At 40.3% G+C, this 60699-nt stretch overlaps 1 protein-coding gene across 1 annotated transcript; it reads left to right on the top strand.

Moving 5' to 3' along the window:
* The first annotated feature begins 6154 nt into the window (after positions 1 to 6154).
* IDO2 (indoleamine 2,3-dioxygenase 2) lies at positions 6155 to 58213 on the top strand. Its single transcript, XM_008525289.2, has 10 exons — positions 6155 to 6434; positions 17666 to 17761; positions 29000 to 29119; positions 31271 to 31389; positions 33259 to 33273; positions 34630 to 34729; positions 35620 to 35737; positions 49228 to 49279; positions 56088 to 56236; positions 57480 to 58213. The coding sequence occupies exons 1-10, from the start codon at positions 6336 to 6338 to the stop codon at positions 57833 to 57835; spliced, it is 1224 nt and encodes a 407-aa protein (XP_008523511.2). The 5' UTR covers positions 6155 to 6335; the 3' UTR covers positions 57836 to 58213.
* Positions 58214 to 60699: the final 2486 nt, after the last annotated feature.

Genomic DNA, 60699 nt, shown 5'->3' with positions numbered 1-60699 from the left:
TATGATTCAATCATGTTTGTGATCTACAAATTTACCCACGAAAAAATCAATTGATAGATTAGGTTAATCTAACGGAAATTTTAAACAACAAAAGTCAACATGTTCAAAAGTAGAATAGCACTTATATTTCTTCCAGATCATACAAACAATGATTTTGATGTAGTAGCTATTTTTATATATTGATATATCTTAAAAGTTTACCAAATGTTTTTACTCAATGGCAGTGTTTCCTATCTATAATCCTGTCAGTAAGTCAGAACAGGAATTATTTCTCTTATTTTTTATTAATTTTCAAAAATATTGGAGGCAGGGTGAATGAGAAAAGGTAATACAAGAATAACCTGTCTTTTGCAGAGAGTGTTTTGTGTAGAATATACATAACAGATCCTCTAATTCTCCAAGGATAGTCAACGCCTCACGGACCCTGGGAAGAGCTCCAATGATCAGGCTGATACAACCATCTGCCATCTTTCCACTTCTCTTCGAGAACCATTATTTTAGGTGGTTGCCCACATCCAACTGGAGGATTAACTTGTAGGGAATTTTCTCTCAGCTCTGTTCCCATAGATTTTTGCTTTTGCTCTTATATAGAGATTAGTCAGAGTATTGTTTCATTAATGGGGTTAGACATAACCCTACAAGCATCAGAATCTCTATCCTAGCGGCCAGCCTGTGGCAGTGTGGTTAAGTTCACACACTCTGCTTCGATGGCCCAGGGTTTGTCAGTTTGGACCCTCGGTGCTGACTTAGACACCCCTCATCAGGCCATGCTGAGGTGGCATCCCACGTAGAGGAACTAGAATGACCTACAACTAAGATATATAACTGTGTACTGGGGCTTTAGGGAGAGAAAAGAAAAAGAACTGATGTTAGCTCAGGGCCAATCTTCCTCAGCAAAAAAGAAATGTGTTTAGAATTGATCTAAATTAAGAAAAAAAAAAGAATTTCTACCCTAATTACTCATTTGTTCAATAGCCATTTAACAGGCAAACTTAGTACGCTAGTCCCTGAGCTAGAGAGTAGAGAGAGAAAGATTAAGGGCACCAATTCTACCTTCAAGGAGCTCACTAGTGGAGAAATGGACAAATGGAGTATTTCAACACAATAGAATAAGGGCTATATAAATACAAATAGAGTGTATAGGAGCATAGAACCATAGTCCCTAACCCAGAACAGAGGGCAGCAGAGGAAGAATGGGGCTTTACATGGACAAATCAGGAAATGAGAGGATGGGACTAGCAATGGTGTGTGGTAAGAATAGACCTTCTTATATTAAGTAATATATGAATTGCATTTTCAAGGGCATAGTACATACGCAAGTGAAAGAAAGTTTAGAAAATTCCAGGGAGAGAGAGAACAGTGCACAAAGAACAGTGGTGAAAACATGTTCTCTTTGAAGAAGTACACATAGTTCAATATGACTGAAGCAAAAAAGAATTCAAAGGGTGATGGGTCAGTGAAGCTAAACCATGACTGATGTCAAGAGCCATGCAGTGAAGTAGTTTCAATTTATCCTGAAAACAAAGCGAAAGATTTTTAAGCAGTGAAATGACTTTATTATATTTGTATATTTGAATAATACTTAAATTAAAGCTTGCCCATTGTAAATAAAGAAATACTTAAATGGCTCTGGCAGTAATTGGAAAGAAAAATTGTGGGGGTGCAGTAAATTGGGGAGTAATAATAAAGACAGGGCAACAAGTTTCAAGTCTGAAATGACGGGAAAGTATTATGAGATTAGACTTGAGGCAAAGAGATGAGTTAGGGACTTATTATGATATAATATTTCAATAGTAAAGGGCAAGGAATTGAAAACTATGGCAGTAGAATGGGAGATAAAGGGAAACTTGAAAAATAATATTAAGGCAGTAGGACCGGCAAGACCGGTGTTCTGTTGCATGTTAAGGAGCGACAACTTCCAGGTCTCTAACTGGTCAACTATGGCAACAGAGGTCCCTAGGGCCAGCTTCATGGACATTCAACCTGTGCAGTCACATAGGGTCTTGCATGCAGAAGGGCCTCATATTTGGATTAATGTTCTACTGTCAGTGTCTTGAAATTCTTAACAATTTTGAAGAACAATCCTTACATTTTCATTCTTCTTGGGGCCCCTCAAATTACATTGCCAGTTATGAGATACTATTCACCACCACGTGGAATAGATGAGGAAGATGAACTTTGTTCTTATAATGAGTGGTAAGTACAGCTTGGACCTGTCACTAAGCAGTCAGCTCTCTGCTCAAGACCTTGAGCGAGTTGGTGAAGGTTCTATAAGCCTTTGCTCCTGCCTTAATGGAAGGTATTCAGTGTATGTTTGATGTATTAAAATATGTCATATAAAGCCTCTTTAGAGCAGTCAAGTGAAGATATCTAGTACATGGCAAGAGAGATCCAACTAGAAACAAAACATTGGGAGTTATTAGCTTAGAGATGATGACTGAAGTCTTTGAGTGGATGTGATCACCTAGGGAGAGGGAGCAAAGCGAGAAGAGAGGGAAGCCTTGACCTGAACTATGGAGATCCCCAAAGGTAAGCTAGAACCCATGCAATGAGGCAGAATAACCAAGAAAGGGAAGCCACGCCTCTAGTGCTTATCAGTGATGACTTTAAGTCAGACTGTGCTCCAGGCCTGACTCTGCCACTTACAAAAAGTATGACCTTAGGCTTTTACTTAACTTTTCCAGGCTACAGTTTCCTCAGCTGAATTATGGGAATAACAATAGCACCTAACTCCCAGGGCTGTTATAAGGGTTAAATGAGATACTCCTTGGGAGATGCTTACCATAGGATTTGGCATTGAAAAAAAATAATGACTGTGAACTGTTAGTTTTGAAGCACAATCAAAAGGAATAGATGTCACGGGAGATGTCAGGAAAAGAGTTTTTTAAAAAAAGGAGAAGTAGGCAAAATCCAGATGCCTGAACAATTAAGGAAAGGACTAGAAAATCCCAATAGATTTATGAACAAAGAAGTAATTAATGAGTTGTACAAGAACAGTCTCGGTGTACCAGAATTATTCGGACTGATTGTTTTGACAATTCAGATTTGGACTTCATCACTTCAAAACTGAAACTAAGTATATCAGATGCTGCCACAAGTAAACATATAAATGATACCCTAAAAATTTCCATTATGAACATCTCTTTTCCTTTTCTGAATACTCCTTGATCTATTTCCAAAAGGCCCTAACACCAAGTCTAAGAGAAATGGAACCATTGTTGTGCACCAATACCACTGTAGTTCATGGGAAGGTTGATCATAGGACCTACAACTCTGAAACTCCAAGCCCTACTGTTAGGAAAGGAAGTTTCTTGGTATGATTATGTCTAATCAACTTCCTCTAGGTAAATAAGAAAGATGATAAGCAGAGCTTCATGGAGGGTGTGGCCATTGTGCTCTTCACTGCAGAATAAGTCTCTGGGGCTGCCCCTAAAGTGGTGCAACAGAGACCAGCACAAACTTCCACCTGGCATCAAGACCCCTGTTCTAAAGCTATTAGGGTCCACAGTGAGATAGGGAAGTAGTTATAATAAAGTTGAAAATATCTATATGTTCAGGGCTGAAATAGAAAAAGGTGTCAGTGATTGAAGAAAAGATATAGTCAAAGATAGGAAAGAAACCCAGAAAAACATAATATTATAAAAGGATTTCCAGAATAAGGGGAAAGGAGTTATGAGGAAAATAGCACTTACGTTATCTGATAAGCACTTCATTTTTGGTTTCTCATTCTATTTCCTGCAGATGCATAAACAAAGGCACTTGTTAAAAAGCCACAGAGGGAAGAGGCAATAGAGTAGAGATTCATGCTCCAGTAGGCCTGGCTGAGTTAACAGTGCGAAAGTTCTGGGCAGAGGCAGCAAGTCAGAATTCTAGTCCAATTCTGATGCGAACAGTCAGGATGACATGCGATAAGTCATTCCACTCCCATAAATCTCAAGTTTTTCATATGTTTAATGAGGGTGTTGAACTAAATCGTTTATTCTATAAATGTCCCTTTCAGTTCTGATATTTTACGATTCTATTACATTGTTAAAGAAAATTCTTGAGAGGGTGCAGAAGAAATAGATGAAAAATAGCATGACTAGCATAAACAAAAATAAATGAGCCATTTTTTCATCTGAGATTGAAGGAAAGAAGAAGAATATGATTAAGCACATAAAGTTTGAGAAATTGGAAATACATAAGAATGGAATGGAGGTGTAAGAACCTGAACTTCAAGACTGGTTGGATACCGGGCTGAGGGGAAGTAGACAACTGAGGATTGCTCTGAGGTGTCTGATGGACCATAAATCAATCAGCCTACTTTTGACAAAAAACCTTCAAAGCTGAACCCTCTGTGGAAACTGTTAAATGCATTATCAGAGCACTTCCTACTCTTAGATTTTGCATTTATCTTAGAGAAAAGGTGAAAGGAGAAGATGTGCATAGGTAAATTAGCTTCCAAATGAACTTGTTTATAACCTCATGACCTAAGTTCAGGGTCCACTGGGCAAAAGGCCGACTGTTCAGAATTTCTACCATCCATGGCCTGGAACATATGGGCTCCACATGACAGTGAATTCCAACTGTGAGGGCACTTTTAACAGACAGCTGACAGCCTGATCTAGTGAACAGAGCAATGGCTTGGAAATGAAGATACTTCAGCTCTAGTCTTCACTCTGCTAATAATTAGTGGAGTGACAGTGGACAGGGTTATGCACATGTGTGTGCCTCAGTTTACTAATCCATAAAGTGGATCTGGTAGTACCTACTTCATAGGTAAAATCATCCATCTGAGTGGTAGGTTCAAAGAAGATGTTTGATAAAAGAGGAGAGCTAAATCAAATGATCTGCTCAGGCTCTTAAGTTTGTTGGTATCCACTACCTCATTTGTCAAACTTAAAAAAATACGCATCTTCCTTGAATGTGATCAAAGATTTCAAAAAATGATTAAATATTATTTCTTAAAGGAAATCAAAGCAATCATAATCTTAGAATATGCTGTTCAAACTACATGCAGAACCCTTTTGAGGTTCTGATATGCATTTAGAGCCCTCCTCTCCACTGTACTCTCTGCCCGTCACTGAAATATCTGTCTAACCTAAGCAACTTCTAGTTTTAATAGTTTACTCCTTTGGGATAAATACTCAGTGGTCAAAGTCCACTCTGGACCAGATTCCTGTCAGGGTATTTGGGATCAGCCGTGGCCAAAGATCTGACTCACTTCCCCTTTTCCAAACTAGAACAAATTTGCCTCTGGGTTTAAAATGAATCTTCTTATATTACACATGTATGAAAAGTGACAAACAACTAGCAATAGGATATAGTGGAGTATATGAAGCCGTGTGGGTTAAAACTAATTCATCACGACATTGTTTTTCCAAAAGGTCCTTACCTGGCCTGGCCCATTGAGCTTGCATTGTACATCTGCTTTAAGTATTTACAATGTCCCAAAGACAAGAATGATGCCCCTAAAGATAGGGATGTAACCTCCCCCGTATCAGCATTTCTTTCATTTCTTTAAGGATAAGCATCTCTTCCTGGGAACTGACAAACAAATGATAAGTAATAGAATATGTTAGAGTACATGGGGATGCCATTTGGCATAAAACTAATTTTACCTGACCTTGTTTTTCCAAAAGGGTCTGATGTGGCCGTTGGGTATGCGTTGTATCTCTGCTTTAAGCATTTGCTCTGTCCCAAAGACAAGAACAAATGCCCTTAAGATAAAGATGCAACTTCCCCTACATCGCATTTCCTTAAGGATAAGCATCTTTCCCTAGGCTAGAGATTGATTGCTGCACTCACCTGTAACCACTCAGCTCGAGAGAGTAGACCTGCTGCCTGCTGTTTGAATAGCTGTGCTGTGCTGGCTAGGCCATCTCATGACTGCTGTAAAAGGGACATTCCTATCATATGTGATGTATGCTCTTTGTTCCAAGACAGTATATAACCACTGTGTACATCCCACTTCTTTGGTGCCCTTCCTTCCTTGGGGAAGGAATGCCCTGGGCTAGTCCTCAGATCTGGCTCATAATAACTCATCCCAATTTCGATTTATAGATTGGTTATGGATTGTTTGCATCGATAAAAGAAAGGAGGAATTTTTTTCTGGGATGGTTTTGTTTGCTTGTTTGTTTTTATCAGCAGCCTCTATTTACTCAGCTTGTATCAGAGAAAGTCCATGCAGACTGGAATTCAACCTCAGGCCAAGGTTCTCCCCTGTTGCTCAGACACTGAATAATTAACTGCAACGAAAAAATACTATCCAAAGCTCCCTTAACCTGGGTCTTTGATATATTTGAGGCAGTTGGCTCTTCAGTAGCAGCTTCAGTGCAGATACTTCAAACAAAATTATGGAGCCTCAAAGTCAGGATTTGAAGACAACACCATCATTGTCTTTAGAACGATTTCACATTTCTGAAGACTATGGTTTTCTTCTTCCAAATCCTCTGGTAAGGATGGAGCTGGGACCAGCTCAGAATACATTTCTTGAGATACTTATTTGTTTGTTTGTTTGTTTAATTTATGTTGTCGTTAAGAGAGATGCAATATAAATACCAAGTCCTTGACCTGGGAAAAATGCTACAAATACCGCACAGTGGAATAGCCAACAAAAGAGAAGTACAGCCACAGCAGAGGTCAGTTCAAATGGAATATTTTAATGCCAGTTTGTTTTTAATAGATTGTCAATCAGTCCGGTAAACTTATGAGCAAATCTGTGGTTACGAAAAATAAGACAGAACTTGGAGAGAGATCAGTTACGTGAGCAAATCAGTTTATCTTGACCTGCAAGTGAGAAAGCAGAGAGAACAGAAAGGACATTGGGTGCTTTCCGATGGTAGGAGGGATTTAATACTCATGGAAATTGCTGAGAAGAAGGAACTCTTGAGAACAAACGGGACCTATTTCTAAATTCTACTTAAGGTGCAACCTGTAATACAATTCTATTTCTTCAGTTAACCTTTATCAACATTGTTTACTCTTTGAATGTGGTCTGACACCTAGAATGTTAAAACTGTAAAATTTTTTTAAAACCATATGGTCTCCACCCCTTCCTTTCACATTTGGGCAAGCCAAAGTTTAGAGGAAGTGGCTTGCCCAAAGTCATATTGTAGCAAAAACAGAACTAGTACATGGGACTCTTGACGTCTTTTTTCTACTATATCAGAAATAATTGCCAAGACTACTCAGCTAAGAATCTAAGGATCCAATGTTGCAGTCATTGCAATAACTTGTTAGATCCAATTTGTCCCCCTATAGGCCTAAATTGTTATTTAACTGTGATTAAAGAATGGTCTGGAATTCAATGAGCTTTTATTGAATACCTATTCTGATGCTTATTTACTTCTGAGTGTTACTAGAAGAAGGCAGGATCTATTCACTGGTCCAAAATCTCTCTGCAGAGCTGTAAGCTGTGAGACCACGTTACAGATATGCAAGTAACTTAAGCACTAAAAGTAATGACTTCAGAATTTTATGCATAGTAGGCTTGTAGCCCAGAGTAGTGGACTATGTTCTCTGACACAGCCACTAGGGTGACCAAGAGTCTCCACTTTCTAGGAATTGAAGAAGTTCCCAAAATCCAGGACTTGCAGAGCTAAACCAGGAAACTCCTGGGGAAAACAGAATGAGTCAGTCACCCTGACTTGCACTTACTAACTCTCTTGTGATCTTGAATGAATCACAAGCATTGCCTGACTCTCAGTTTTCATATCTATTTGATGGAGATCTAGTGCCACTCCCACTGGATTGCTGTGGAGCATCAAAGCACTTTGATAAATCCACTGTAAGGACTAGAAGCCAGCCCCCCTGACCTTCAGTCCAGTGCTCGTTAAAAACTCCATTTTGCATGTGTAACTTGATTTGGGAATATTCCCCTTATCTCTAGTTTACAAAGAAGAAAAGGTCAATAGGCTAACATGCTCTTATTGCAATTAAACACGCACATTGAGCTTAGGAAAAATGATACTATAAAGTATGTAAACATTGGGTAGGGCTGTAATTATTGAGTTCCCATCTTTGTTATTTCCTTTTCATAAATAAGAAAACCAAATGAGAAATAATAAGGACATCAAGAGCTTGTGACACTCTGAGCCAGATCATATTTATCCTGTGATTTGGTTGACGGTGACTCTTTACAAGAAATTTCCATTTCTGAGCTCATATAAAAACTTCCCTGGAAAACTGGGTCTACTCTATCATAGCCACATGTTAGACTTCTGAAAATGTCAGTCTTTGTTTCAGTTTCAGTTTTCTCTTATTTGTGTGAATTGTAAACATACCCCTTTCTGGAAAGAGGTGGGGAAGGAAGTTTTCAGAAGAATCTGCTGCAGGTTGCTCCACCCATCAGGGGAGATTCTGTCACCAGCATCACCAGGCAGCAGCAGTGCTGCAGTTGACCACAAATTGGGAAATAACAGCCCTTGACTGGGCTAAGCGCATGGATAGGCTGTCCTTTCTTTCAGTTTAAAGGCAAGTGATGGGAGGGCTCTTCTTTCATGTCAACCTGCCCAAAGATGCTCTTTCAGCAAGCTGAGTGGCTAACTATAAATCCTTACTTCTAAGTCTCTCTGAAGAAAACACAGTCAAGCTAATGAACAAGTAGACATATTGGCTTTGGGGGAGGGGGCTGAATTGGTTTCAAATACTCTTCTCGACTGTTTCTATAAACTCTTCAGTATCTCCAGGGTCCAATGTTTCAGTGAGGAAAATGCATACTTCTCAGACTCATGTCCATAAATATCCCACAAAAACACTTTGCCAGATCATTTGTTCCGTGTGTGTGTGTTTGGGGAGGGGGGCCAGGGAAGTAATTTTTCTTTAGACATAAAGAATATGAGGAAATTAGTTTGGCAGGAAAGGAGGGGCTGAGGTAGATTATCACAGGAGATTAGATTGGAGTAGAACTGAGAGACCTGGAAAGTTTGGCTCAGGAATTTGGATTTCACACATCTGGTAAATGATGTGACGCAACTGGCATTTGAAAATTTTCCTAGCAGAGTGTTAAGTGCAGGGTGTGTTAGAGCAGTAGTTCCTGCTCCAAAAAATCGAGGAGCTCTAAAAAATACTGATGGCAGGGCCGCCTCAGAACAGTTAATGCAGAATCTCCAGCCTAAAGGGCTCAGTACTTGAAAACCACAGAATACATAGAGGACAGCGTAGGTCCAGGTGAGAGATGAGGGGCTACACTTAGGAGGCCGGCTGTGGAAGGAAAGGTGTCACGGCTTTAGGAAACACTGAGAAGGGCTTGGAAATAGTTTAAACAAAAAAACAAAGGAAAGGGGAAATTTTAAATGTGCCATGGAGCAGAAGAAAAGGACTGGTACCAATAGTCATAGGGAAGTTGGAAACTTTATTCTTTATAGAGATCAAGCAACTATTTAGGAAAAATAAATATATATATATGTACTGTATTGTAGAAATTCAAAGCACTTGATAGAATCTGGGGACTTCTTAGAAGGAAGAGTAGAAACATAACTGCCACAGGAGGCTGTAGTTTCTACATAGAAAGTGTAGGTAGGAAGAATTCAGATATTTCCCTGAGAAATTACTGCCATCTCTGCTGGTTCTAAGGCATACCTGATAGGCAATGATAGACGTCTAGTAGAAATAGAGACACAGAGATCAGACTTCATAACAGTTAATGTAGATCAATACAGAGAAACATGTCGGGGAGGGGAAGGTTGGATTGGGTATGAATTTCTGTGCCAAAATTAAGGAACCAAGAAAAGTGAGTAGAGCCAAAGGGGAAACGGACCATCATGGATAAGGACGCAGGAGCAGGGACAGCCAAGGTGGTCCTCTGGAAACCGGAATTTTAAACAATGAAGCAACTTAGAGTGTTCTCACTCCGGATATCTAAGCTGTAGAGAAACGTGAGGAAACACGGGGAGAGATGAAAAATTGGGCATAAGAAAATAAATACCTGCACTTTTCAGTCAAAATGAAGGGATTGTATTAGTTTCCTAGGGCTGCTGGAACAAGTTACCACAATTTTGGTGGCTTAAAATAACAGAAATTTAGGGCCAGCCCCAGTTGCCTAGTGGTTAAGTTCTGTGTGCTCCACTTCGGTGGCCTGGGTTTGGTTCCCAGGCATGGACCTACATTCCCTTGTCAGTGGCCATGCTGCTGTGGTGGCTCACATACGAAAAAAAAAAAGAGGGAAAGAGGAAGACTGGCAACAGATGTTAGCCCAGAGCAAATCTTCCGAAGTAAAAACATTAAATTAAATTAAAAATACCATAAATTTATTCTGTCAGAGTTCTGGAGGTCAGAAGTCTGAAATCAGGGTGTTAGCAGGTCCACTCTCATCCAAAGGAAGTAGGGGAGAATCTGCCCTTGCCTCTTCCATCTTCTCATGGCTCTAGGTGTTCCTTGCTGTGGTGGAATAAGTCCATTGTCTATCTCCATCTTCACATGGTCTTCTTCTCAGTGTCTGTGTCTTCTCCCATCCTGTCTATGTCTTCTCTCCTAAAGATCCACTTGAATCCAGGGTGATCTCATGTTTTGATCATTAACTTATTTTGCAAAGACTCTTTTTCCAAATAATGTCTCAATCACAGTTGAGGGGCATATCTTCTGGAAGAGGGGAGATCATTCAACCCACTACAGATAGTGAGGCGAAAAGAAAGGATTAGGGGGAGGGAGGGACCTGGACAATAAGTACTAAAATATTGTCTTGTCCTGAGATTCCCAAACCTGACCACACAGGCATGGAAGGGTGAAAGGCAACGAAAAGTAGGGTACAAAGTATAAAATGATCAAGGAGTCACGGGGACACAGTTAAATATTGACTGGTTTTGCCAGAATAATGTTAACTTGTGTTCACAAGTATGACTTGATCTTCTGAAGAAAAATCAGGTCCTATGCTGTAAAATTGTAGCTTTAAGGTCAGAGGAAAGCTAGAATATGAGAAAACAGTATATGGGCTAAGGGTAGGCATTACGTTAGCCCACTTGAGCTCAAGCTCTAGCCTTGTTTATCATATGTGACCACAGTAATTATGTGACCAAGTCACATGGGAAAGGAGTCCTCTCCTGCTTAAGTTTAAAAGGGTAAATTAGAATCATGTTTCTGAAGCTGTGGCCTGTGGAGTGGGGAGAGGGAAGAGAAGCGAGGACATATGCTTGAGAGTGCATAAACACTAAGAAATTAAGTTGATTATTCCTAGCCCCACCACAGAATCAAAATACCTCCGGTATTTGGGGATAACTTATCTAAGAGTGAATATGTCTGTGTGTGCGTGTGTGTGTGTGTGTGTGTGTGTGTTTACAAAATTGTAATCCTATTGCATATACAAACCTGCACTCTGCATTTTTAAACTCAATACTATAACATAAACCTTTGCCTGAAATTAATCAGTCTTAATAATATAATTTTAATGGTTGCATCAAATCCCATTTACATGGTATAACACCGAAACTTAAACGGCATTAGACATTTTGGTTAATTTCAATTTCCTCTCCTTATAAATCAAACTGATATATAAAACTTCTGTATCTATTCTACCCTTGATGTTTAATTCAAACCAAACCATTTGCACAAAAACTTCCCTATCTTTTTCCTAAAAATAACTTGTAATCACTAGTTAATTTTGAAGGTAATTGTTTAGAACCTTTCCCCATCCTTCATTCTAACCTCCAACCATTCTCTCTGTCTAGTGTCAAATTAATGATCCTCCCTGGATTTACTATTTTTTTCTTTTTTTTTTTTACTGGCATTTTATTTACTGTTTCAATTTAGTGAATTTTTTACATTACTTTCTATGTTTAAGGGCACTTAGGTAGATGCGTAGCATTCAGATAGATACTGAAGATTTGGATAGAAGGAGACCAGAACAAAAGACTCGAGCACCCTAGAAGGACTAATTAATTTGGTGCCAATTAAAAGTCGCAGTCTTTTTATTTGTCCAGTGTTTATTATGAGAAACGACTGACCTCTCATTCTAGGTGGAGAGAGAGGGCAGAGAAGGTGAACTTCTCTCTGTGGGAGCTGATCTCACAGCTACTGAGCTTCAGTCCCCAGTGTAGTTACCCATCTCTTTCAGATTATAAATGTGTTAAGAAAAATTTCCCAAAATAAAGCAGAAGGATGGCTGTGTGTTCATTCAGTGCCACCTGGAGCACTGTCTGTCTCACCTTGGGATCATTTAATCACCTAAGGGATGTCCCTCTGTTTGACATGCTACTTACTATTGATTAGGGCCCAATTTTGAAGTTACACATTAACTTGTAGATTTTTTTACGCAAGAACTTCAAATGATTTCTGTTGAGTAGAAATAAAACCTAAAACTTGTGACTGTACTGCCCCCCGGATTATGAACTGATTATATCTTTAACCTAGTGGTTTGATTTCAACATTCTTTATTCAAAGCTCTGTAAACATTCAGTTTATCAAGTTCTTTTGAACCAACTTTACTGAGGAAATCCTGCTGATTTCTTCAATAATGAACTAAACATATTTTGGACACACATTCTATATTTGTATGTCATTTTTTTTAACTTTTTGAAAATTATACTTTGACTGATATAGAAGTCCAGAAAAAGAATAACACAAAATAGAAAATAGGTTTATACAAAGAAAGGAAAGCTAAATATTTTATTATTTCTGCCCATCCCACTTCTGGGTCTCTGATTATTGGAATGAGGGGAAGGGAAACACGTAGTTTCTTTCAATTTCCTAACCCCTTGCACCAACCCTCCATCCTCCCTCCTTGAATCCCCACCATTCTCCATGCGTTTACTCTGAAGAGGCACTGGAAACTACACTACACTGTGAGTCAACAAAGGTTTGACCTGGCCACTGACCAGCTGTGAAACCTCGGGAAAATCCCCCAAACTCTCCGGGTTTAGCTTCCTCTATTTCAAAATGGAAATAATGAGATGATAAGTCCTAACTCATAACATGTACAACAGAAATGTAGATGGATTAAAGATGTAAGTATCAACAATTAAACTAGAAAATCTCTGAAAGAAATGATGTTGGGATGGGAAGAACTTTTTATACATAATTTAAAACACAATGGCATAAATGGAAATATTGGTTCATTTGACTACCCTGTTATGAACAGCTGTTTCACACACGCACACAAAATGTAAATGATCAAAGCATATGAAAAGATATTCAAACTCACTGATAATCAGAGAAATGTAAATTGAAACACTAGAACGATGGCATGTAAAATTTCTGGAAAACCACACAAGAAACTTTCAAGGGTCATCACTGCTAGTTGGGAGGGTAGGAATTAGGATACTTTTACTTTCCACCTTATAAATTTAGTGCTTTTTGACTGTCTTGCCATAAACATTGATTGCATTATTTTTAATAATCATTTCTGAGAAACGTATATTTCTTGGAGGGTTATTTTAATAAATTATTATGAAATAGTAAAATAATTATAAAATTTTAATGCAAATAATACATGTCCTATCTTGAAGACGTAACAAAACAAAAATGTTTGGTACGTTCAGTGTTGCTAGAATCAGAGATGAACAGGTATTCCCATTTTATATCACACATTATAAAAGTGATTATGAATTCATGTAATTTTTCTGCAAGAAAATCAATAAGCAGTTTTCAACACTTCCATGTGCAGAACTTTTAATCAAATAAGCCCTCTTTTAAAGATGTCTTTTCTTTTTGGTTGGCCATGAGCCAATCTGTTGCCAATCTTCCTCTTTATTTTTCTCTTCTCCCCAAAGCCCCCCAGTACATAGTTGTATATTCTAGTTGTAGGTCCTTCTGGCTCTGCTATGTGGGATGCCACCTCAGCATGGCTTGACGAGCAGTGCTAGGTCCACACCCAGGATCCGAATCAGCAAACCCTGCGCAAATTCAACCATTCAGCCATGGGGCTGGCCCCTAAAGATATGTCTTAATAATGACTGTAATCTAAAATTCCATGTATAAGGATGACTGTTTCAGATTTGTTGATAATAGTGGAAATTATAAGCAATTAGTAATATTCATTAGTAGAATATTGGAATACTTTACAGGTTTTAAAACAGATATGATAGATATGTACAAGCCGACACCAAAAGGGGTTCTATTTAGTGAAAAACTCATCAGCTAATTCTGTCTCCCACACTGTAACTTAAAAAAAAAAAAGTCTGGGAATCAAAAAATAATTAACATCATTCAATACTTTCTCCAGTGTCTAGAGGAAAAGCCAAAGGAAGAGTACATTTTTAATGGATTGTGACATATCTCTAAAGTCCTTTCTCCTCTTTTTGATCACTTTCAAGGTCCCCACATCAGTGGTTTTCAAACTTTCAGGTACACCAAATTCACCTACAGGACTTGCTAAAACATTCTGCTGGGCCCTACAACAGAGTTTCTGGTTCAGTGGGTCTGGCTTTGGGCCGGAAAGAATTTGCATTTCTTTCTTCCTTTTTTTTTTTTTTGAGCCGTCAACGACGCAAGCTTCATTCAATGGCCAACCAAGAATTTGCATTTCTAACAAGTTCCCAATGATGCTGATGCTGCTGGACTGGGGACCACACTTTGAGAGCCCAGAGGATCTCAATGCTCATGGCTTTCTTGTATTTGTGAGATGATACAGAAGTCCAAACATTAGAACTTTTTAAAGAGGGGAGAGGATGAAAAAGAGAAGGAAGGGCAAGATTCCTCTAGAAAACTAAGGAGAAAGAGAAAGTACATATTAGAGTTCAGGCTAGATTGAGACAAAATGTAGTATTTAAGTATTTCCATGCAAGCCAGGAAGCAGAAATCCAGGATGCTTTAATTTAATTCTCAGACTAGGATCCCTTTTCTAGGCATCAAGGAAGGAAAAATAGAGGTGATGATTTGGTTCAACTTCTTTGCTTACAGTCCACTTTAAAAGGAATTTCTGAATACCATGACTCTGCAACTTTGATTTTCTTTTATGAAGATTATATTCCATTTTCTCTAACTGCATTCAATTTTTGTTCATAAGACATATGCATCATATAGAGGAGAGGACAAAAACGTTGCCAGTTCAGAGTCAGTTTACCATAAATCTCTTTGCCATCATTCTCACTAGCATTCTCAACTCTGCCACCGCTCAGTAAATCCCCAAACCTGGGTCAATTTAATTATCCACTTTCTCCAATTCTGCACCCACTGCTGAGCGCTGCTGGGGATAATTATACCTCCATGCATATAAACTTTTTTGGTGTAATTGATTTGTTGTGAAAGCTACTAAAGGGGGCCCATTTGTTCTGAACTGAATCAGGGTCAGAAATAGAAAGGAGAGGATTAAATAAAGCCTATGATTTTCAGAGATTGTGGATTAAATGTCGGATTCACCCAGGTTATGAATTACTTAAGAACTTGAACTCAGTTTTATCTCAGAGTTTGAGAGACAGAGGGCCTCCAACAAGTGATTCATGGGTAACTTACAGAGAGATACCTCTTCAAACTTCCCTGGGTCTTCTATATTATTATAATATATTATACATAACATAATATATATTATAATATATCTTATTGTTTATATTTGTATTTTTCTGTTTAATTTCCTGTTCCTTTTCCCTATATAATTAATTTAATACCCAACCCTCCGTTCAAGTCTTCACTTCCATATGCTGAGAAATTGAGTTTATGAAAAGTGGATTCCCTCGAACGCCAGACTTTCTCCTTCCATTGCTTCAAAGCCAGAGGCCCCTTATTCTCCTCCTTGCTTTCCTCCATGACATCTGGCCTTTAATCACTCCGCTTTCTCCTTTATCTTCACTCCCTCCCTCTTGCAATAGCAGACTAAACCACTCAAGTTTCTCATTCCTAAACGGAGGTGCCTCTTTGCTAACGCCTTATGGCTCACCCACAAAAGTAATTTATATTTTTGATCTCTAGTTTCTTACTTCCTCAACACACTAAAATTTGACCTCTGCTTCCATCACTCTGACCTACATTTCTAGGCCATATATAGAGAAATATTAATTATGTATTAGTGATTTCACAGTTTCTGGGGTTTTTTTTCTTTTTTCAAAGGGGACAATCTTACTTTAAGTTCCTAATGATGCATTCAACCTGATGAATCCTACTTCTCTGAAATTTCCTAGAGTCGTTGGGTGCTTCCCTTCTGGCTCATTGAACCTATAAAAAGTTCTTTGTGATCTGTGTAGCTAGATTCGATTCCTATGCCTGCCTTGTAAATATCCCCCAGTGGGCTAATCTAGGTCTTCTTCTCCTTTCACTTTTCAACTTCTCCACAATGATCTTATATACTCTTGTGGTTTTAACCACAAAGGGGAGTTTTTACTGCAGTTACGTCTCTCAATTCCGTATTTATATTAGTTCTTTCCTGAACTTCAAACTGTATATCCAATTGCCCAGTATACAGCCATATTTTGATATTCTACAGATATTTTGGGTTGTCTATCTAAAAAGAAATTCAGTATCTTTATGCCTTCTCTTTAACTTGACCTGCATTTCTCTTTCAATTTGCAATCCCACCAATTTATTCAGTTACCTAATTCATAAACACAGAAATCATCCTCACCTCCTCTTCTTCTGAGCCCAGAGACATAACGTTCAGTGTGCAGTCTGTACTCTACAAAAGGAGGACCAGACCACAGGCATAGATCAGGAGTTGGCAAATTTCTTCTGTAAAGGGCCAGATAGCAAATACTTTAAGCTTTGCATAATGTATGGTTTCTGTTGCAACTGCCCTACTCTGCTGCTGTAATGTGAAAGCAGCCACAAGCTAAACATAAACAACCGAGCCTGGCTGTGTTCCAACGAAAGTTTATTTACAACAATAGATGTATTTTACCATTTTCTGGAATAGAGTTGGGGTGGCTGAAATCCAGCCTATGTTCTACTTGCTAAACCATGGGCCCAGAGCGTGCGCACAAATGGTGCTGTTGGGCTAGAAACCACCTTGCTTTTAGCCCCTCCCGCCCAATTTAATCATCACATCATTTCAATTTTACTTTCCAAATATTTCTTGAATGCATGCTTTCTTCCTTCCAAATTCACTGTCATTGCCTAAGTTTACTCTTTCAACAGTATTCCAAAGGCTTCCCAATCTGACTTTATACCTTAAAATCCTATAAGCAAAATTATCTTCCTAAAATTCAAATTGAACTACGTTGCCAACTTACATAAAAAGAAAACTCCTATGTAGTTTGTAAAAAGCACATTCAATATGATTTTCAGCCTCATTTTCCATCATCCTTTCTCTCGAGCTTTATGTTCTAGTACCACTGAATCATTTATGGTCCCGAGGCACACAGTTCTCTCTCTTTACCCACTAGTCCCTCTGCTTTATTGCCTTCCCTGCTTCAAATTCCCACATAGAAAAAGCCACTTTCAGACTCTAAAACTTGACTCAACTGTTATATTTATAGAAATACTTCCCTTTAATTCCCCACAACAATGGACAGAATTCAGCACTTCTTCCTCTTTTGCAAGTTCTTAAGCTTAACTACGCATCAGTAATTGAACATATTACACTGCATTGGGATATATCTGACTATATTTTATTTTCTCCCTTACTAGACCATGTGCTTCTTAAGCATAAGGACTGTACTTTAGACATCTGTGTATCCAAAGTGCTTAGCATATAGTGAATTCTCAATGTTTGTTGAACTAGATTGACCTGAATTCTGCTTTAGGACTGAAATCTGAAAGCAGCTACTCTCCAAAGCTGCTTCTCAGAGAGGTCTAAAATACTGAGACGTTTCTATTTTAAATGCAGAAAGAACTTCCAGATCATTATAGGCCTTGGATGGAAATAGCCAACAAACTTTCTCACTTGATTGAAAGTCACCAGCTTCGAGCTCAAGTGAACAAGGTACACCTTTTTTACTTTTCTCTTTAAGTCTTTCTCACCATTCTATTTTCACCCTCCCACTACTTTTCTTTCTCAGCATTGTTGAAGTGTGTTGATTGACCTGGGACACCAATCTTTGCCACTGAACTTACCAACAAAGCCGTCTCAGCCCTCCTAAAAAGCAAAACGACTTGGACTCATTCCTGATATGACAGATATGTTTGCCTAAAATTTCCCAGAGCTTGTGCAAAACAATCCCTGGAATGTGTTAACCACTCAACAAGTATTTGCTTAAAATAGGAAGACAATCTGTTTGGGAATTGTAGGTAAGCTCATGGGTAAGATTTAGCTGGGGAAGGACAAAGATGGAAATTCTCAGTGTCCTCACTTCACGTCACATGGTCAGGGCTCCTCTGCCTCTGAGTGAGTCTACCTTGATTTACGATGGGGGTCTCAAAGAACAGTTGAGTCAAGAGTTTCTGAGTTATAAAGTCAGGGTTGGCAGGTTCTTCAGAAATAATTGATAAGTTTTAAATACCACATATGGGATAAGATGAGCAATGTTTCCTAAGAGTATGTAAGAAACAGTGAAACTTATTGATCCTGGGAGAACTGACATTATCCCATGGGAGTAACAGGAAGGTGTAACAGGAAGAAAGATTTTGATTTAGTAAGACCTGAGTCTGAATCTTGGTTTTATCACTTAGCAGCTATGTAACCTTGAACAAGTTACTTAACAAGTTAGTTATTCTGCTTCCTTATTTATAAAATGGGAGAAATTCTGCTCTCATAGAATTGTTGTGAAAACTAAATGACTTTTGAAATAATCCTTCCATATTTCCTGCCACTAAATAGTGTTCAACTTATATTTATAATTCCCTCTAGTCTCTTCTCTATCTGTCTCAATCTTACCAATTTGAAGTGCCATGTGACTTCAGAGATACAGGAAAGGTTTTCCACGCTCCAACATTCTCCTTCACTGACTTGCACATACTTAATGTCTATAATTACAAATTCATTTCAAAATACTTATTGAATGCCTGCTAAGTGCAGGCTCAAGATTAGAAACCCTGTAAGAAATGCAAGAAATTGTCTTCAAGGTCTATGAAAATGGCAAACTAAACTTAAGAATTTATTTTCATGCTGCAGAAAGTCTCATTAACATGACCAAAGAAATACAAAAAGAAGAAAAAAATAAGAAAATATCTGCAAGTGCAGGAAAACAAAGAAAGTAACAATGATGGAATAATAACTTTAACTATTTTCATACCACATTAAGCAAATTATATCAGATCCACGAATGAGTCTATAGTATCCATGCCAAGCGTTCAACCAAAACAAAAAGAAGACCCCCCAGAGCCTCCATCTCCCATCTCGGAGTAGCAAGGCATAGAGGCAAGGGGACGTCTGGGACAGTCTGCAGGAGGGCAGGTTAAAGTTCAATTTTTAAACTATGCAGTCCTCTGTATCAGACTTTCCTCAGGCTTTATTTGATTAAACTGCCATAAGTGGAGCGAAGGACTCGTTGAATTGGTGCTCCTTATATGTTAAATGTCGATGAGAAAAGGCCAGGAGCAGCCAGCTAACCTCTGGCCACTGAAAACCTGCAAGTTGGAGAAAGAGCTTAGCACTGCAGTGAAATGAATCCCCTGACACTTTTACTGGGTTGAAGAGTATCTCTCCAGAAATCTTGTCTCCTCGGAACCCATGAATGTTTTATTTGGACATACTGTCTGTACAGATGTAATCAAGGTTAACAAGGTCATGCTGTTTTAGGGGGCACTCTAAATCCAATAAGACTGGTGTCCTCATAAGAGGAAGGAAACTCGGACACAGAGACACAGAGAAGAATGTCATGTGAAGATAAAGGCAGAGACTGGAGTGATGCATCTACAAGCCAAAGAACGCCAATAGCTGCTGGCAATCGCCAGAAACTAGGAGAGACACGTGGACAGATTCCCCCTCAGGGCGTCCAGAAGGAACCAACCTTACAAACACCTTAATTTCAGACTTCCATCCTCCAGAAGAGTGAGAGGATACGCTTCTGTTGTTTGAAGCCCCCCAGTTTGTGTTCATTTGCTGAGGCAGCCCTAGAAAACTAACACAACACTCTTGGCCAGTCTCTCTACTTCTAATCACTCATAAAACATCGAACTAGATAAAACCACGTTTAAGACTTCACCGCCACAGGCTGAGACTGAAGTGACTGAAAATCAGTCATGAGAAGCAAATCTGTCAGCTTCCAGGACCACACATGGAGCTACAGACTAAAACATTTGTCCTCTTGAGTCCTTTACTTGGCACAGACAACACAATAAGTTAATTAAGTTTTGATCTTACGGTACTTCCAGGCCAGCCACCTTGTTCTTAGAAAGTCCCAACTCACGTATCTTTTTCTTAGTAAAAAACTTATTCATTGGTTTAGATTCACCCATCTTCTTCCAGGAAGATTCCTCCTTCTCCATCCCTCTGCCAGAAAACACTGCAGACAACTGACTTTCTCACAGGAAGCTATACAAGAGGAAACAATCAGCATTCTGGAAATATGATGACGGAAGCTATATTAGCGATTAATTCTGATAAAAATGACCTCCATTCCTGAACATCAATAGATAACCCCAAATTACCAAACAATACGAGAAAAATGAGCAAGTCAAAAAGCAGGAGGAAGGGACAGGATATTCAGAGCCACTGGCCTTCAACAAAAAACAAAAAATGAGATCAATACTTTTAAAATTCTAATTAATGTCTCCAGTATGTTTACTTCATAAACATAAGCAAAGTTGCTATGTAAAAGGAACTATCAGAAAACAAATAAGCGAACAAAAAAACTCAATATAAATCCCAATAAATCAGGGAAACATTGATTATTAAAAAAAACGGTGATTTAAAGATTCCCTTAAAAAGTTTTCATAAAGCATAAAGCAAAAATTAAAGAAATGCCAGCCATCAGAAAAATTCAGTTATAGTAAAAAGAGAAATAGATGATCCAAATTCCACAAAATAGAGATTCCACAAGCAGAGTAGTGTAGGTGGAGGAAAATCTAAGTTTCAAGCATATAGGAATAAAATTTTTCAGATCTAATAAAAGATTTGAGTATTTCTATCAGAAAGACAATGGGGGGTAGAGGGACACACGTAGATATGCTGGCGAAATTTCAAATTTTCTAGAAGAAGAAGAAAATTTTGCAAGTTTTAACAGGAAACAATAAAAATGAAATTAGGTTACTTACAGAATAAGGACTATTTATTTATAATAATAAGTATTAAAAGATAATTTAACACCCACTTCAATAGCCAACATTTTGAAAAAGATCTGACAATATCAAATACTGGTGAGGATAAGTACCAAAAGAAAGTCTCATTCACATTGCTGGTGGGAATGCAAAATGGCACAGCTACTTAGGAAGATAGTCTGGCAGATTCTTATAAAGTTAAATACATACAATATGAATCAGCAATTGCATTGCTAAGAATTTACCCAAGTAAACTGAAATTTATGTTCACGGAAAAGCCAATGTGCAAATGTTTACAGTAGGCTTTATTCATAGTCACCCAAACTAGAAATGACCAAGATGTTTCTCAACAGGGGAATGGTTAAACTGAGTACAATGGACTGAATTTTTGTGTCACCCTCAAATTCACATATTGAAATCCTAACCCCCAAGATGATGTATTAGGAGGTGTGGCCTTTGAAAGGTATGTTAGTCAGGGTTTCCCTGAGAAACGGAAACAATAGGATATATAGAGATATTTGGAAAGAGATTATTATGTCAGATTGGTTCACATGATTATGGAGGCTGAGAAGTCCCAGGATCTGCAAGTTAGAGACCCAGGAAAGCTGAGAACTAGGGGAGCCAATAGCGTAAGTCCCGGTCAGAGTCCAAAGGTCCAGGAACCAAGGGTGCTAATGTCTGAGGCCGGAGAAGATGGCTGTCCCAGCTCAAGCAGAGAGCAAATCCACCCTTCCTCACTTTTTTGTTCTATTTATTCCCTAAATGAGCTGGATAATGCTGATCCTAATTGGTGAGGGCAATCACCATTCTTTACTCAGTCTATGGATCCAAATGCTGATCTTTTCCAGAAACACCCTCACAGACACATCCAGAAACAGTGTTTTACCAGCTCTCTGGGCATCCCTTAGCCTAGTCAGGTTGACACATAAAGTTGACCAACACAGAGATAATTAGGTGATGAGGATGGAACCTTCATAAATGCCATTAGTGCCTTTATGAGAGTGACCCTGCAGTGCTCTCTGGCCCTCTTTTGCTATCACGTGATGCTACAACAAGAAGCAGCAGTCTACAACCCGGAAGAGGCTCTCACCAGAGGCCAATAATGCTGGCACCCTGATCTTGGACTTCCAGCATCCAAAACTGTAAGAATTAAATTTCCATTGTTTATAAGCTGCCTAGTCTATGGTACTTTGTTATAGCAATGTGAACTGACTAAGACATTGAGTTACAGCCATACAACGGGATGCTATTCAGTGACAAAAATGAATGAGCTATTGATTTATTCAACATGATGAACCTTAAATACATTTTGCTAAATCAAACATGTCAGATCCAAAGGTTTACTTATTGTATGATTTCATTCACATGACTTTCTGGAAAAGGCAAAACTATAAGGACAGAAAACAGATCAATGGTTACCAAGGATTGAGGAGGAATGGGTAGTCAATGACTAAAGGTGGATTTTTAGGATGACATAACTGTTTTGCATGGTATTCAGGGGGTGGATACACGATTCTATGCACTTGTAAAACCCATAGAATTGTAAATCACACAGAGTGAACTATATACAAACTTTTAAAAATTAACCAGAATGTTGGTTATTCCTGGATGCTGGGATGGAATGTAGACTACGACAAACGAATCTAATTGTATTACAGATGTACGACAGAACTTCATGGAAGAGGGTGGGGGAAAAAAGGAACTGATCTAAGTTACTATGGAAAATTATGTTCTGACTGGAATCTATAAGGCTGAATTAAAAAGGAACTGTACATAATCACTGTACTGCATTGGTAAATTTGTTTTTCATGGGGTGCAGGTTAACAATTCTTAAACTGCTTTATATGTATACTAGGTTGAAGAGATAATTAAATAGATGGTGGATGATATTTCACTGTCAGAGATAAAAGTTACAAATTAGCAAGGAGGGAAGGCTAGCATCAACCTGTGGCACTGGATTAGAGTCGGAGATGTCAATATAAACTAAAACTTCATATTTAGCATTATATATATATATATATATGGATATATACATGGATAAATAGACAAATACATGTAGATAAATAAATATTATCTGTATGTATATTTCTACAATATTTGTACACATACAAACATTTCCTAGCTCTGTCCACCTCGAGGATCTAGAAGCAATGGGACCCCAGTAGCAATGAGCAAATCCAGTGCCCAGATAAATACCTTCTTCAATAAAAAGAACTAGGGATCCTTGGAGAAATAGTTGATTCCAAACCTAGGATAGGGAAAATACAAGATGACCCTAAACATCTTGTACTGCCAGAAAGTAAAAGAGTACTAAAAAAAAAAAAAGAAGAAAGAATGAGGACGTCTCCAATGGGACACAGAAGCCAACCTGAAAGAGCTCCCAGCAGACACATCGGAACAATTTGCACAAATAAATAAAGCAGCATTGGATTACAATCCAGAGTGCATACTGTACATACTGATATGTTTTTTTAAAGATAATGTATGAATATGTCTAACATTTTAAGAAAAAAGTATTTAGAACTCAGATTTTATTATTCATCTATGAAGACAAAAGAAAATAAATTATCAGTCAAATCAAGAAATAAGAAAGTATATCACCCACATACTTTGTCTCAATTGCTCAGGAATTATTCTGGCATTGGGAATATAAATCAGAATAAAGGACTCAGGAAAGAGGAATATGAGTATTTAAGAAACATTGCTAACCAATGAAATTAGTGAAATGTATGGTCAATTCCAAATAATCATTTCTAATGTGGCCGCGGAATATTTTATCTTATCTCATATAAAATAATGTGTGTGTGTGTATGTGTGTAGGAACACATTCTTGGGGCTAAAGTGCGTTAACATTATGGATCTAAAATTCCATATTTCTTTTTAACAAGACACAGTTGTATGGAAGTTGTAAAAATAAACTCACGTTTAGTTTGTTTAGCTGTGTTACAAAGTAAATGAACATCAACAAAAATATGTGTGTATATATATACTTAACAGCAAAACAGCAAACTAGCAAGATTTGCCTCATCAGTTATCATGACAACTACAGAAATTGAGACCAGGTGATACTGAGGCAGCAATAAACAAGTAGAACCAAAAACCTTACTAGAGAACCTACATACGGACCCACGTATATATGGGATCTTAATATATAGCAGAGATGAAATGAGAGATCAGAGGGGAACACAATGGTGCGGGGATGACTGGTGAGCCACACATATAGCAGGCACACAACAAGTAATACACTAGATTTGCTTCTTTTATCATGAACAAAAACAAATTCATTCCAGATAGATTAAGAAGTTGAAAGTAAAAGATAAAAATTTAAATCTTTTTGAAGAGAATTTAAGAGAATATGTACTTGAACTAAGGAAGAATTTCCTAATGACATGAAATTGGGATATTTTTATGATAAACTTGGTTTTATTAAAATAGGACCTCCGTTTACCAAAGTAGACCATAAAGAAAATGAAAAGCCAAGTTACAGACTGAGAGAAGATATTGTTACATATATAACTGAGAAAAAGATTTGTGTCCTGAATATGTGAAGTCCTGGAAATCAATAAGAAAGATAAACAACCAAGTAAAAAAGTATGTGACAGACATGAACAGATATTTTACAGAATAGGAAACACAAATGACCAAGTGACATATAAAAGATGCCAACCTTGTTAATAAACAGGAAAATGAAAATTAAAGCTATAATGGGATAGCATTTTACAATGACAAAACTGAAAAATATTTAAAAGTCTGATGTTACCAGGTATTGGGCAGGAAGATAAGGCGTCTGGATGTCATGCACTGTGGGTGGGTACAATCTCTTTCACAAACTTTGTCATTATCTGGAAGCATTGAAGATATACATCCTTCTTCTCTAAGGATTCCAACCTTGTGTATATAAGTACTTTCTTGGGCACGTGTGTGCCAAGAGGTGTAAAAATATTATTTATCATAGGAAAAACAGGTGAAGTAACTGTAGAAATGAATGAGCTGAGCTGTAGGCAGTTATGTGGGTGAATCTCGAAATCATTCAAACAAATATATTAATGGTCATATGTATGTGAATTTTGAATGATATATAAACAGCAAGAAAATAACCAACACAAAATTCAGCAAATAGATGCTCCTGAGGAGCAGGCAGGCTACACAACCAACGAGGGGCACAGGAGGGCTGCACAGGTTTTGGTAGAGCTCTGCTTCTTCAGTTGAATGATGGGTAAACAAGCATTTATTTATGTGTATTATTCAAGCTGTAAATAGATATTTCATGTATTTAATTTAGATGCACATTATATAATTAAGTATTTTTAATAACCAAAAAATGATGAAATTCACTTCAAAATGTTCAGTGGAAAAACAGAGTGCAAACCTTGCCCTGGATCATGCTGCAGATTCTAAAGAAATGTCACACTGCTTCTGAGAAGCTCCCCAACCAATGTTTTAGCCCTAGGGGAGAAAACCACACACTCATCTCTGCGAACGTATCAGAGGTCAGAAACTGTCGAAATGTTAGTTCAGTATCATCAAGGAAGGGAAATGTGCAAATCGGTAGTGCAACCGCCTGTTAGGGTTAGAAACTCAGAGATTAGTTTTTCTGCTTTTGGTCCAATTCTGTTTACACAAATTTATAAGTTGTTAATACTTCTGTCATAATGGACAAGTAATGTGTTCACGTCCCCAAAGTCATTTACAAAATGCAGAACAAATTAGCTTAGGAATAAAATGCGTTCAATATTTTTATTCATTTGTGAACAAGTATTCCTAACAATTTTCCGATAGTACATCTCTGCAATGTGTCTAATCATAATATAAATACTATTTAGATAATGTTCAAAAATTATTAAAAGATAAGTGATAAACTAGGAAAATAATTTAGGACATTTATATCAGACAAAGATCACGACTGTAATACAAAATGTGTTTCCCCAAATCAATGAGATGATCAATGGGAAAAGATAGGTAAAAGAAATGAATAGTTAAGTTAGAGAGAGAGATTTGAATTGATCATAAACATGCAAAAATGCTCAATCTCTAGAATAAACAAAAAATGCAAATTAAAATGAAATGCCTGGTTTTGGCTATCAGTGTGGTAACAAATTAAAAACCCATCAAAATAGTGTTAGTCAAGATGTGGAGGAACAATGTTGAAAGCAGGACAGCAAATTGGTACAATCTTTCTGACCAGCAATTTGGCAACATCCATTAAAATTTTTAAAATACATATACTTTGATCCAGCGATTTAATTTTTACGAATTTATCTTGCAGAAATACTCAATCAAAAGCTCAAAGATGAATAAGCGAAGGTGTTTATTGCAGCAATCATAACAGCAAAATAAACAAAAAAGAAAAAAATATAACAAAAAATATAATCCCCTAAACAGCCATTAATAAATAATCTGTTAAATAAATGGAAAACTATGCAGCCACTAAATGACAATGTATATGTACATCTCTCGTTTTTTCTCTCTGTATATACATACACCTTTGCTATATTGTTTACTGAAATAAGAAAGGTATAAACAGTATAAAATTATATATTTGATGTATATAAACACATAATTTATATAATGATATGATATAAAATGTATATAATTACATATGCAAATATATGTATAATATACATGTAATGCATGTAGATATATATTTAATATATAAATTTAATATTCAATATAGTTTAAATGAACACAATTGTTTAAAATTTATAGATATTTAGATAGACAGAAGTAGAGACACTGAACTTTTAATGGCAATTATATCTAAGGAGTGATATTGAAGCTAGTAAAAACCATTTTCTACTTTACGTATATATGTGTATTTGGCATTTTTTACAGTGACACTCTATTATTTTTGTATACCTTAAAAAAAACACATCATTCTTCTCTAGAAGAGAAGAGGGGGAGGATCAGAATAAAAATACTTTTTAAACACTGTAATCTTGGCACCAGCAAAGTAATATGTGACTCATAAGCAGCCATTCAGCTAAGCAAATGCTGGCTAAGGTGGAGTTACTGAGACCAAACTGTGGAAATACGCAATCTCGCTCTTGTCTTACTACTAATGAATTCTTAATCCAGCCCTCCTTCATAGCTGCACAAAGGGCGATTATAACCAATATTAAGAAAATCAGGAAATATGCCAGCTCACTGAGAAGTGCAAAAGAAAAGTGTTTGATGTTAAGGTGAAACCAAGCTAAACTGCTGTACAAATATGAAATCTCTCCCTAACCATTTCATCTTGTTTGTAGAAAAAACAAATCCATTATAAAGGCTTTTTGTTTTTTGAATCCATTTTTTTAAAAAAATTATTTGTATGTTTACTCGGAGGAGAGAGCCCAGGGACTCTGGAATGTGCAAGAAGTTTCCAGAAAAACCTCTTACCCAGAGAAACATTCTCAACTTGGACCTTATTCCTTTACTGGATTCTGAAGACTTACCATAGAAAGAGATCGTAAAATATCTCATTTTTAACATTGACTATGTGTTGATAATATTTTGGATATATTGATCTAGATAAAATATATTACTAAAACTAATTTCGCCTTTCTTTTTACTATTTTTAAAATGTGGCTGGCTGCTACAAAATTTAAAATTACACATGTGGCTCTCATTTCCATCGGGCAGCGCTGACTTAGAGCAGGGCTGTGGTCGGCAGAACGGAAATTGCATCCTGGCTCTCCCAGGACTACGACGCGGGGCAAACATTTTACCTTTTCTGACTTTCAGTTTTGTCTTGTGGGTTTCCGGGAAGGCGGAGTACCATCCTGCGCGGGATGTTTTTAGCATCACACCTTGCACACTCTTTAGTAAGAGCCTTATAGTAAGTACTTAATAAACAACTGCTGTTATTATTCTCAGGCTGGTTCCCGTTAACAAAGACAAAGAACCTCTCAGAACCGCTCCCCTCTACCCCACCCCCTCCACACACACACACACACCTGAGTCCAGGGCACATGGGCGTTTCTGTCTCCGAGGCAATTTCTTGGAAGAAAAAACCGGCAGTCGGGCGCAGTGCACACAGATACGGAAATGCTGCCCCCTAGCGGACAGCGGAGGAAGGATTCCGCCGAGGAGGCTCTAGCGCGAGTTGTCCCCTGAGCCTGGGTAGGAGGGGCGGTCAGCCCCTGCCCACTCGGCGGGGCCTGGAGCTTAAAGGGGTGCACGAGACATCCAACGTCGCCCTTTCTGATGCTTCAGACCCCGGAGAAGAGTACCTAGAAAGATCTAGATCAAACTGTGTCTAGAGCGGAGGAAGAGATGGGGGCAGGAGGAATGCCGAGGAGGGGGTGTGCCTGGAAGCTGGAGCTGAGAGGCTGTTGGTGTCAACCAAGCCAGGCAGGGCTGGCCCAGGGAAATCTGAGAAACTGGTAATATTTGTTTGGGCCAGACTGTCAATCATAACTGACTTCTGTACAGGGTGTTACTTTCAATGAGAAACCACCTTTAAGCCTCGTGATGACACATTTTGATAAGGAGGAAACGGGCGTGGAGAGGTGAGAGGACCTAGGTCACTGGCAGTGTTCAAACACGGGCTGAACAACCACTCGGCCCTGCTCGCCTACCTCCTGCTAGGGATTAGGTGGACTTCCTGACTCCACTGGGCCTGGATTTACTTAGAAGTTAGAGTAACGCCCACAGCACCAGGCTGTGAGCAGGGCCAGGTGATACTAAGGAAGAGGCACCTTGATAAGACAGTTTGTCCTGGGAGCCTCATACGAAATAAATGATCTCAGTCTTGGAAGTTAATTATTCTAGAGCACTCTAATCAAGCTGTCACTGTAGTGATGGTGACTAATGTCCAGCACAACCATGGGGACATTTGGGGGCCTGGGTGGGGTGGTTAGGTACTTCATGAACAATGTCATCGGAAGTCCCTCCTATACCGCAGTGTCCTAGGATCAGGGCAAAAATAGGTGTGCACTGAAATGTAACTTGTTCCTTTTGCCCAAAAAGCCATTCAAGTCACAGACCCTTATGTCCGTTCCCACCCCTGCAACTGAGAATCTCTGGAAACTCTCTTGAACAGATGCCCCTCCTGAACTGCCAGTTCCTCAAGAGTTACCGGCAACGGCGCCTGGCCCACTTGGTCCTGAGCTTCATCTCCACCGGCTATGTCTGGCAGGAAGGCGAGAGAGAGCCTGAAGAGGTAATGACAAGACGACTGCCCGTCAAGTCGTCTGGCAGGCCTGCTGCGCCTGGAATGCACCTGCTGGGCACTGTCCTGTTTGCCTGGAAAATGGGTCCTTTCTTGTGTTGTTCTTTGGGCATGAGTTGAAGGAAGGTTGAAAGGCCCATTTAAATGAAAGACGTTTTTTCCCCCTGGCTAGGAATTTAATTTTCTTCAGAACTGGTAGCCATCTCTCCCTTTCATTAGCTTTCAATGAATTTCTCCTTTTCATCAGCTGTTTTTTCCGGCACCCTCTTCCAAGAATGCTTGAAGAGTTGCATTTGAAGGCAAGTTGTGAGAGCTCATAGAAAACAATAGCTTTCCTTTAACAGCAGTTTATGCTCTTGTACACATGTTATCCCGGTGGATTTTCACAGTCTCATAAGCTAAGTAGAGCTATGTACACTGTGCCCATTTTACAGACAGCTGAGGACTCCAGAAGTTAAGTTCCTTGTCCGAGGACAGATAGCAAGCTAGTGGAAAATCCATGGCCAGATGCAGAACTGATTTCACTAATGTAACCTTCCTTCCCCGGAGAGACGCGCTGAAATTTACAACCCGAATCTACGCTGTTTAATTCTGCTTCCTTTCCACCCATTAATGATCTTTACAATTCATTTAAAGTTCTTCTGAATCTTTGCATAACTTTTCATACTTTCGACCTGAACCTCGAGACATGAAATCTCCGAGTGCTACCGCCCACAGTATAATTTATTACTCCCTTTCATTTTTTATAAATGCACCTTTCCCAGAAGTCAGGGGTCACCCTGTTCTGGGACTCCGTGGTTAGGTGAGCAGCCCACGCCCATTTTATTTGCCTGGTTGATCCTACCTCTAATCTCTGAAGTCAACACAGGAGACTCCCTGTGAGGAAAGGAAAGTGAAAAAGGAAAGAAAAGGAGAGGATAGAGCTGCTTCAGACCTTGTAAATGTCAGTACATCTAACTTCAAAAAATCGTGAGTCTGATGTAGACAGGTTTGAAATTTAGGCACACGACAGAACATCCACTGGGTTTCTCTCCCCCTTCTGCTCTCCAAACCGTAATCCTGACTGGGGGAAGGGGTGGAGAAGGGTGACAGAGGAAGTCTCCAGCTTGGAGTTGTGTCCGTGTACTTCCAGGCCCCAGGCTTGGATCATCTCTTACTGTCTTTGTATCCTCTCTGCCTTTTCAGCTAGGAAGACTCCTCCCGTCTCCACTGTCCTCCTCACACCCCACCTCCCAGGGGAAGCTAACCTTATGTTTGAACTTCAAGACTCTTTAAAGCTTGGTAGTGTTTTCTACCTAAGAAACAGTTCTGTCCCCAGCCTCTCTAAAAACCTGAGGGGAAACAAAGGCAGAAGCAGGGCTTCTTTAGTATGTCTTAAAGCGAAATAAAAATGGAAGTGAGACAGGGAACAGAAGAATGTTCTTCTGGGTCTAGACTCATTTAGCCTGGTCGCCAGATAGAGACTCCCCCCCTCCCCCACCACCAAGAATCCGAGTGGCTTTTCTGGATTTGAGGGCAGAAGAGGTTCTTTAGAGTGTTCCTCAGGTAACATAGAGGTTGAGTGCGGATGGTCTTGAGCTGACTTACTTGGCGTTGTTATTGGGTTTGACTTATGAAGTGACGGACAGTCGGCTGCCACACACTGTCCTCCCCATTCCTCTCCCTGCCTGACACTTAGACACACACATACTTATACATATGTATGTGCTCTCAGTTTTATACACACAAACACACACACATATCTACATATCTATGTATATATATCTATCTATAGATAAATAGATAGATAAAGAGAGAGAGGGATTTTTCTCACTGCTCATCAATTCAGCCCCCAATTCATGCTTAAACATTTGGTAATGCCCTTCTTTGCACAATTTTCAGGGATTATTTTATACTATATGTGTATGTGTGTGTTCCATTTTTTTAATTTTCACATATATTTCAGATTGTACTCATAAACAATATATCCACTAGGTTGTTAATGAGAGTGAGGTCTGTGTATACAGATCACTTGCATAATTCCAGTTTTCTCCCCAGGTCCTTTCTCTACCACAGGACTGCTGGAATAAAGGATAGCCATGATTACCTTCTCTGCTGCATTCTTTCTAGAACATGCTGATTGTCTGGATTTATGTCTGAAAGGTTCTGCCAAGAAATCTTGCCCTTCCCTTTGTCGAAGTCTCCAAGAACTTGGGGGTCCCTCCTATCCTGGCCCACTCAGACCTGGTGCTGACAAACTGGACTATGAGGAATCCTGAAGGGTAAGAAAGGGAGAGAATGCTTCACATTTGATCAGACTGAAACTCAGTAAGGGGCAGGCTTGTCACTTTTACTCTCCTACAGGAAAGGCCCAAGTGTTTCCAGCTATTTTGTGATTAGGGATGTTCGTGTTTATTGTCTGCTTTATGGTTCCCAAGGGCTGACCTTGAACACAAGTTCATGGATCATAGCTCCCAGGTGTTTCCTCTCAGCCCATTCTGAATACATTGGTGCAGGCTGGTTTTCCTGTTGGCTTCCACATCAAATCTGGATTTCTCGCCCTGACCTTCAAGCTCCTGCATAATCACACTTCACTCATTCTTTCTCACCAAGTTGTTTGCTGTTCCCTAACGTGCCCTCTATTTAAGTCAAGTTAGGACCGGGGACTTCAGTAAGCGATCATTAAATAGTGATCATAAATGAATGGCTATGGTTGAGTTGAGAATAGGTGCTCTAGGTGTATTGGCTTGAGAATCTTATTAATGATGCTGTGTGTTCCACCTGGCTGGCTCCATTCCTTTGACAGTTGGGCTGGGAATTTCGGCGTTTGTCTCAAGAAGAAATAGCATGAGTTTTTAAGAATCAAGACATTCCAGTAAGTGGAATGAGGTGGAAGAGGTGAAGTGTTAAATTTCCCTTTGAACTTCATTATCACAGCCAGATTTGTCTCAGGCTGTCAATGCAAGAGATAGTACTTTGGTGACTTAGTAAAATGGCTTAAAGGGACATTTAAGTTAAACGTGAGGAAGAACTTCCTCAGCATAAGGGTTGTGAGTGAGCACAGGGTTGCCAGAGGAGATGATGAGAATCTGCTTTAAGGATTAAACGCTTAATAAAAAACAAAGCTTTTAGGACTAATTTATGTGCCCCTTGGAGGAAGTGAGACAGGGCCATCTCTTCTCTCTAAGGACTTCTGAGCCCAGGGAGCTTACGTTTTCTTTAATTATTAATTATGATCTTTGACCAGTTCTGCTTTAATAACAAAATTGGTGGCCAACATTCCCATGGAAGGCTGCTGAATCTGGTTCAGAATGTGTACAGATAGAAATAATAAATATATGTGCAGAAATGATTCCAGTCATGACATTAAATATGGAATAAACTGAATTTTTGATTCAAAGACAAAGAGAGAGGCAGGGAGGCGGAAGGCTGGCCTGGGATGGTAAAGTCAAAAATACAACAACAAAAGACTGGTTTCTTATTGGGGGGGGGGGCGGGTGGAGGGCTGGTTCAATCCCAGAGATGCAGACACAGTCCTGGGGTGTGGTAGGTATTCTTCTTGACAATTATTTTTTTGGAGTCTTTTGCTATGCCAAGTACAGAGCTATGTGCTGTGAAGGAATGAAAGAAATGGAAGCAAAGTTCATTCAAAGTAGTTAAAGAACAAGACAAAGCGGTATGTGAGAGTTGTCAAAGAGGGACGCAAACAGTAAGGCCTTTAGAATTTTGAAGAAATTGCGTTAATACAGGCTTTAAAAATCAGGAAAAAGCTTGATGAGAGGGTGAAACTTTCTCCACGGTAGGTGCTAAAAGATGAGTAGAAGTAGAATAGTCATTACAGAAGTGTGAGTTTGGGGTAATTACAAAAATACAGAAAGAGTAAGATAATTTATCATGATGGTTGTAACTAAATGTTCAGAGGCTGCTATGTGAGTTGAGTTTTGGCTCACTCATTGTCACTCTGTGGCCCATAGTCTAGTCACAAGCTATGACCTCCAAAGTGTGCATGGGTGTGTATGCATGTGCATGTGCATGTGCACATGAGTGTGTGTACCTGTGTACATGCGACCCTAGAAGGCCTATCTGGTTTACAAACTGATTTGTTCTTTTCTTTTTCCTTTTGTGGTTGTCAATAACTGAAATTTGACTAGACCCATGGATATCAGGTGAGTTCTCTGAAATCTTTCACTCACTTTAGAATCCATGCTAACTTTAAAAGCTTACAATAAAATGAAAAAGAAAGCATACCCAATTGTATGCATAGTAATATAAACCATGTAAAAATGACTGAAAAAATAAGACTAGAAAGAAATGTCCCAAAAATTCATAGTCCAAAAGTTACCAATGGTTGCCTCTGCCTTGTAGGGATTATAGGATTATTTTCTTTACTATATTTTCCAAACTGTACATAATAAAACAAGTAAAGTTCAATGCAAGAAAAAAACTTCAATTCTCTAATTCTCTATGATTCTTTGAAGATCTGAGAAAGATCTCTCGTGTCATAACCTCTATGGAAAGCCCAATTGCGGGCAGTACTTGCCACAGTCACACAAGAATTCCTTTGAAATGTCTTATTGTTACATGAGCGGGAGCTCGTGGGACAGATCTGGTCCAGACATCCTTAGGCTCCTCTTTCCCTGGAGAGGAAAGTTAGGCTCTAAATTGATGTTGCCCCTCCCGTCACCAAACCTCAGCTCAATGAGGGGTTCAGTGTGAAGGCTGCAGCTCAGGAGATGGAGGCAAGCAAGCGTGAAGACACCATTTCCTGCTCTAATGTAACTCTGCAACGGTGGAGTTCCTGACTCATTTTTCTTTTGTGTTTGTTTTTCATCTTTTCTCATGTTTAATATGTTAGAGGCAGAAGTGATTTATGGAGTGCAGTTTTTAGGTTTTGTAAAATAGATCTATATCTGGATATTTGAATCCATATGATAACAGGTAATTTAAAAATGATTTCTTTGTAACAATCTTCCAGCTCTCACTCTATTATACAGCTTTTGGGGGAAAAAATACTGATTAGAAAGAGCACCAGCCTGAGTTAAGAAACTATGCCTGACCTGGTCCTGTGACTAACCAGCTGTATGATCTTGGGGAAGCTATTTTGCTCTTTCGGTCATAGTTTCCTGTCTGTAAAAAAGGAGCATGGAATTAGCTGTTGCCGGTGGTCACTGTAGCTCTAAGACCCCGTGCTCCTGATCGGAGTGGTATGATGAGCCATAGATTGGCCCCATGCAGAATTGGCAGTACCTGCGCACTCACGCTTCAGCTGTTCCAGTGGGTGGATTGTCTAGGACCCTGAGGGCCATGCTAGACTTTGAGAGTGCTCAGATAGGTGAACTTGGGCTTGACTAGATCTGTTCCCTTAACTTCTTGAGCGTTGCTGAAGGTAATGCTCATCCATGGGCTGTCCTCTGGAGAGGGGAAAGTTGTTCACTGATTCCACCTTGCACTTACAGTTGTCTAACTCTGAGGGCATCTGTGGGGCCAGACCTCTCTAACTATGTGGTCATCTCCTTTCCAAGGAACTTGGACACTGTCGTCTCCCTTCCTGGGGGAGAAAGCCTGCGTGGCTTTATACTGGTGACTGTGTTGGTGGAGAAAGCAGCAGTCCCTGGGATTAAGGTATCTTCTCACTCACAACTCTATCTTGTTTCTAGGAGAGAAATCAGTCTGCCTGGGCACCCCCCAGGCCCTTTCCCTGCTGTGAATTAATCAATAGAGATGAACACAGGCCTTTTTCTACTTGGTTTATGTCTGACCGACAGAGATCTAAGTTCTAGCCCACAGAGATAGCTCCATTTTCTCAACTCCTAGGAAACTTGGAATTGTTGAATTCGTGCCATGCCTAAGGATATTTAAGTTAGGTTTGTGTCCTCTCTCACCACCTTCCCTGGTAAGCGTATTTCGAGTGCTTACTGTGACCTCGGTAGAATGAGCAGCTGCACCATAACTGTTATAGCTTCCTCTTTCACTCTCAGAAGTGAAACTCTGGAGTTGTTTACCTCTCATCTGTGTGTTTAGTCCATCGAAAGATACAGAATAAAATATTGGTCTTCCAAATACACTCTGATAACGTAGAAAGTGCTAGACAAGGAAGAAATCGTCATGGAGGGGCCCTGGAGCTGGGGCCTCTACAGAGTCTGTCTGATTTTATGTAAGACAGAGCTCAGGAGTGAAGGTATCCTACTTCATGATGCAGAAGTAGGAATGATCGTAATGTGTGATGAATTCAGAAGAAGAAAGGAGCAAAATGATAGAATTAGGCCCCTGAGAGTTATAAGAAGTAGCAGTCAGTGGAAAGATCCAGAAAAACCTAACCAGGGGTCTACCTGGGAGGAGCCCAGAGAGATTTTCCTTTCAAGCAGAACTCACAGCAAGTCTAGTTTAGGAGCACACCCAGGGGAGCCCTGCCAAACAGTCCAGCAGTCAGAGGGGACTCTTCTCCAGGATTCCCAGAGCTCTGCAGCTCACTCCACCTCAATTCACTGTAAGTGAATGAATCTCCTCCCCAGGCACTTGTTCAGGCAGTGAATGCCATCTTGCAGCGCAGCCAGGACTTCCTGCTCCAAGCCTTGCAGCGACTGAGACTCTGCATTCAGGACATCACCAGAACCTTGGGACAAATGCACGGTATGGGGTCCTGAAGGCTGAGCACTCTGCTGTGGGAAAAGGGCCTGGAGGTTGGGCAACAGCCACGAGATGGCGCTGGTGTGTCAGCTTTGTTTTAAGGTAACCTGTTGCTGTTCATACAATTGGGCAGTGATCTCAGTCTTCAGGGGTATTCTGGTTTTGTCCTTCTTTAATTCTCTTGTGATTAGGGTAGTTTCCTCTCTTCGGTGGCCGTATATTTCTTTGCGTGTTGAGGTCTCGTGTGAAGCTTGGGAGGAGGGAATGGGGTGCACAACGACTGATTGTGTGCTCCACCCAGCAGTGTTAGTCTACTGCAGAACAGAATGTGACGAGAGAGTTTGTCCTAACACTTTCTAATGCCCCTATCATTCTTTTTCTTGGGTGGGCAGAGACGACTGACCTTCGTTTTAGGTGCTCCTTCTCCGTGGCTACTGCAGAGATGAGTTGTCATGGGTGTGGCCAGTTAAGTGGCCCACCCTTCCTGCCATTGGCTACATCTTGTTCCGGTGACTATATTCCTTTTCCAATGTCTGGGCAGCTCTTCAACTTCCTCTATCACAAGAACCTGAAAAACGTGCCTGGCATGTGTTTAAGGAGGGTGTAGCAGAGGGGTGTGATCTCTTCGTCAAGGGAGGAGCATCCAAATTTCTCTGAATCCTGCTTCACTGAAAAAAAGGGATTCCGGGAAAAGAGAGTGTTTACAGGAAACAGGAGAGGAGGAAGGGAGAAGGAGACTGATGGTGCCCAGCTTTATTACTTTTTGTTAAAAGAGCAAACTGATTTGTCATCCCAGACTCTTTGCACTAGGAGAAGTCCATCTGAAGTCACAGGGTTAGGTATTATTTCCGTTCAACTTCCATGTTTTACATTTCAGATTCACATTTCCTCCATTTCCCGAGTTTTAATTTTAAAGCCATCCTGATCACATCAGTAGGTCCTCTGCCCAGCAAACTCTCCAAACTCAGTGAGATGGGTTTTAGCTGTGCCAGGATGCCCTGAGTTTGTTACTAGGATATCAAGATCCTTAGAGGTACATTTCAAGGTGTCTTCAGATCACATGAATGAGCAGGAGTGAGACGTTTAGAAGGTGAGAGGCCCTCCTGTCACAGCACATGTGCAGTAAGATGGCACACCCGTGTCTGACTGTCACAGGCTTTCCTAGTGCTTATTTTCAGAGTCACTTCTTCAGCCCGAACCAAACCTGATGCTCTCTTGATCATCCTCTGCAGGACGTCTGACGACCCGGGGAGGTGCCAGGGCTACTTCCCTTGTTTCCCCCAAAAGCAGATTTTCCCACAGAGACATAATTTATTTTGAAGGTTTTGCTACCAGTCACTACAGTGAAATAGAGGAGTGTATCAGACTGCATTTTCCAAAGATGGCCACAACAGCATCTTCCATTCCATATGCTCCTTTTCAATGTGACCTTGACACTCCTGTCACCAAGGGGTGGAGTCTGTGTCCCTGCTTGTGACACAGGCGGGCTTGTTACATCTTGTGATCAGTAGAAGGCAGCAGAAGTGACACCGCATGACTTCTGAGGCAGGGCTAGAAAAGGTGAGGCAGCTGCCACCTTGTCTACTGAGCTACCATGTAAAAAGTCCACCTCCCCTGAGGCCACTGGGCTGTGAATGAGGATGCCAACCACACAGACAGGGCATGTATATAGGTGCTCCGGTTGACACCTGGCATGGGAGCAATGAGCCCGCAGTTGATTCTAGGCCCCTATCTTCAGATCATCCACACTCTTCAAGTCTTCCCAGCTGAGGATCCAAACACTGTGAAGCAGGGACAAGCCATCCCCGCTGTGTCCTGTCAAATTCCTGCCCTGCAGACTCCATGAGTGTAATACAATGGTTGTTTTAAGCCAGTGAGTTTGCAGCGGTTTGTTGTACAGCCATAGTAACCAGAAAAATGAAATTATAAAAATAATAAATATTAGAAACTGCAAGGTTTAAGGAATCACACAACTTTCTTCTGCAAGATACATAGGGCTTGACTGCACTCCTTCCCTCTGCTTTTGTTCCCCAAGATGGAGCTTACCGCAGATTTGGAGCTCAACCTCAGCAAGAGTTAGGTGCTTTACTCTCCTCCTTCAGAAAGTCCTGCTTTCCAGGCCTGTAGGCCTGAAGCCATGCCCAGGGCAGAGGAGAGGCAGCCTTCATTTTAAGGCTGCAGTTCACACTTCTAAGGACCTAAATCGCTAGGCCTTTGCCCAGCTCACGCTCAATTTCCACTTCCTGGTTTTACACAGTTTTCTCCACCGACTGGAGAACACCAGAGCTCTGTTTTCACACCCTGACTCCCTTAGGGCAGAATCCATAATAGCACTGCCTGACGGACCTCCCCTCACCATGCACCGCCTCCTGCAGGGTCTGTGTCTAGCTCTTCTTTCCATGCTGGGTTACAGAGAACTCGACCGGGTCTGAGCTCTGTGCTCCGCCGGAAGGCTAACATATATTCAGATTTTCAATCATCCAGGTTATACAGGCATGTTTTTTGACATGCCTGCTAATAGCTCCTGTTCTCTAAGAATTAATTTTCTCCCCAGAAAAGCTGAGGGATAATTTTCTCTGTGAAAAGCCGTGGAAGTTTTTGCCTTGTATTTCCTTCTGAATCAACACAGTTTCCAACTTCTGCTTGACCTATTGGTAGGCGTAAGAATTCTTCTTTTAATAGTAACGAGGAGCCAAAATGTTTCCTTCTGACAGTTTGGTATCAGTTTAAATCAGGTTTCTAGATCAGTAGATTGGTGCTAACCTGTAAAGTGAACTTCTGTGGTCGTCCTCTTCTGATTAGCTCACTTAATTTTCTCTGAAGAATTGTCCGTCTTAACTTGTGAACTTATTTGTCTAAACCTAACTGGAAAACAATTAGCACCAGAATTCTTCTCTACTAAATGCCATATGATGATACGACTGTGTTCACATTTCTGAAGTTGTCTTCATGCATAGGTTAGCTACACTCGGCGGTCTGCCTGCACCCACGTCATCTGAGCCACCATCTCTTCCCTAGATCCAGTTTTATCGTGTCGGCCCCAAATCTGTAAGCACAAACATTCATACATACACAAAGCCAATTCTCAAAATATTGTAGAGTTTTATATATCTTCACAGAAGAATTCTTGGGAGTATAAGGAAGAACTTAAATTGCATATCATACATCAAAAATATCTGAAACTCTACAAAGATTATGATGATGATGATGATGATGATTTTTGGTGAGGAAGATTGTCCCTGAGCTAACATCCGTGCCAGTCTTCCTCTATTTTCTATGCGGGATGCTGCCACAGCATGGCTCGATTAGGGATATATAAGTCCACACCCGGGACCTGAACCCATGAACCCCACGCTGCCAAAGTGGAGTAGACAAACTTGACCACTATGCTACCACTCCAGCCCCAGCAAAAATTATTATTGTTTCATATGGTTAAGATTCACTCTGATTTGCTTACATATCGATAACCTTCTTTGCTCTTGACGCCTTCATAGGCATTTCTTTTGCCTGAAGTGTATCTGCAGCGTTTCCTCCAGTGAGGGCCTGCTGCTGCTGAACTTGCTCATCTGAAAATCACCTTCTTCGCTCCAATTCCTGAAGGATATTTTTGCTAGCAGCTCTTTTCTTTCAGATGTTGAATAGATCAGTACAATATCTCCTGGTTTCCATTCTCACCATTGAGAAGGTAGCTGTCAGCCTGTCACTTGTTTGGAGGCATTCTCTTTTTCCTCTGTCTGCTTGTAAGAGTTACTCTTTATCTGTCTGTCTTTCATGTTGTTCAGTTTACTGTGTTTAGGTTTCATTATGCTTCTTTGATTGGTATGATTCATCACTCTGGACAGTTCTTAGACATTAAATCTTCACAAATTGTCTATGCCTCCTTCCCTTCTTTTCTCCTGCTGGAACTTTAACTGGGAATCTTAAACCTTTCCACTCTACCCTCCATTCTCTGGAAGTCTTGCTGTTATTTTCCATCTTTTCTTTTTCCTCTCTGCAGCATTCTGGATTAATTCTTATGATCTAATTAATTGATTTTTCTCTTCAGTTGCTTACAATCTGCTGCTAAATACATACATTGAATAGGTTATTTTGTTTTTCATTTCCATAAGTTATATTTTATTATCTTCTGAACTCTTAGTTCATTTTTTGTAATTTGCTGTTAAAATTTGATTTTGGTTTTCTTAAACATAGTAAGTGTGGCTGCTTTATAATCTCTGTATGGTAATTCTGATAGTTGAAACACGTTTCTGCTTCCTTCTTGTTCCTTATTTCTTTTTTTCCATTGGTTCTCATGTGTGCTTGATTTTTTTTCCTCCACTATTTCAAGTTCATTGTCCTTGAAACATTGTTTTTAGGCAGTCTTTTGTCACCACACTAGGGTAAAGGAATATTTGTGTTTGGTTATTCCTAGTTCTTGGGGACACTCAAATCCTGGACCATCTTAAATCAAGTTCAACAAGTGAGGGCTCATGTACTAATCGAGCAATTGAATTTGGGCTGAAAATGTGCCCAAAATGGTCACAACTTTTTAGGGACAGATTTTGTTTTTATCCTGCTTTGCTCAGTGACAAGGTAACCTTCGTTTTGTCTCCTGTGGCAGGCAGGGGTGGGGTGGGAGCTCTGATTCACACTGAAGTTGACGGTATGGATGTTGGGGGCTCCCAGGTTAACATGAGGAGGGTATCCTGTAAAACTCCTCACCGTGGCTGGGACCAGAGCGTTACTTCTGGCCCCACACACAGAGAAGCCGCTAAAACCAAAGCCTGAGGCTTCCCTGGACTGGCAGATGCCTTCAGGGGAAAGTGGCTTTGCCATTCTAGTTTTATGCCTCACTCTCTGGGTTCCTGCTTTCCCTTAAAGTTTTGCTAAGCGCTTCCTTGCCATCTTTTCAGCTCTTTGATGCCTTTAATATGCTTTCATATTTTATTCGGGTTTTTTCGTTGTTTTTAGTGGAAGGATAGGTCCAAATAAAATAACACTCATTACCACAAATGGAATTCTCTTTCTGGAATATCATTTGCATCTCCTCCTTCCCGTTTTCACCATCCCTTACTCTCGACCTGGCTCTCATCATCGCTTGCCAGGACTCCTGCAGTTGTCTTCTAAATCCTCTCCTTCATCTGCCCTTTACCTAGTCTACTTCATTCTCTACACAGAAGCCTCAGTAGACTTTTTTTTCTTTTTTTTTGAGGAAGATTAGCCGTGAGCTAACTACTGCCAGTCCTCCTCTTTTTTGCTGAGGAACCTTGGCCCTGAGCTAACATCCATGCCCATCTTCCTCTACTTTATATGTGGGACGCCTCCCACAGCATGGTGTGCCAAGCGGTGCCATGTCGGCAGCCGGGATCCGAACTGGCAAACCCCAGGCCGCCGAGAAGCGAAGCGTGCAAACTTAACCGCTGCACCACTGGGCCACTCCCACAGTTGACTTTTAAAAATGAAAATCAGAGGCCTGCCCTGTTGCGTAGTGGTTAAGTTCCCATGCTGCACTTCAGCAGCCTGGGGTATGCGGCTTCAGATCTGGCATGGACCTACACGTTGTTTGTCAAGCCATGCTGTGGCAGTGTCCCACATACAAAATAGAGGAAGATTGGCACAGGTATTAGCTCAGGGACAATCTTCCTCACCAAAAGAAAGAAAGAAACAAAAAAAACCAAGCAAAGCAAGTTGCAGCATCTTTACTCTTAAAACCCTTCAGTTTCTATCTGGGCACAGTCATATATGGTAACCTCTAGAGATATGTGGCTATTGAACACTTGAAATGTGGCCAGTGTAAAACTAAATTCTTAATTGCTTTTAATTCTAATTATTAAAATAGAGATTTAAAAGTGGAATCAGTGTAAAATAGTTTTTTGTTAAAAACAGCTTTATTATTAGGAAGACTACATTTCACTTAATTGTTGAAATTTAGCATCGAAATTGAAGTGTAGAATAAATTTTAAGTTTGTAAATTTATACACAGAATTTCAAAGACATTACCAAAAAAATCTCATCAATAATTTTTATATTGATTACATATTGAAATGATAATATTTTGGATATTTAGTGTTAAATAAAATATGATATTGATATTAATTTTGCCTTTTTTGTTTTTTGAAATATGATTACTAGAAAATTTAAAATTACATATGTCAATCACATTATATTTTTATTGAGCAGGACTCCTTTATCTCTTATTCTAAGGATGAGGCCAAAATCCTTAACTTATTCTGTAAGACCCAGCATGAGCTGATCCCAGGCTCTTTTAATTTTAATTTAGCTTTGTTTGACACCATGTTTCCCTTCACTCCTTCTTTCTGACACCAGCTTTTAGTTCCTGAAAAGAGCCTCCTTCCACTTCAAGGCCTGCCTACGCACTGCTCCTTCAGCTTCAGGCATTCTTCCCCGCACCCTCTGCCTGGTTAACTCCTACTTATAGTCACATTCAAGCCCTGGTCTCATCCAGACATATATAGCTGCTTAAACTCTACTGACAATGCTACCAAAGCCAGGAATGGGGGAAGGGACTGGAGTAGTGGCAGCAGCAGAAGACATGAACAAGAGTCATCAAGGAAAAGGACTGAGGATGGCAGAGTTTATATGATCAGAGGCAGAAGGGGATGCCAAGGATGCGTGCATGCCATTTCAAAGCTGGTTGAAAGAAATCATGATGCTTCTGGCAGAGATCTGTCATTTGGAAACTTGATTCAAGCTTCCAAATTGGATTGGTCATTGATTTTCAAAGTAAATAGGGAATATAGAAGGATGACAAACTTGCTTTGAGACACGTCACATTTAAGGTGACAGGGAGACATCCACTGGAAATACATGATTTAAAAGTGGGGATTACACGAAAACGATAGAGTTTCGTAGTCATGACTGTCAGATGTATAGCTGGAGTATGCTTCTATGACACTTTGTCTTAGGTGTCATTGGCTGTGCTACTCCCCCGAGTGGGACCATAATGAACGTTAATAATGTAACGTGAAAACGCTGCAGGAATTCTGGGTCTGTGGTTTTACAGCACAGACCCAAAGCAGGGATTTGCTGAGTTTTGCTCTTTTTAAAGGTCACTTCTCAGTGTGAAACCTAAGTCCCCACCCCTGAAAAGTTTAAAAAACAAGTTTCCTTAGGTTTTCCAAACAAAACAAAAATAATGCTTAGGACACAAAATTTTCATGAGATGAGTGTAAACTAGTCAAACCCAGATGTTATATTTTTCTTGAGATTCACTTGGATTTAAAAGAGAAAGATGCTTGAGCAATATGTTTTGTGTTTTGCTGAACAACAGCAACAGAAACATCTGGCCAGGTGCTAAGTGGCCCCGGGCTTGGCCTTGGGCAGAAGCTGCAGTCCCCCCATTTCATTTTCCCACTCCACTAGGAAGCCACATGACGAGGAGGCGGTGTAACTCAGATGTGTTCTTAGAGCTTCTCTGTTCCCTGTAGGATATTGTCACTGGCTTTTAGGAACCCCCCTTCGTAGCCAAAATGTACACATTAGATCCAGAAGCAAGAGTGCCCCATGATAATGAGGATGAAGTTCTCCACTTGGTATCCTCTGAACAGTGTTCCAAGTCAGTCCCCAAAATATATTCCCTACTGGTTTGCTTGAAATTTCTCCCTGGCAAATCAACTTTTGGGGAAATGAAAAGAACACTGGATTCAGAATCTGAAGACTGGATTCCAGCTCTGACTCTATTAATAGCCACATGACCACACTGTTCTGGGTCCTAGATTCTTATCTTTTTTTAATAAAATATTTAACGTATATACAATATAGAATAAGTAAATTGAATATATAGGACAATTGTAAAAAGAATACCCTCATACCCAGCTTCCAACTTGATAAATAGACTTACCTAAAACTCTGAAACCTTCTGTGTGCTTCTTTTCAACTTCATTGCCCTAAACATTTCTTCCAGTTACCATCACTCTGATTGTGATATTAATCATTCACTTTCACTTTTTAGTAATTTCACTGTTAAGAATTATTCCTAAACATCATATTATTTTGTTTTGTATGTTTTTGAATTTTACATGCAAAGAATTGTGTGTTTTCTTCCTGTAACTTGCCTATTTCATTAAAGGTTTTCCATGTTGGTCATATAGACGGAGTATATTTTCACTGCTATATAGCATCTTCTTGTATAAATAGACTGTGATTTGTTTGTTCTCCTGCTTATTTCTTGTTGTTGTCGCTGTTTTGGTTTGGTTTGGTGTGGTTTTGCTGGTTTCAGCAATCCTGCTGCTACAGATGCGCGTGCGCTGTGGCTCCTGGCATGCTCAGTGGGAACCTATGAACATCAGTTTTGCTAACTGGCACCAGATTGTTCACCAATTGTTTGTCCTGACTTAAAATCCCACCTCACCAACATTTAGTATTGTCAGCTTTATTCTTATTTGTTCATTCAGTTATTTATTGATTGATTGATTGCCAATTTTGTATGCTCTGTTTTTTTAATACTATGATGCTTTTTTAACCCAGCTTTATTGAGATATAATTGGCATATAACATTGTGTACGTTTAAGGTGGACAACATGACGATTTGATGCATGTATATATTGGGAAATGATTACCACAATAAGGTTAGTTAGCACATCTTTCACCTCACATAATTACTTTTTTTGTGTGTGTGGTTTTTTCGATGGTGAGAACGTTTAAGATCTACTCCGTTAAGAGCTGTCAAGCATCCCCTGCGGTATTGTGGCCTACAGTCCCATGCTGCGCAATGGGTCCTCAGACCTTACTCCTCTTACAACTGGGAGTTTGTACCCTTTGACCGACATTTTATCCTCATTTTCCCCACCACCCAGCCTCTGGCAACCACCAATAGACTCTGTTTTTATGCGTTGGGCTTTTTAAAAATTCTTTTAGATTACACATAGAAGTGAGAGAACACAGTATTTGTCTTTCTTTGTCTGACTTATTTCACTTAGCATAATGCCCTCAAAGTTCGTCCATGTTGTTGCAAATGGCAGGATTTCCTTCTTTTTTATGGCTGAATGGTATTCCATTATTCCATTGTGTGTGTGCATGTGTGTGTATATACAGATACATATTACATTTTATTTCATCATTCATCTATCGGTGGACACTTAGATTGTTTCCATGTCTCAGCTGTTGTGAATGGTGTTGCAATGAAGTTTGGGTGCAGGCATCTCTTCAAAATAGTGATTTAATTTCCTTCAGGTATATACCCTAAAGCGGAATTGCTGGATCGTATAGTAGTTCTATTTTTAATTTTTTGAGGAAGCTCTGACTGTTTTCATGGTGACCGTACTAGTTTACATTCCCACCAACAGTACATAAATCTTCCCTTTTCTCCACATTCTTGCCAACACTTGTTATTTCTTGCCTTTTTTGTAATAGCCATTCTAACAGGTGTGAGGTGATATCTCACTGTGGTTTTGATTTGCATTTTCCTGCTGACTAGTGATGTTGAGCATCTTTTCATGTACTTGTAGCCCATTTGTATGTCTTCTTTGTAAAAATATCAATTCAGTCCTTTACCCAGTTTTTAATCAGAATATTTGTTTTATTGTTATTGAGTTGTATGAGCTCCTTATACATTTTGGATAATAACCCCTTATCTCATGTAAGGTTCACAAATAGTTTCTCCTGTTGATGTGTGTTCTTCTCTGGATTTCAGTGAATTGTCTTAGTGTTTTTTGTGGTTCACTGAGTTTACTTAAAATAGGTATTTTGAATTCTTTATTAGGCAAATCACAGACCTGCATTTCTTTAGGGTCAGTTACTGGAAAACTACTTTGTTCCGTTGGTGGTCTCATTTCCTTGATATGTCGTGTTCCTTGAAGTCTGGCATTGCTGTCTTCGTATCTGAAGAAGCAGTCAGCTCCTCCAGTCTTTACTGACTGGTTTCAGGGGAGAAAGACCTTCCCTCTGCCCCACTGGGGATTCTGAGGCCTTCTCACACCTGTGGCTCTGCCTGCTCCATGCTTCTTGCTCCCTCTTGTGGCAGAATTCATAATTGTGTCTGCCTTCTCTGGATCCTGCAAAACCAGGCCAGGGGCTGACAATCTTCCGTTTGCTGTTCCTAGGGCAGTACTGCATGTCCCAGTTGGTGTGCTTTTCCCCCTCCCACAGAGTCAGCCAGCTTGCTGCACGCGCTCACTAGCCATCTGCAAAGGCTCACTCTTGCCACCACCAGGCGTGTGCAGAAGCAGCTGGCCATGGGGTGTGAGGTGTGTGGGTGTGCGAGTGAGGCGCCCTGAGTGCTAGGGGTGCCCATGGTCCAGTTGGGGGGATCTGCAAGTGAGACATCCCCAGTGGCTGGCGGGTGGGTTTCTTGCTGGAGTCCATGAGGTGGTTAGTAGGATCCTCATCCCTTTAATGCCCTCCAAGAACCCTATCTGACCCTTCCAGCTGCTCCCCACCCCCTCGTCCTCCAGTCGTGCAGCACAGCTCAGGATTCTGGAGGGGGTAAGAAAGAAGTGGGTTTCAGGCCTTTGGGGGAGCCAGGCACTCACTCACATGCTCTCACTTTCCCTTGTGCGAGAAATCGCAGGCAGAGAAGGTCTCTTGGCACTAAGCTGTGCTGCCTCAGGGGAGGCCTGACCTGGGTAAAGAACAATGTTCTTATCCTCTTCAGCGCATCCAGTCTTGGATAGTTTTGCTCCAGTGGTGAGCTGGAACTTCTTCACTGGACTCCTGGACTCCCACAAAGGCTCTCTTGTTCATGGGCGATTATCTAAATCTGTGTTCCTTGCAGAGAAGACAATAGAAAACTTATTCCACATGAGGATGACATCGCGCCTGCATTTCCTTGATTTCTAATTAAACTGTCTTCTGTGTGTGTGTGTAGTCGTGAGTGCTCACCACTCCTGTCCCTCTTTTGTGAAATGAATATCTTTCCTTTTTTTCTAATGGTCTTTTATCTTTTATTTACTAAGTTTCGTAAGGTTTTTGTACACTCTGGAGGCTGGTTTTAGTTATATGTGTTGCAAACGTTGTGGTTTGTCTTATGCCTTTTGAAAGCAGAAGTAATTCATTTAAATATAGGCGGAGTATCTGTCATTTCTTTTATAAAAGCCTAGATTTTAAAAGGTCTTGCATGACAAATTATTTCATAATCATAGTTCAGAAATACATTTTCCTGCATTTTCTTCTGAAATTGTTGTCTTGTCTTTCACATTTTGGTCTTAGTTCACATATAATTATTAACTATATATATATGACATAAGAAATAAATTCAATTTTCCTTCTGTTAGTAATTATTAATCTATAATATTAGCACAGTCTTACATTACATTTTCTTAAGTGACTGGAATTATTTCCAGGCTCTCTGTGCTGTTTCGTTGTCAGTGTGTCTTTCCCTACAACAAGGCCATCTGTCTTGAGAACAATAGTTTCATAGTACTTCTCATTTTCAGGGAGAGAAAACCTCCCCATCTTGCTCTTCTCCTCTAGGGGTGCTGGTCCTGTCTTTGAGCCTTGACTTTTATATAAATTGTTAGAATCAGCTTGTCAAATTTCATTTAACAAAAATCCCTGTTAGGAGTTTTGCTCAAATTGCATTAAATTTCTCCAAATATTAATTTGGATAAAAATTGCATGATTTTGATATTATACTGAGTCTTTCTGTCTTATGATCACGGCAGGTAGAGAGGTAGAGAATAGCGTAAAAGCATTAACTAAGATTCCTGGACAAGCTACCCAAAATCATGTCTTCATATTGCTGGATAGTCTTATTCTGTCACATGGCCTGAAATTTATCCAGATAGAAAACTCTTTTTCAGACAGAGTTCTTCTTTTAGATATTGATACTGAGTTTTCTTGTCCGTGAACATGGACAAGTTTTTCTTTAATGTCTTTAATTTTAAAAAACTTCTTTCAACATAAGAGACTTAGATAGCTTCTGCTTTATTCATAGTTACTTTATATTTTTGTTTCTAGTGAATATGGTATATTTTGATTTAACTAACTCCTGTTTGTTGCTGGTTTACGGAATGAAATTTATATTTGAATATTAACCTTGAATGTAGCACCTTGATAAACACTCTTTATTTCTAATAATTATCTGCAGGTTATCTGGGTTTTCTATCTAGAAATTATATCATTTGAGAATATTGTTGTTTTGCTTTTTCACTTCCAATATTTATAACTTTTATTTCTTTACGAATTTTTTCTCTTACTTCTGGCTAGGACTCCTATTACAGTGTTGAATGGAAGTGCTGATCGTTGTTTTGTTCCATATTTTAAAAGATGCATTTTTAATATTTCAACACTAAGTATAGCATGTACTATAGGCTTTCTGTGGATTCCTTTTATCAATTCAAGGTTGTTCCCTCCTGCTTGTAATTAGCTGAAATGTTTTGATCATGAATGGATATTTTTTACATTTATTGAAAAGTTTTTACATCAAAATTATTTTACATCTACTGAAATAATCATGTGAGTTTTCCTCCTTAAATATGGTAAGTTGGGTGAAATATTAAATTATGGCCAGTTGTTACTGCTTCAGCAAAAATTTGTATATAATACTTAGCATTATTGTGGGAACAGAGCACTAAATGAGAAAGACCCAGAAATTGGGCCCAGAGAAAAGTTCAACGCATGGGCATTGTCACAGCAGAGCAGAGAGAATGTGACACTACTCAGGAGCATTGGGAAACCACGAGGCTGAAGGAAGACATGAGTTACGTGAGCCCATGGGGCTTCAGAGAGAGTGGAGATGCAGGACCAGTGAGGAGGTGTGATGGTGGAAAAGGGAAAGCGATGTTATTATTTAGGTCTCATAAAAAAAGATGTTTCTTTTTCTCTCAGAAACAAAGAGACATAGACAGGAATCTGGTTAAGAGAAACATACCAGGTCACAGAGGGGCCCCATTATGCCCAGAAGAAAGAATAACCTGCAAAAGTTGATAAAAAGAAATTTAGTACACATGTGAGGCCCTGCTTCCTTATATACAAGTTAACAAACGAGTGGAATCAATTATCCCCAAGCATGGGCTGAGATTGAGCAATAGCTGCACAGATTAATGAATAGAGCTGAATGAACCTGTGTCTGACCTGGTGTGGCCGTCCCTGGGCAGGAGACTCTGCACCCCTCTGTCCTTCGTTGACTATGCAGAACTTCCCTCGGGCGTGCGTGGCTTCAGTTCTCCTCTCTTGTGAAATCCTTGAGAGAGGGCATTCTTTCTCTTGGCTTTTTTCCTTTCCACTTCCCACATTCTCTCAAACATCATGTCTGTTTAAAACATTAATTCTTTAAATTGGCCTTGATCCCTCTTTTTGTTGTTCTTATTAAGTACAGAAAAAGGAAGTACCACAAATAGAAAAGGGCAGCATTTGGAATGGTTTAAAAGTTCTGTCAGTGCCACTGAGGGGGACTACAGGAGAGAACATTCCATCCCCCTCTTGCTGCCTTCATCCCAGGTTTCTGCGTAGATCAGACAGAGGAGGCGGCCCAGGAGAGCAGCAGGGCCCGAGCACATGTAACCAATTGCTTTTTTTTGCCTGTAGTAAAGTTCACGTCTTCATTGCTCTTCCAGATTATGTAGATCCAGATGTATTTTATACAGTCATCCGGATATTTCTCTCTGGGTAAGTATAGTTCAACTATTCTCCTGCATGAGGCCTCTGTAGCATTTTCCAAATTTATGAGATAAGAAACAGAATATTCTAGAATAAAAAGTACAACAAATAACCCTTGGTAGCAAAGTAATGACTTGGATCCACTCTTAGATAAAAGAAGTGGCGTACAATCTGAGTGACAAATGACACCGAAGGTGGAATGTTTAATTTTAGAGTAATTGTCCTTAGGCCATCATTTTAGATTCATTTGTATTCACCTTAATGACAAAAAGTATGGTGACAGAAAGGAATAAAAGCCCAGTATGCCACCCACAAAGCTCTATCATTTATATCCACTCTCTCCCCTTGTCACCAAGGCGGGTAGAGGTATAGACAGTACCTTAAAAGCTTTCTTCAAATATTCCTGGAAGAGCTGCTCAAGCCACTTTTTCATATTCCTGGGTACTCTTCTTTCGTCACATGGCCTGTAATTTCTCCAGATAGAGAACTCTACTCTTAGATGCATTTCTTATTTTAAATACATTAGTCATACCTTGACATATTTTAATGAGATCGCTTTCCTATTCATGTTAACTAAGAGGAAAAACAATTTTTAATGATGAAAAGCGAAAAGTGGAGGTAGTGGATGGAAGAGGTGAAAAATGTGAAATAGATATCATCCAGCGTGCCATCTTGATAACCAGGAGATGTTGTTGATAGAAAGCATCTGAAGCTGTGCCTGGATGTAGCAAGAGACCTGCCAAATACTAAAATCAATAAGTTTATTGATTTATCAGTAGATTTGCTGGCATATTTCATTGGTACAAGAAGGAGTGCAACATGTCCTAAGTATTTTGTCTAGATTGGGTAGGTCTGGAGTGTGACAGTCCAAGCAGAGGCAGCCTGGGTGGGGATTCCTCCTTATAGGGGCCAAGAGTGGAAGCAAGAAGGTTTCTAGAGACTACCCTGAGAGTAATGAGTACCTGGTTTATGGGGAAAGGGAAAGGAAAAGGAAAAAGGAAGGGCGCAGAAATGGAACTGGGAGTGTGTCTCACCGTTTCCACTTTCCCCTATCCCCCTCCAGACCTGAAGCCCTTCCCAGAGAGGAGATCCGTCCTGTAGGCCTCTTCTTGTTCTCTGTACTTTTTGCACGTAGTCAGGGTCAAGACAAAGATCTAATTGCAGAAGAGAGATTCTAGCACAAATATTAAGTAAAATATGCAGCCCTGCTTTGGTGGGATCAGACAAAAGGAAAAAAAGTAATTTGTTCAATGTTTTAAGGAGCCTCAGATTTAGGAAGCACCTAATTCTGGAAAATCTATTTGTGCTTCACTTTTCTAAGTTTGTATTCATTTTCCATTGTCGTAAAACAAATTACCACAAATTAGCAGCTTAAAACAACACACCTTCATTACCTCACATTTCTGTAGGTCAGAAGACCAGGCAAGCTCAGCTTGGTTCTCTGCTTAGGGTTTCAAAAGGCCGAAGTCAAGGATCTGCTGGGCTAGGGACTTATCTAGAGAATCTGGGGAAGAATTCACTTCCAGACTCATTCAGGTTTTCGGTAGAACCCAGTTCCTAGGGGTTTTGGAACTGAGGTCTCTGTTTCCTTACTGGCTGTCAGAAAGGATCTGCTCTCAGCTTCTAGCGGCCTCCAGCATTCCTTGTCTCATGGTCTCCTCCAGCTCAGCAGTGGCACTTAATCCTTCCAGTACTTCGCATCTCTCCGACGTCTTCTGCCACTAGCCAGGGAAAACTGTTTGCTTTTAAGGCCTTACTGGTTAGATTCAGTTTAGTTAGATAATCCAGGATAACTCCCCATATGAAGGTCAACTGATTAGTAGCCTTAATTAATCGGCAAAGTCCTCTTTGCCTTGCCATATACTATATTACATTGGCAGGCATGCTGCCTCATAATATTAACAGTTCTAGGAATTAGGATGGGAATCTGGGGGAATATCTTGCAAATTCTATCTATCATGATTAGATGAACACCAGAGAGTGAGTTTCTGTTCATTAAAATAAGTTCTGGGTCAGTGACACATTTTACCTGTGAGCTACGTAAATACACCCCTCTGTTTTTGGCCTTCAGAAATATTTCCCATGTAGCTAAATGAAGTGACCAGTGTCAAATCCTAAATATCTTGATAAGTGTTAATGGCTAAAAGCATCTGGCTTGTTGAGAATTCCCAAAAGGATTGTCTTGAAAATTCTAAATCCACTCCTGTGTTGTTGATCTGTCCTATTTTTGACTTATTAGTTTTGCTTATTTACTTTTAAAAACTGTTTTTATTAAGGAGAGTTGAGAGATTTCATCTGTAGATGAAACATGTTCTCTCTATTTTCTACTCACATTGAATTCCTCAGGGGAGTTAACAGTCCCTGTGGAAAAAAATGTCATCTCATTTTTTTTTTTTTCTGTTTAACTTCTCCTTTCTTGGGTTTGCTAGAAATATGCTACAAGAAAGGCTAAAAATAACCTTGCCTACAGAGATTTGAAAGGAAATAATTCCTTTCCTTCACAAACAGCAGTTTGGGCCCGAGGATGCATGGGAGCAATCCTTGGGCTGTTCAGAGAAACCCGATTTCCTTCCTCAGACTTATCTCATCCTAAGTGGAGAATATGGGCTCTGAAAGTAGATGCCCTTCTCTTACCTTTTTTGACTTTCATGCTGGTGTTTCTCCATCACCTTCAATGAGGCTTCAGCACAGCCTCTTCAGGTTGGGGCATGAAAAGGAGACTGATTGATGTCTCTTGGCTGTTTGAGCATCTGATGGCTCTTTTAAGCTGGCAAGGTCCTTTCAAGAAATACACTTGGATCTACCTATTCTAGATATATAATACCCAATTATAGAGTGGTATTTTTTTCATTCATTCATTCAGCAAATATTTAGTGAGTGCTTACCATATGCCAGGCACAGTTCTAGGTGCTGGGAATGGAGCAGTAAAACAAAACAGCAACTTTGTTCCTGTGAAGCTGACATTTTAATAATGGAAGACAGATAATGAATAAATTAATATAATAAAGGCAAGTATTATACAATGCAAGCCCTGCTTATCTAGTGGTTAGGATTTGGTGCTCTCACTGCCGTAGCCCCAGATTTGATCCCTGGTCAGGGAACTGCACCACTAGTCTGTTGGTTGTCATACTGTGGTGGCTGCATGTTGCTGTGATGCTGAAAGCTTTGTCACCAGTATTTCAAATTCCAGCAGGGTCACACCTGGTGGACAGGTTTCAGTGGGGCTTCCAGACTAAGACAGACTAGGAAGAAGGACCTGGCCACCCACTTCTGAAAAAACTGGCCACAGAAACCCTATGAATAGCAGTGGAGCATTGTCTGATACAGCACCAGAAGGTGAGAAGGTGGCACAGAAAGACTGGGCAGTGTTCTGCTCTACCGTCCACAGGGTCACTGGGAGTCGGAATTGACTCCAGGGCACTAACAACAAATCACACAATACATATTACAACAATAAGCGATATGGGGAAATGTAAAGCAGGCTACAGGGCGTTATGAAGTGTTAGGGGTGGTGGATGAAGTTTCTTATTTATTTATTGTGATCTGGGAATGCCTCACTTCTAAGTGATGTTTAAGCAGATACCTGAAGCAAGTGAGCAGTCAGCCACCCAGATACCTGTTCCAAGCAAAAGGAACGAAATTACAATGACCCTGAGGAGGGAGCATGCTTGTCTTGGAGGAAGAGCCGTAAGGAGGCCAGTTGTGCTTGAATGGATTAGGTAGGCATGGGGAGAAGGAGAAAGGTACAAGTGAGAGCAGGAGGCCAGATCCTGCAGAGGCTTGTTGGCTTCTTTTCTGAGTTAGAGGGGCATCACTGGCAACATTTGAGAAGAAGAATGACATGCGCTGTCTTAAGTTTCACGTCATCACTCCATCTTCTAGGTGGAAAATAGACTATGTGAGAGCAAGAATGGAAGCAAGGAAGGTACTTGAGAAGCTGTGACCACAATCCAGGGTGGTGGCTTGGACGAGGGTGGTAGCAGAGAGGCATTGAGAAACGGTCAGTTCTGGGTATAGATTGAAGGTGAAGTTGACAGGACCTCCTACTGGACTGCATACAGATGGAAGAGAAAAAATCAAAGACGCCCCTAAGGTTTTTGGCCCTATCCACTGAAAGAATGGAGCAGCCATTTTCTGTGATGCGGAAGACTATAGGAAGAACAGCTTCGGCAAATCGAGAGGTCAGTTTGGGACGTGTTCATTCCTGTGGAGATCTCTAGGAGGCAGTTGAATACATGCGTCTGGAATATAGGGGAGAGGTCCAGGTACAGGAGCAAATTTGTAAATAGTCCTAATATAGTTGGTTTTTAAATCCATGAGGCTGGACAAGATTACTTGGGAAGTGGGAGTAGTGAGAAGCTCAAGGACTGAGCCCAAGAGAGTCCAGCACTTGGAAGTGGTCATGATGGGAAGGAACTAGCGGAGGAGACTGAAATGACTATATAGGACCATCAGCCAAAGTACAGAGGAAAATCTGAACAAGTCTGAACAAGTGTGGCCGTTGTATTTGGACCACTTACCACAGTAGCAGTCCCATCTTCAATATTTCTTCCCCATAAAACATTGTTTAGAAATTTTATCAGGACCAGTGTCCTGAACTCTGACAAGTCCCAAAATTTCTCTGGAACCCATTTAATTCTTCCAGAAGCTTTAGGAAGTACCTACAAATTAGGAGAACTAAGACTCAGAAGGATTTGTACAAAGCTACAAAATAGTGAAAGGGGGAGCAGGGATTCCAACTCACTGTGAACAATATGACAAAATGGCTAATATTTATTGAATGCTTAATACGTTCCAAGCACTAAGGAGGTACTATTTTAGTGCATTCTCACAACCACCCAATAAGGTAAATACTAATATTACTCTGATGAGGAAACCAAGGCTCATAGAGGTTAATTAACTAAGCTAAGGCTCACAGCTGCTAAACATCAAAGCTGAGATTAAATTCCATATCTCCCTAAAATAGACCTGTCCCTCCTAACAGCTACAGCATGTTATGATCTTATGATCAGAATCCTTCCTTTGCTCTTCCCACTTGTGCTCCTCCATGTTTTCTGTGCCTCATCTCTTTCTAGAGTCATATTGCTCCACCCACAAAGCCCACTCTGATATTCACTCAGTGAAAAACCACGGAACAGCCAACCCAAAACAGCCCCTAAAGAAAACAACCCAGCTCTTACAGCATTTCCTAACTCAGGGAAGTATTTGAAAAGGTCAGGAACAGCAAGCTGAGCAGTCTAGCTGCGGCTTTTGTGCGTGTGTGACGTGTGTGTTCCCCTTCTCTTGGGCAAAGTAACTTATAGAATTACAGGAAGAAGGTGAGACGTCAACGTCAGCCTGTTACTTAAACCGTGAACAACAGGGAAGTAGCTTATTCCTGGCAATAAGAGAAAAAGATTCTATTACTTAGTAAAGGTAGAAATCCACATATGGGGGTCTTGAGAAAATGAAAATAGAAATTACAAGTTTGGGATTCAAGTTGAGATTCCCCCATTCTCTAACAATGTGGCCCTGGAGCCTTAGCTGCTTCGAGCTCTTTGCTTCCTCTTCTGTAAGAGAGGTGTAAAAATACCTGCTTTGATCTACTCAAAAGAAGTCAAATGAGAAAATGAGTGTGAAAGTGCTTTATAAACCGTAAGGCATCATCAGTGCACGTGTGTGTGTTCTTAGTGCTGCTGTTTTTGTCTCTTCGTGGAGTCACCCCATGCACTCTGTGGTTCTTCGGGACTCTGCCAACGAGCAGATGGGGAGGTGAGTAAGGTAGTTGAAGGTAGAAGGAGGGCCACCCAGAGACAAAAAGATGAAGAAATGGAATCGGGGATACAGAATAAGAGAGGAGAGGAGAGGGGAATTCACTTCATCTGAGCATGCTAAGAGCCTCAGTTCCAGTTCTCCATGTCCTTGACTTTAGCTTCCAGTACCCTGCAGGGTTGTATTATGTTCTCTTTGTTGCTACCCTCTGTTCTCTTCCTTTGCTATCCACAAAGTATTTCATAAATGCATTCCCATAAAGTCGGGTAGTATTTAGAACTGATAGATTCATGTGACAACTGTTATAACTGTTTCAAGGAAGGGCGAAAATACGTGTGTGTGGGTATTTGTATATGTGTTTGTACTCATGAGTGGGTGTGTGTGCATGTGTGTGCTTGTGTGTGTGTACTTTCGAATCTCTTCTTGTGGAGTTACAGGCCATCGGGGTGAGATGAGAGAGGGATTGAAGATTGTTCTGGAGCCCCTAATTTGTTCCTGTTGATCTGAATTGATGTCATCTTTATAACTGAATTTTTCCAAGGAATATGTCATGGGACCAATGCCAAATGTTCCTCTCTAAGTATTTTTTACTTCTCTGGAAAAATCCTTTAAATCAGGAAAGAGAAGGGCTGCTTTCTTTGGCCTCTTATGAAGTTGGGATCAAGATGATGCTTAAGCGGCCGGCTCCGTGGCTGAGTGGTTAAGTTCGCGTGCTCCGCTTCGGCGGCCCAGGGTTTCACCACTTTGAACCCTCGGCGTGGACATGGCACCACTCATCAGGCCATGCTGAGGTGGCGTCCCACATGCCACAACTAGAAGGACCCACAACTAAAAGTACACAACTATGTACTGGGGGGCTTTGTGGAGAAAAAGGGAAAATAAAATCTTTAAAAAAAAAAAAAAAAGGTGATGCTTAAGTACACATCCTGCAAAGGTACCCAGCCGCTTGCCCTAAACTTACCAGTGGAATCATGTCTGCTTTCTTGCTCGCCCTGTTTCCATATCAGAAAACATGCTCATAACTCCTAGCACCCCCTTCTTCTCTCTGACTTTTACTCTTGTTTAGATGGAGAGATAACCCAGCAATGCCTGCGGGGTTAACATATGAAGGAGTCTCTAAAGAGCCCCTGAAATACTCTGGAGGGAGTGCAGCTCAGAGCACAGTGCTTCATGCCTTCGATGAGTTCTTAGGCATTTGTCATAGCCAGGAAAATGGTAAGTCAGACATTTTTCTTTTTACTTTTCTCCTTAACAGGGAGGAAAAACAGAGATATTTTTACCAACTGATAAAACAAAGTGTAGGTTAAAATGTCATAAAGTCTATACTTCCCTAAATTAACCAAGAAACTGTGTGCCTGCCGTATGTTATTGTGTTAAGTCAATTAATGTTGGATCTCAGCAGGATATTGGGCTTCGTTTCCAAATTTGTAAACATTGCTATATTTCCAGCTATTCACTGTAATTTTGTTTGGATCCTTAGGCAGTAGCTTCCTCTCTCTAGAGAGGAGATCTCTCTCTAGAGATCTAGAGTTGAAGGCCATGGCATTGTGTTGATAAGTCTGGGTATCAACTCATGGGTCTGATGGGTCGGAGCTCCTCTGCTAAAGCCCTTGCCCGTATAAGTGGTGCATCGTCAAGCCAAGTCTATGTAGACCAGAAGAGGGGTCTACCATTCTAGAAGCTTGAAATTGCTCCTTTCGTTACCTCAGCCAAATGTTCAACAGCTGCAAAAGGCACTTGACAGTGCAGAGTTTTTGAGTTGAGTAGGAAAAAAAATGACTAGAGATGTCATAGGGTCCAGTCTCATCCGCAAAAGTCAGTTCTCTAGAATTATGATAATTTTTCATGGATTTTTGATGTTAGTGGTTGACTTACCATGCATAATACTGAACACATAAAGGATTTTCTACAAATTATCCATCTATATTTCTTATGAATATCTACTGATTTGATTCTTAAACAACTTGACTTCAGGAGGCTATTACTAAACTAGCTGCTCATTCTCTATCTTCTTGCCCCTATAAACTTTGTAACTTTCCTCTTCCTTAGCACTCCCTCCAAAACGAAGCACTTAGGAAACAAAATTCAGCAGAGTATTTAGCTAATCGGTTTAAAGGTTTATGTCTTACCTTTGTGGATATCCCTCATGGTGGCTAGCTGGTGGCTAGCAAGACACTTTGTCCACATTTGATATGTGATATATATTTATGCATTGGCTGATAGAGCTAGTTCCAGCTCAGCGGAGATGTGCTTGCTTCTTTTCCCCTCCCCATCTCCTATCAACTGTCAAGAACGGGCATTTGAGTATTTGAAGTCTACAAGCAAAAGAGCCCGCAAAGTCAACTGGACAGTTAGGATGACAACAGCAGTTTTCGTTGCATCGATAGCTGGAAAAGCAGACAGGCTCTCTTATCTTTCCATGTGGAGCTATGACGTTGTTCTGGATTGTTTCTTTCAGCTGATTTCCTGCACAGAATGAGAGACTACATGCCTCCTTCCCATAAGGCCTTCATAGAAGAAATCCACTCGGCTCCTTCATTGAGGGACCACGTCCTGTCCTCTGGAAATGACCAACTTCTGACAGCCTATAACCAGTGTACGGAGGCCCTGGCAGAGCTGCGCAGCTATCACCTCACCATAGTGGCCAAATACCTCATCACGGCTGCAGCCAAAGCAAAGGACAAGAGACCCAGCCATCCCCCAGGACCACCCCAGGCCTTAGAACAGAGGGGCACAGGTGGAACTTCAGTGCTGAGGTTCCTGAAGAGTGTCAGGGATAAAACTTTAGAGGCAATCCTGCACCAGCATGGTTAAGAGACTGCCCTTCCCACGCAATGCAAAACCAGCAAACTCGTTTCCCTTGTCCCCTCCCCCTCTTGGTGGCCAGGTGGGCCTATAAAACCAAAGTCGAGTTTTGTCTAGAATAATCCGAAAGAGACCTCAGCCCTATTCACATTCCTGCTCTATAGAACTCTGTCTTCTCCTTTGTTGAGAGCTGTTAGTCTTCACAGAGGAGAATGTTCATGGCCAGAAATTTCCGTTCCTTATCTGATTGTTGGTTAATAGCAAACAGCTTTGGGCACTCTCTCATTCGGAACCCCACAGAGGAGCTAGTGTACCCCTGTTGTCTTTGCAAAGTGATAGGAAAACACTCTAAATTTCAGAAACCAAATAAAATTGCCTGTGAACAGATCACCTTGTTGATTTCTTGAAAAAACAAATTAAATATTCATGCATTCATTCATTCACTTAACAACTTATTGAGTTCCTACTGAGTACTGGTGTAAGGATTAGAACAGGGGTTTTTGTGGCTCTGGCCCAGCCCTCTTCTCCCTGCATGTGTTGAATTTGGTGGCAGGAGGTTGGAAATGCTCCAGTGGAGATGTGGAGGAAAGGAGAGGCTGACAATAAGACTTGGAAATCACCAGTATGAAAATGAATAGTTAACGATATGGGAGCAGATGAGACTTTTCCACATGGTTTATACATTTGTAAATTCTATTTTAGTTTCCTTCTTTATTTTTAGAAGAATGATTCTTTCTCCTTACATTGAAAGTCTGTGTTTGTAAAATGAATTAATTAACCCTTTGGAAGTAAATGAAAAAAATGGGCATAAATCGTAAATCCACATGTTTAGTGTACAAATAAGTGTAAATTTTTATTGACTTAGTTTCTTTCTCAAGGTCTCATTCGTCATGACACTAGGAAGCTAGAAAACTTTAATCTTGCCAATTTAGGATAAGCTCCATTGATTTAGGATTGCCCCCCACTATGCACACACACACATTTGCCTGGGTAGTATCTAAATTCCAGAAGGCTGATCTAGTATCACGGCCTCAAGGAGAGGTACCTGATCATGGGGCAAGTTAGCTTCTGCTGAGAAGTCCTGTCCCCAGGTGGGTACTGAGCAAATGGAGCCTGTGGCATGTCTCATCCTGTCTAAGAGGGCTTTCAGATTGCTCCATCCCCAAGGTCCTATCATGCCTCTTGGAAAAACATTGACTACTTCCCACATCCTCCAGGAGCTCTGGGAGCCTACGAGACAGGCTCAGAGCAGCTGCCCGGCCCCACAGCAACTATCTCCACTCTCCAATGCCATGGGGGGAGGGGATTACTGGAGTCTTGTCCACTCTCAGGGCCTTTGATAAGTAGTCATGAACCAGTATATTCCATTTGGGGTACCAGGAGGGCTCCTATTGCCCCATATCCTCCAAGGGCTTGGGCTGGCAAAGAAAAGAAGGAAGGTGGGGCATGACAGGGCTGAGAGCTTCTAGTCTGGGTGGGCCAAGGGAAAACCCTGGTGTCACGGTGTCCCCTCTGCCTACTCTTTAGGTCACAGTCTCAAAGCTCGAAAGACTGAAGCTCTCATAATTCAAAAAGCCTTTTCTCTCCCCATGCTGTCCTTGTCTTGTGCTTGAAAAGTCTATTATGAAACTCAGAAAATGAGCATGGATTTTTTTTTTTTCTCTTTGATTTTCTTTTCTAACTGTCCTGTCTTGGTATCAGTAAACCCAGACTGTCTTACCTACTGGGCTGGGTGTATGCCACAGTGCACGGAAGTGGACTAGGTGACAGAACAGGACACAAGCACATTGGTCAATGATTCAAAACCCTTCTCAAGATCATTCTCAGGTAGAAAGAATGTGACCTTCAAAATATGTTTGAATTCTGTGTTTGAATTCTGACTTCTCCATTTTTTTAACAGTGCAGTTTTGATCAATTTCAGAAAAATCACTAATCCTCAGCTTCCTATTTCTTATAAAATCAAGATAATCAGATTGGTAAATCACTAATCCTCAGCTTCCTATTTCTCATAAAATCAAGATAATCAGATTGGTCTGAGGGTGGGTATAAGTTACCAAAGGGATAGTGCTTGGACTGGAGGAAGAAAACCATAAAAGTGTATTTGGTTGTGAAGTGGGGCTCAGAACACGGAGTAGATACAGGTTCAAGAGAGAACACTGTTTTCCTCAAGCTTCTTGGATTCACAGAATCTGCATAGCAATAAAATTGCCATTTATTAGTTATCATTTGGGGATACTATAAAGAAGAAACTGACAAAAGTGTGAACTTAAAGAGCTGAAAAACTTGAGTTTGTATTCCACCCTTGTCACATTTTATAATAACAAACTTAATCTTTCAGAGTCACAGTTTACTTTGTAAAAGCAGGAACTTTGTCATTTCTGTGTGGAGCTAATATACAGAGTGAGTAACTAAATGGTAGTTCCTATGCTTTTATTATCATGCATATGGCCTTGAACTCCCCTTGTCTAGTCCCTAAGAACCAGAAGGGAGGTTAAAACTGGCTGGCTACAGCCCTGAACTTGGCAAAGAAAAGAGACGACATGACCTTAAAACAAGCAAGCAGGATGAGACAGAATCTGGATTTTTCTTGAAACAATGTGGGCACTTTGCAGGAGTAATGACAAGGACATTAGAGAACTTAAGAAAGGATGCCAGGCAGTTTAGGTTTTACCTCTAGACCTGCACCAAACGGAGCCCTGATCTGTCCCTCAGAGTGACAGGATTAATGAAAAATCATCTTAATTGGTATACTTTCAACAGATCCAAGTTCACTTAAAGAGACCACAGAGCCTGACTCAGAGCCGGTTTTCAATAAATGTTGAATAAATGGAAAACCAGAGAGGCTAAACAGGGTGGGAAAGGAAGTTTACAAA

The sequence above is a fragment of the Equus przewalskii genome, chromosome 28, assembly GCF_037783145.1.
Source record: "Equus przewalskii isolate Varuska chromosome 28, EquPr2, whole genome shotgun sequence".
Lineage (NCBI taxonomy): Eukaryota > Metazoa > Chordata > Mammalia > Perissodactyla > Equidae > Equus > Equus przewalskii.
This window is presented reverse-complemented; position numbering and strand designations above follow the sequence as displayed.

Coding starts and splice junctions, on each gene's coding strand:
- IDO2 (XM_008525289.2), top strand. CDS start 6,336: ATGGAGCCTCAAAGTCAGGATTTGAAGACAACACCATCATTGTCTTTA. Junction 6,435..17,665: donor TTCTTCTTCCAAATCCTCTG/GTAAGGATGGAG, acceptor TTTTAAATGCAG/AAAGAACTTCCAGATCATTA. Junction 49,280..56,087: donor ATCCGGATATTTCTCTCTGG/GTAAGTATAGTT, acceptor ACTCTTGTTTAG/ATGGAGAGATAACCCAGCAA.